This window comes from Notamacropus eugenii, chromosome 6 (genome assembly GCF_028372415.1).
Source record: "Notamacropus eugenii isolate mMacEug1 chromosome 6, mMacEug1.pri_v2, whole genome shotgun sequence".
NCBI lineage: Eukaryota > Metazoa > Chordata > Mammalia > Diprotodontia > Macropodidae > Notamacropus > Notamacropus eugenii.
Window position 1 is genome coordinate 355387029 of NC_092877.1, and position 72089 is coordinate 355459117.

A 72089-nucleotide genomic window follows, 5' to 3' on the forward strand; every position below is an offset into this window, starting at 1 on the left:
ATTTCTGTGGATATTAAAAGTGTAAGATATAAACGTGCAAGGTCTGAATGGAAACCTCTCTTCCCCCAAATGAATCACATATCACCCTATCATCGCGGGGTTGCCAAAGTCTATGGTTTCCTTGTCAGACATAAATTCAACATCTGACCACAGCCAGGGATAAGAATTCTTATAAATCAAACAGCTGCATAGCAGTTGTGGGAGGGGGGAGGGGATCCAACTCACTGGGGATCCCCAGGAAGTGATTTTCAACCAATCAATCAACATTTATTGAGGGCCCACGGCTCCTGCCCTCAAGACGCTGAAAACCGAATTGTGGAGACAAGCCATAAATGTTTGAGAAGTTAAATCACAACATGTGAGTCAAAGAACAATAAAAGATACTAATGTGCCAAATAATTGAATGAACGCTCTGGTTTCTGAAGAGATAACGGCATTGTGGGCTACAGTAAGTTAGGCTGATTTAGAGGCAAATGGGTTGCACTGTGTATAGAGTGTGGGGTCAGGAAGATACAAGTTCAAATCCAGACTCAGACACCAGCTGTGTGACCCTGGACAAGTCAACCTCTGCCTCAGTTTCCTCAACTGCAAAATGGGGTTAATATTAGCACCTACCTCCCAGGGTTGTTATGAGGATCAAATGGGACACTGAGTGTTTAGCACAGTGCCTGGCACAGAGTAGAAACTATATAAATGTAGGCTTTGAGGGAAAAGTAGCCTGTACATTCAGTGAAGGATTCTGTAATTTTGTAATTCTGGAGGCATCATCATCTCAGAGCTGGGAGGGCTCTAAGAGGCCATCTAACTCAACTCTCTCTCTCCTAGAGATGGCTAAAACAAGAAGGGAGATTTGCAGGTTGGCCACCCAAACCTTTCACTTTATAAAAGAGAAAAAGGAGACCCCAAGGGGCTCAGTGACCTGCCTACCCACTCCATGTGAGGTTTGCAGAAGAAAACCCAGCTCTCTTGACTTTTTTCTGGTTCTTCTTGGACTCTTTCCAGGATAGCTCTTAAGTCAATGGATTTTTTTTAATATGACAAGTCAAAATTCACAGGAGGCAAATGACAATCCCAGCCCTTTAAGCAGCACACAAATTAATGGGGAGAAAACAAAAGAATATATACAAATAGGTTATATACAGGAAATAAGAGAGAAAGCACTAGAACTTGGTGTGGGGGGAGGGAGGGTTGGGGAAGGATTTCTGTATCTGTATTATATGGGAATTTAGTTGAGACTTGGAAGGAAGCCAGGAAATCCAGCGGCCTGAGATGAGGAGGACGTTCCAGGCATAGGGGCAGGAAGAGAAAATGCCCATTGCAAAGAAACCTTAGTGTCCTGTTCATGGAACAGCCAGGAGTCCAGTGTCACTAGACTGAAGAGTGAGTGTGGGTTGGAGGGCAGTCAGACATAAGAAGACTGGAAAGGCTGAAGGAGATTAGATTATAAAGGGCCATGAATACTAAGCAAAAGATTTTGTTTGGTCCTAGAGGTGATAGGGAGCCACTGGAGTTTGGAGTAGGGGGTGATGTGGTCAGACCTGAGCTTTAGGAAAGTCTCTTTGCCTGAGTGTCATGGACCCCTTTGGTCATCTGGTGAAGTATATGAACTCTGTTCCAGAACAATATTTTTTTATATGCACAAAAGAAAATACACAGGATTGCCAAGGAAACTAAGTATACTGAAATACAGCTCAAAATGTATTTTAAAATTCAGGGACCTCAGGTTAAGGTTAAGAACCCCTGAAGATAATTAAGAGGGCCATGGGATGGGGGCTGCCTGCACTTAAAAGCCTGCTCTGATATCAGGTTCTTTCATTCATTCACCATTTATGAAAATAAATACATAGTCTAACCAAGCACAGCACAAAGTTCTAAGAATACAGAGATGTAAAGTAAATAGCCCATGTCTTCAAGGACACTACAGTGGTTTTCCAGAATTGTTGGTGTGTCACTTTGGTATATCTTGACATATTAGGAAATAAATTATTTGAAATTTGATTACATATTGTGACATAAACCGAATGGAGAACTTGGGAGGGGTGGGTAGAGGGCACATTTGGGCCCATTAAACTAATATTTCATGTCAAAATAAAAAGTGAGTGATTTCAATATACAAGCCAATGCCAACAGATTAATAAAAAATGAAAAAGAATGAATATTTCTCTCTATATAATATGTGTGTATATATAATATATTTGTGTTATATATAAATACACACACACACACACACACACACACACACCGCCCCCCCCACACACACCGCTGGGGCGGAAGAATCTAAACGCTGCTGCTGCCGCAGTGTGGCTGGTGGCTGTGTGGCTGATAAGTAGAGATGAGAGCTACCAAGTAAAATGTGGTGGTTCCAAACACTGCCATTCTGTGTTTGTGTGTGTGCCAGGGAAAGGATTCCTAGCAGGAGAAATCAACTAGGATTTGTTATGTGTAAACAGGAGAGACAGAATTTTTAAATTGTCCTTTTCCTTCAGATCCCTAAGGTAAATAGTCTTCAGCTTATGACCCATATTCAAAGTCTGGAAAAAATATTCCTCTTGAAAGCTTACCAAGGCTTGTAGAGCATTTGTTTATTTGTTTAATTGCTTCTTTACTTATCTCTTTCTTAGATTGCCTCATACAAGTCTAGTTTTCACTGGGAAGGGGTGAAAGTTCCATTGTCCTCTGACTTGGCCAGATCTCATCTGAAGTACTGGGTTTCACTTTGGGCACCACATTTTGCGAAGGATGTTGGAGAGTGGTCAGAGGGGATGCCATCAGCAGAGAGAAGGGACTCAATGCCGTGTTAGAGGAGGGTCTGCTGAGGAACATAGCGAAGGGAGGGAAAGTTTAGTCTGGAGAAGAGAAGGTGGATCAGGGAGGTGATTATTGCTTTCATGTATGCCAAGGACTGGCATGCAAAACAGGAGAAAGAGGAGAAATATTTATTAAACACTTGCCATGTGCCAGGTATTATTCTAAGCTCTTTACAAACGTGAGATAATGCCCAAATCCCCAAATAAGTTGATCCCCAAATGGTCCAGTGAAATAGATGATTTTTTTTGTCTCCATTTATATTTGAGGAAATTGAGGCAGACAGGAGGTGAAGTGACTTGCCCAAGGTCACCCAACTAGAAGTGTCTGAGGCTGCATTTGAACTCAGGTCTTCCTGATTGCAGGCCAACACCCTATCCACTGTGTGACCAGATCCCTCCATTTCAAGCTTCTTGGTCAAAGAGACAGAACTAGTGTAGGACAAGGATGGAAGATGCAGTGAGGCAGATTTAGATGTGATATCAGGGAAAAAACTTCCTGGGTGAACAGAGCTGACCCAAAGCAGAATTCTTGGCCCCAGGACTTAATAAGAGGGAGCACAATATCCTAAAAAGGGCCCTGAACCTGGAGTTGGAATAGGTCTGGGTTCAAATCCTACCTCTCACACTTTGTAGCTATTGGACAAAAAGGTAAATCATTTATGCTTTCTGAACCTTAGTTTTTTCATCTGAAAAAAGGGATGAAAATCATGCCTAGAGTGCCTACCTCAGGGCATTGTTGTGAGAATCAACCAAGGGAGTGCATGTTGCATCCCATTGAAATACTTGGTGATAACCATGTGATGATGATGATGGTGATGGTGATAATGATGATGGTGATGATAGTGATGACCATGTGGTGATGATGATGGTAGAGGTGGTGGTGATGATGATGACCATGTGATGATGATGGTGGTGGTGATGGTGATGGTGATGATGGTAATGATGATGATGACCATGTGATGGTGATGATGATGATGATGGTGATGATGATGATGATGGTGATGATGATGATGATGGTGATGGTGATGATGATGATGACCATGTGATGATGATGGTGGTGGTGGTGGTGGTGATAGTGAATTCTCACATGCTGAAGCCCGTGCTGGACCTACTGCTGATTACAGGTGGGTCCTGATAACCTCTCCTGTTTTATTTTCCAACTCACATTTTATGATTTGTCAATATTTCCTCATCTCTTCTCTCTGCCCTTCTCCTCTCCTGCTTCCTCTCCTTTCCCTTTCCTTCTATTTCTCCTTCTTTGTCTCAGTTTCACTTTGTCTTTCTTGTTTTTATCTGACTTTCTCTCTTTCCTTCTTCTCTGTCTTTCTTTCTCTTCCTCCATCTCTGACTGTGCATCTGTCTATCTATTTCTCTCCTCCCTCCTTACCTCTCACTGTCTATCCTTATCTCTCCTCTCCTCCTCCACTGTTCTTTCTTTCTCCTGTCTTCCTTATTCCCTTTCCCTGTTATCCTGAACCCTGTCATGGCCATTGAGGGAGAATGGTGGTGAGGGATCTATCCATAGTAAAAAGATTTGAGCCTTCCCAGAAGCCTGAAGCTTTGCTTTCCTGCCCACTTTCAGATTAGCTAGTTAGCACTATTTATTTTACCTTATTATTATTATTATTTAATTTAGAAGGGTAGAAATAAATGCCTTTGTGGCAAGATGAGACAACAGCCACTAAACCATGAAGGAGGAAGGATGATAAGATCAGTGAGGTTGTTTGCTAGTGGAGTTTGAAAAAGAAGGATGGAAATTTTGAACTTGGTATTGTGAAAAAAAAGTAGTGGGGGACATATTGATGACCATGGGATCAAGGCTCAGAAAACTTGCATTCACATTGACTCTGTGACTTGCCACCTGTAAGTCCTGTCTTACTTCTGGGCCTCAGTTTCTTCATTCAAACGCTGAGGGGATTGGGCTATGGGATCCTCAAGTCCCTTTTCAGTCCTCAATCTATACCTAATGATTCTATGATCAAAGCTCACTTCTAGGATGAAACCCTATGGAAATGTTTGATAGCTTAAAGGGGTCTTCCAGGTCCTCCTCCATCATCTTTTAGTTTAAGGAAAATGAATAGTAAAATGGTACTTTAGCACTATTCGTACTACATAATACTTTACAGTTTTCAAAAGAGCTTTTCATATATCTCATTTTATTCTCACAATAAGCCTGGTAGGTGCTATATTACTTCTATTTTACAGATGAGGAAACTGAGCCAATAGAGGTTAAATGACGTGTTCAGGGCCACACGCAGTTTGGGACTGGATTTGAACTTAGTCCTTCCTAACTCCAATTTCAGTGATCTCTCCACTGAACCACCTAGCAACCTTCAAAAACAGTCATTTTGTTGATTTTGAGGCACTGCCAACTCTTATTCTCCTTGAAACACTTTCTTATCCTTTACTTAACACTGTTGTTCTCACCTGATCACTTTCTCTATCTCTGACCAAAGAGCTGGAAGTCAGTATCCCTTTTAGACTTGATTTGGAAATGTCCCCAAATGTCTCGATCCATGGGGAAATAATAGAGTGATTTCAATGAAAAGATCTTAGAAAAATATTTGGAAAGCATGGAATCTAATCTTAGTTTCAACACTGATGTAATTGTGTGGTTCTACTAGTATCTTATAGTACTATGACTTATGCCTATGGCTTACAGTTGGTCTTGTGTATTCTCTGAAACTAGCTTTCCCTGAACTGCAGAAGAGTGGTACGTACACAATGAATATTTCTTGTCACTTACCTTTCCATGCTGTTTACTTATATTCATTTATATGTTTTTTCCTCTCTTCAGTCTAATGTGTTTTCTACCCTTATGGAAGAAACCCATTGATAGGGGTTCATGAGCTATATTTCTGAATGGATTCTGATCCACATTCACAATGCTGCCCCATCAAACATGGGGTAGCATAGGAGGGGTGGTGGGTTGCTATGTGTGAGTCAGACTGGATACCATATTTTCTAACACTTTGGTAGAAAGAAGATGAAATTACATTCTTACAAATAACGAGGCGACCAGGACAGACTTGGCCCCATTCCTTGGAGGGATTGACGATGAGGGTGAGGAGCCATAACAATGAAAATTGCCAGAGTGACTGAAGAATTCGTGTATGTGATCCCTGAGCAGCAAAATCACTCTTCCAACCCAGATGGATTTTCTTATCTATCTGCTGATTGGTTGATGGAGGCACCAAAAGCCTACATTAAATGAGTGAATTTGTGGAAATTTCCTGAGAACCTTTCTGACTTTGCAGTACATATAAAAGAATGTACTCCCTCCAGGGACAGAGGGCAAAGGATGGCTCAGACAATAGATTCAGAGTCTGGGTTACGATGATACTCAGGTGTGTTGTGACATGCCCCTGGAGTAGGACAAATGTCACAGGTTGGCTCATGCCTTTACTGTATACTTTGAGATAACATCAGTAAGTTATAACTAGGTAAATTTCCTGAGATCATGAGCAATGTGAGCTCCCTTCCTGGAATTCATAAACTAACTTTGTAGATGGTTATTGCCTTATTATCTTGGCACAGAAATCCTTAATATGTCATAAAGCACACTGTTACATGGCATATAATGTGACATCACAGAATCTTTTGCCAATTTATCCTGGAGTGAACCTGGAGTTCAGCTAATGTCCTATGACCATTTGGAGAAGATAGCAAATAAAGGACATTTTAGGGACAGCTTGACCCAGATAGAAGAGGCTCAGGTTGGCATATTATGTTCCGGTTTATGTTGGGGATGTTGTGCACAGGTATCGTAGAATCACAGAATGTCTGAGTTGGAGGCCACTGTTAGTGCAATCTATGATTCTTTAAGAAGTCCTAAAATGTGATTCAAGCCTATTGCGGGAGAAAGCATTATCTCAGGAGGCAGTCCATCCCACTTAAGACAACTCTCAGGGAAATGCAACTCCACTCCATTGGGACGTTTTGGAAGCAGTGTTTGAAGCTAGAGAAACCAGTCTGAAGGCTAGTTCTGCCACTTCCTACCTGTAGGACCTTGGACAAGTTAATTAAACCTCTCTGGGCCTCAGCTTCCTTATCTGTAAAATGATACATTTGGACTAAGTGGTCTCCAGTGTCTTCCAGTTTAACATCTATAATCTATGATAATGTAATGACTCATGCCAGAGTTTTTCTTCCTCACAAAACCTCACGGTAATAACTGTAAAACAATATGTCTACCCTAGGCATAGTGGTTTACAATGGCCTGCTCTAAACAAAATGGTGCGGTGGTCAGGAATTTGTTAGAGCGGAACCAAAAATCAGAGGCAGCAATTTCCCCATATGTGGTGACAGCCTGGTTACAAAAGCACATCCTTCTTCAATATCATCAATACATGAAACATTCCAGGGGTTAGCTCTGGACAGGAAATAAGATATTGAGCCCTATGAGAATGATTATCTGTGAAGACTAGGGCCCATGTAGTTTGCTTTTTATTGATACATACTGTTTAGGCACATCTGCTACTTCCGAACAAACAGGCTCTCATTCCTATAACAGTCTCCTATAATGAGCAGTTCAACAAAACCACCTAATCCTGACTGTACGTTGCAACCATATACTTTTCCCCTCTCCACCTTACCAAAAAGTTTGTCATTAATGAACAGGAAGATAACATAAGTTAACAGGAAGAAGGATTTTTCTATAACTTTACTATTTGGGGTCCTCTGTTGGCCACTGAGGGGCAGCTAGGCGGCATCTTGGATAGAGGGCCAGGTTTGAGTCAGGAAGACTTCCTGAGGTGGAATTTGGCCTCAGGCACCAGTTGTGACCCTGGGCAAGTCACTTAACCAGTTTGCCTCAGTTTCTTCATCTGTAAAATGAGCTGGAGAGGGAAAGGGCAACCCAGTCCAGTATCTCTGACAAGAAAACCCCAAATGGGGTCATGAAAAGTCAAACGTGACTAAAAATGACTTAACAATATTGTCCATTCAATTTCACCTTTGTTTTGTTACCATTTGCCACTGTATTCCTCTCCATCATGGTAGCCATTGTATGTCTGTTCCCTGTTCTTACTTAGTTCTTTATTTCTTCCTACATTTCCTTCCTGTGTTTTGGTCCATAATTCTAGTTTTTGGTGCTGTTATAAATGTTTTTGCACATATGGGTCCTTTCTTGTCATCCAATGGGATTTAATTCAGTTCGGCAAGTGTCTTCTAATTCAATGATTCAAAAAGCATGTATTGAGCACCTACTGTGTACAAAGTTACTATGCCAGGTGTTAATGATACAAAGATGAAAATGAAACAGCTCCTGCCTGAAGGTCATTATTGCCAAGCATGATGCTGGGCACTGGGAACACAGATGAAAAGCCTAATAGCCTTCTCAAAGAATTTTCATTGTACTGGGAACTTAAGCTTCCTCTATATTCATGGATAACTTTGGCCTCTACACCCAGTGGGATCTTAATAAAAGGATATAAATCTTTTGGCAATTTGTCCCAAATAATTCCAATTTTTTCCAAAAATAGTTGGCCCAATTCGCAGCACTTCTGGCAGTGCATTAGCATACCCACTCTCCCCTAGTTCCCTCCAGTCTGGATCTCTTCCATTACTTACCAATGTTGCCAATTTTAGCAGAGCAACATGATGGCAGAGGGTTTTGTTAATTTTTATTTCTCAGATTATTAATTATTTTGAATATTTTGTTCAGTTGAATGACCCATATATGTTTAAGGATCGGCAATATATGCACATGTTTTTCCCACAAGAAGGTAAGCTCTTTAAGGACAGGGATTGTTTCTGCTTTTTCTTTGCACTTGCGGAACTTAGCAATATGTCTGGCACATAGTATTTGCTTAATGTATGGATCTTGATTTATTGATTAATTGCTTCTCATGTAATTCCAGTTCTCTCATGAATGGTGATTAGCTTTTTTATGCCCAATGCAAGATCAGTATTGGGCTTCTCCCATCCTAATTGTTGGGAATGTTTTGGATAGCAGGTATATATTTTATACATTTTTGTGTGCACCTCAATTTAGTATGCCTCAGGCAAGTTCCTCATTTGTTCACCTTTAGTACAGTTCTAGTTTCCTCTTACCTCTTACCTTAGTTGAAGTATCTTCATTATAGAATGGAAAGCCATTTACAGAATTGGTTCAACAGAAGCCAGGTCATTCTGAAACTCTTACTATGACATGTTCCCTTCCCCCATGATCTCATTTTTACTCATTATTCACTGCCTTGTTAATCTCCAGTCCATTCTTCAGTGAGCCTTTTTGTCAGGACACATCTTCAAGGTTAATATTTAAGTATTAATTAAGCACAGCCATCCTTTGAAGATAAGTCAGTAAACAGACCAGCCGGGCATAACTACAGACCCCATGATAACGAAGGTGTCCATAACTAGACATCAAGGAATTGTACTATATCTTTCAAAATAGAAACAAACCTGTTTTAATCTTAGATTCAGAGTAGCCATGGTTACCAAGGCCTGGGCTGGCTCACCTTCACTCAGTTCTTTTCACTAGAGACACACCTCCAAACAAACAAAGGCAAGATTGGACTCTTGCTAATGGCTGCTCAATTTGTCTTCCCAAGAACACAAACATTAAAAACTTTCTTTAAAGAGAGTGTGTGAATGTCTTTATCTGGTTGAAAAGGTGTCTTTCCAAGAAGTTAGACTGAGTCAACAAAATGGAGAAGAAAGCCAAGTTCTCAGATTGAACTAATCTTCTAAATAAAACACTGGTCTTTCTATCATCCCAAGGAGTTTTCAGTTGGCTGGCCAGTGTCCACAATCTCTGCAGTTTTCCTTCTCATGTTGACTGAAAGATTTGAAAGAGTTGGTGCAACATCAGAAGTAGATATGATCAGGGGAGCCTTTAGAAGCCCTGATTAAAAGTGTCTATAGATAGAGGAAACTTTTGAATCTGCCTTCTTCATAAATATCCTGCAATTGGGTTGTCCTTGCTCAAGAAATTACATACTATGGACACAAAATACTATATTTAAATACTAAGTCTGAAGGGACAATAGTTATTAACCACTAAATTTTTAACTCACTGTGATGTGACAGAAACTTGGGTTCACTGTGGTCTATTAACCGTAGTAGTTCTTACCACACTGGAAAGACCTCAAGGACAGACCAGGCCTATGAACTGAAGGTAAACTTAGTGGAGATCAAAGATCATCATCACCAGAAGTTTGGACCCTAAACATAAACATGATATATGTTTGATCACAACAATTCATAAAAAAACCACCTACTAACGGGTGGAGCAGTCTCCATCTTTGTCTATAAATCCCTGTGGCAACATGGCATAAGGGAAAGGACCCCAAGTCTATTTTGTGATACCCAAGATTCAGATGTTGGCCTTGTTACTTATTAACTATGTGGTTTGGGGCAAGTCATGTAAGGTCTCTGGGCTTTCATCTCCTTTTCTGTAAAAGGAGGACAATTGGATTAATTCTTTTGTATATAATTTTGTAAATAGTTATACGTATGTGTGTTGTATCATTGTCCAAGGAATACAGGTTTCTTGAATGCAGGGACTGTTCATTTGTTTTTGTATTTATACAGGTTCCTAACATTATACTTTTTTGGTTGATGGTGATGATAATAATAATATTAATAATAATAGCAGTGATAGTGTTTTAAGGTTTGGAAGCTATTTTTATCTCAATTTATATTTGATCCTGGAAGTTACAGGGAGCCACTGGCATTGGTTAAAGAGGAGGTGATGAGTTTGATGAAGATCACTTTGGCAGCTTAGTGGAAGATGGATTGGAATAGGGAGAGACTTGAGGCAGGCGGACCCCCAGAAGTCATGTCATTAAGGAATGTGGCCCCCTAGGAAGCCATGCACTGATCGTGACGCTAAATGCCTTAATGGTTCCTACCTGCCCCTTTGGTATTTACAGAACTTCACCGCTTGACTTCAGCCTGCATTTCTTATCTGGTTACATGACTCACTTTCATGCATTCCTTCTCCCAAGTAAACTTGCCTATTTGCTCCTTTTTTCTACATGTCATCCTAATTCCATATCTTTGAGATGACTGGAATTTAGGAGTATCCCTTTTGCAACTATTAGGAGGTCATTGGAATAATCCAGGGCAGTTGTAAAAAGGGCTTGAACTAGGGTTAGACTACGTGAAAAAAGGTGATAGATGGGAGTGATTTTTAGAGATTGAATTAATAAGACTTGGCCACTCATTGGATATGGAGTCAGGGTAAGGTGGGCAAGAACCTGGGTAGAGAATTTTGAAGTACTGGATAGAAATAGGGAAATTAGAAAGAGAGGTAGTTTGGGGGTAATGAGTTCTAATTTGGGCATGTTGAGTTTGAGATCAATATTATTTAATGTGCATTATCTCATTACAACCTCTCTATGGCTGGTAGGACAGGTATTATTATCCCTACTTTATAGATCATGCAACCAAAAGACAGAAGGATTGAGCAGACCAAGAGTTGAGTTATCATTCAGCTAGTTAATAAAAGATATAAGAATAGACCTCTGTGTCTAGCCTCTGAGTCCTGTGCTTTATGTCCTATTCCAGACAGTTCCCTAGGGCAGAATTGTCAGACACATGGCCCAAGGGCATGGCATATACAATACTCCCCAGGGCAGGTTGAACTAGATTATAATATAATTGAGAAATATTCAACAAAGTAAATTAAAATATAAAATTAAAATACAATAGAACATAGATAATGGTACTATGTAGGCATCCTTGTATATGGTTTAATGGCTCATTCTTGTTTGATTTTGACACGACTTCCCTAGCAGACTAACTTCGAGGAGGAGAAATGACATAATGACTACTTAATGTAAATTAATTATTGGTAATATCTTGATTTAACCCAAAAGTATATTCTACTTATTTTTTTTCAACAATGTGGAATATATTTACTTTAATTATCAGATTTTAGAGGAACTATTATTATTATTAATATTATCAATTTTGAGAAGCAGCATGGCATGATAGAGGGCTGGTCCTAGAGTCAGGAAGACTTGTATTCGAGTCTTGCCTTTAATACTTATCAATTGTGTGACTCTTGAGCATTCATTTAACCTCTCAGAAGCCCAAGAGAATCTAGAAGACTATCTGCATCATGCATGTATACATATATGCAGTGGAAAGAGTTTGGAGTCAGAAGAACTGATTTGGAATCTTGGTGAAACCATTTATCGCCTTTGTCTTTTTGGGCAAGTCAGTCTCTTAACTGTTCTTGGCCTCCATTGGACTAGATGGTTTTTAATAAATGGTTATGTTCAGCTCTAAGCCTATGATGAGCTGCTCATTTATATTGGTGGAGGGAGTTTCCATACCTTGAATCATCCCTACCAACACAATCACAGGGGAGGTGCAGAAGACTTTGATTTTCTTGGCAAAATATAAACCAAAGCCAAACAAAGCAAACCAACCCAAAAGACACACACAAACAAAAAACACACAAACAAAACAGAAACGCACAACCAAAAACATACAAACCAAAACACATAAACCAAACCAAAGCAAGGCAAACCAACCCAAAAAACACACACAAACAAAAAACACACAGAAACACGCAAACCAAAACTCATAAACCAAACCAAAGCAAGGCAAACCAACCCAAAAGACACACAAACAAATAGACAAAACAAAGAAAGGGACATTCAAGGGAGAGGCAGATTTGCCCTGGAACTGGGCTTCTGAGAAGCAGGCGCAAGGCTCCCTTTGATAGAAAGTGAACAGGTGTTTCTGTCTCTCCAACACTCTTCCAGACTGGAGTCCCAATGTCCAGAACTTTTGTCACTCCCACCCTGGGCATGTTCTGAAACAAAACAGAGTGGCCAGCCAAGTCATGCAATGATTTTCATGGAAAGGGGACGGAGAGAAACACTGAGTTAAAATACAGCTGAGGCTATGGTCTGCTCCATTAAAACTGGAGCCAACTCTTTGGGCTGGTAAGGCCAGTAAGCCTGCTTCTACTGTCTAATCACTCCCCTTTGGGGAAGGTTCTCATTAGGTAAAACTGGGATTTGGCCTCAACCTGGCTATAAATTAAAAAGCATACAGCACCCCCTCCCAGCCCCTGCACCAGAGTTTATTTGCCCTGACATTAAAAAATAACACAAGCTACTCTCAATGGATTCATTAAAAATGCGATTTCTCCCTTTTATAGCTATTTTGCCTGGCAGATGGCTCTAACATTTTCCTTAGGCTGCATTTTTTGAATTAAGTGTATATGGTGGCCTAGCAAGATCCTTTCGTGCCAGGGAAAATTTACATGTGACTTTCAATAGAATTGCATTATTTGGCATCTACTGTCCACACATGTTCATTTGGCTGCTGCAGGCTCACAATGATAATGGCCATAAGGGGAGGGAGGTGTTTGAAAGTTAAACCAGAGGCCTTTGGAGTCTCCAAAAAGGATGAGAAGTCTACAGGGAAATAAGCTTAGTATTAAATTTTTTAAAAGTCAACAATTTAAAAGATAGACAATTATAAAATCCTCTGTGTGGCATTCAAGGTCCTTCATAATCACCCCCTCACCCCTCACCTTTCCAGTCTTCTTCTCCCTTACACATACCTTTCCCTTGTCCCCCACTCTTCAGTTCAAGGATACTGGCCTCCTTTTTCCATCTCCCAACTCCAGGCATCATGTCTGGCTGCCTTCCATGCCTAGAATCCCCTCCCTCCTCATCTTCCCCTTCCAGCTTAAATCCTACCTTCTACATGGCATCTTTCTCAATCCCTCTTAATTCTAGTGCGTTCCCTGTGAGGTATTTTTAACAATTTTATCCTGTATGTATTTTATTTGTACATAATTACACAGCTACTAAGTATCTGAGACAGGATTTGAATTCAGGCCTTACTGATATCAGGTTTAGCATTTTATCCATGATGCTGCCTAGCTTCTTCCACAGGAAGGGTCAGCCTGAACAGTCCAAGGAATTCAATGGGAAAAGTCAAGAAAGGTGTCCTGGAACATTAGCAGAGCCCTCTAGGAAGAAAATAAAACCAATAGATAAAGAAAATGGGGTTCAGTCCAAGCAAAGAGAGATATTAGAATGAAGAAAGAAGATTAGATGTGTTTGTGTTGAGGGTGGTGGTGAGAAGAAAAGAAGGATCTGGGGAAAGAAGCTGGCTATTCATGGAGCGATGGTGAGGGATGCCAAGTTCACATCCAGAGTCCTCAACCTGTACCCTCAATATGTTAGGGGGGGACCTGAAGGCTTCCAGCCCATAGAATAGAAGTTCCAGGAAGAGCTTCTGACAGTATACACATGACTCAACCAGGATGGGCAGGCGGACAAGGATGGGTTATGATCTGTATCATTGGAAGGAACATCTATTGAAATCACACATCTCTTTGAGTATTCAAGGACCCCCTGTATACTGAATTAATCTTTATGTTAGACCTTGTGCTCTTCAGAATTGTGTGTTTGTCCTTCATTGCCGAAGAAGACCATGCCATCAAAGAAATGAGAATTAAGGTGGATCATAAAGACGGATGAGTAATTCTGTCTTATTCTTGTCCACTGTGACCAGAGTCACAGAGACAAGATCATTTGAGTAGAATTAAGAGATGGGGGTTCTTGCCCCAGTTCCGTAAGCATGAATTTAAACAAATCATTGAACTTCTCTGACCTTTACTGTCCTTGTCTGTAAAATAAGAGAATTGAGTTACATCATCTCTAAGGTAATATGCAGCTCTGCAACTTCTGTTATAAGCTAAGGTGTAGGGCAGCTGGGTGACCCCGTGGACAGAACACCAAGGCTGGAGTCAGGAAGACTCATCTTCCTGAGTTCAAATCTGACCACAGACACCTACTAGCTGTATGACACTGGACAAATTACTTAACCCTGTTTGCCTCAGCTCCTAATCTAGCTGGTTCCTCATGAGCTAAAGAAGGAAATGATAAATTCTTCTAGCACCCTTGCCAAGAAAATCCCAAATGAGATCATGGAGAATCAGATATGACTGAAAAAATGGCAGGCCACCAACAAGAAAAACTGGACAATCTTAAGGAAGCATTCAGATGAGCACAACAAAAAGATAATTATAATGGGATGGTGGTGGAGTAGAACTACTTAGGAAGGAGAGGGAAAGGGAAAACTTTTCAGACTGACCACCAGTGTGATTCAGTGGAAACCATACTGGTTGTAGGTTCAGAGAAGTTGGGAATCACCTTGGATGAATCCTTTGATTTTCATTTCTTCATCTGCAAAATACAGTTTCTTCTTCATGCTTTTGAGCTGTCCCCCAGTCCTAAATCTATGATTATCAAAGGGTCCAAATGGAGAAACAATGTTCCATACAGTTTTTGGCCCTATAACGATAAAGTCTTTTGAATAAAAACTTAGGATTGGTTTGTTTAGTAAAGCTCTCATATACCTGAAGCAGTTTCCTTCCATTTCTAACATTTCTTTTAACGCATACATGATAGAACATTATTGTTTTCTTTAACTCTAAATTATAGAAATTTATGACCCCACACTGTTACGAACAGGCATAAAGTCAGCATATGTTTAAAGTATTTATTAGAAATTAGCACCAGTTTTTTTTTTAATAGTACAAAAATTGTTTGAACAGAATTACAATGTTAGGCAAAGTTTCAGATGACTTTAAAGGGATTGTAAATACTTGCATTCAAACTTATGGGTAGGAAGAGTTTTGTTTTTTACAGATAATGATTGAAAGATTGAAGGATGAATGAGGATATTCTTAGATCATGAATATTGCTTAAGTTTTCATGAGAATTTTTGGAATTTTGCTTCACTGGATGATTGATAAAAAGAAAATCCCTTTGGCTAATCATCCACACAGTGACTAGGGGCATTAATTTTGGTTCCCCATCAATGCATTCATACTGATGGCAAAATGAGATCAAAAGCCAATGTTGGCTAAAGCTGCCTTATTAAGCAACCACTGTGGCTTCCCTGGTACCTTAATAGGGAATTAAAAAAAATATGAGTACTATGCTTGTGTGGCTGGAAAGCTGTGCCACTGTGCTAATCAGTATTAAGGAAAATGGAAATCTGTTGCTAATCAAAATGATATTTAACTAAAATACTATAAAAGCTTATGGGCTAAGATCTCAGATGTTTAAAGAAAAGCTTAGAACAAGGAAAATTGGAACTTTACTTTACACATTAGGATTGTTTTCCCTGGAAGGAAGGCAAGGCCATTCCATGAGCAGGATGCAATTAAGACTTTTAGTCTTCACACCTGTGCTCAGTGGCATGTAACTAGGTTCAGTAATTCATTTGTGATGACAATGCTGGCATGGAAGAGTTAGGCCATACCAAAGATGAGAAAGATGCATATTTGCACAGCTCAAAGGACATCTCCTATAGAGGTCCATACCTCATAGTCCACTTTGCTTCTTGAAATTAATTTGCATATAGGTTGTTTTACTTACTTCTGCATATGTTGGATTCCCCTCATCCAGTGAAATGTGAACTTCTTGAGGCCAAAAGTAACTTAATTTTTGTTTTCGAATCCCCAGCACCTAGGACAGTGCCTGCCATATTGTTGACACTTAATATGTGTTTGTTTAGCTGAATGGAAAGCAAGATTAAGCAAAATAAAATATCCTCTTATTATCTAAAAACTGAGAACTTCTTTTGTGAGAAAGTCTCCAAATGGGGAAAATTCTGGGATATACTAAGTGCTCAACTATAGGGGGAGACCATCCCCCTTATCTCTGCTCCTAGGGGTTACTTTGTCCCTTGTAGTCCTTGAAACACATATAATACCTTCTAAAGTCTAGGTCCTCTCCCTTGTTGCTGACCATTCTCCCATAGGCCTGCCCCTTCCAGAATGGAAGATTTCTTCTCATGCCAAGGTGAGTTGATAGGGTGCTGACTAGGACTGTGAATCAGGAAGCCCAGTCTTAGTTTTGATTCTGTTGCTATGCAGCTAGCACACAAGTCAATTAGTCTTTCTGGTTCTCAGTGTGCTCATCTATAAAATGAGAGAGTTGGAGAAGATCATCTCTAAGGCCTCTTCTAGTCCTAGTATTCATGGCTCTACAGAACCCCATGAATCTCAACCCATCAATCATTGTTGTCTTCATTTGGTGTGGTTATTGGCAATATCAGCTGTAGTAGGGCCATGCAGAGTTGATGCATTCCAGCTTGAAAATTACTCAAAAGGATAGGTTTTCTTCTGCCTTATTAATTCAATAAATTAAAAATCTGGTGTAACAAATTTACTTAGAATAAGATGTGTTGGTAACCTTAAATAGAATGATTTTTTTCTGTGTATGAATGTCAATTATGTGTATATCTTTTTGAAATAATTTGTGAGGTTTGTTTTCAAAGACACTTTTATCTTAGCTTTCTTGTGTCAATAATCTACGGAAATAGCATTGTAAGTGAGAACATCGATTCACAGGAAACAGATGATTAGACAGAAAGGACTTCCAAGCAGTGATGTGGGCAAACTTATACAAATGATGTCACTTTCAACGGGGACATGGAGCCATGCTAATTGGTGATGATGATGATGATGATGTCCTGTGCGGAGAATTTTAAATTTTACAAAATATTTTAATTACAGCAGCCATTCCAGATAGATAGTGAAATATCGATTCTATTTTATGAATGGGGGAACTGAAATTTCAAAGGGCCAAATGATCTCCCCAGCACCACACAGCCAGTATGAGTCAGCAGCTGGAGCAAAAACAATTCTCCATATTCTGCATCCAGCTCTCTCTTCGGTACTTGAAAGTAGGCTCCTGAAACAATGTGTAATGTATTAACAATCAATTAACAGCTGTAGCTGAATTGAAATCCCTAAGATTTAATTAGAGAAGGACCCTGAGTTGGATAATTTTTTATTAATCTCTCAAAGAAAAAAGGATTCTAGCCTACTGTTAAGCATTCTATGGGTACCCTTAATCTTTGATATTACTGAGACATTTAAGTAAGCAGTTATACCCTCCAGTTATATATTAATTTTAATGAAAATATGCCATCCTAATTTGCTAGCATGTAATCACAACTCTTACTTTGGTTTCCTTTTAGAAGAGTACCATTTATGTCACATCTCCCAAGCATGCTAATTGGTTAAAATGTAAATACGTAATTATTTACTGGGTTTATAGTACACATATAAATTGCAGACTGAAGTTCCATGAAAACCTTTGTCCAAAGAAGACAGTGAATGCCTTTCAAGAGATCAGCAGATGTTGTTGCTGGAATGTTCAAAGGCTCTGCCTTAAGAAAGATATTGTAGCTTTTGGGGTTCCCATGGGAAGCAATAAGAAACAGGGGTGTCTATAAGATGTGAAATTGTCAACAAACCCTTGATTTCTCCAAAAGTACTGCCATTCTAGCACTAGATGAAGAATGTGTTGGTGTGTACATGTTTTTTGAGTGGGAAAAGTACTTCGTATACTAGACACTCATTAACTCACTGATATGTTTGTAGATCATGTGTACTCAGGGAATTGATGTATTATGTGAACTCGCATATAGGAAGGCAGGAGGGAGATAAGGCTTAGCTAAGCCAAGGATAGGTCAACACAAACAAGACACCAGGCATTTAAATAACTTGCATGGGAAAAGAAATATTTGATTTGTTCAATAGATTAAGTAGAAAAACAAAAATACATCATTATATAAATTCTGGGGATAATCACCTGTCTTGTAATATAATAATTTTCTTAAGTAGCATCTTACAAGAATACTTTGGGAACATCTAATGTATCAGTGTTATAATTGAACAGAATGAAGGATAGGGACACGGGATGGGAGAAAAGAGATTTTTTCCCTTTTCTCCACTCACATGGCTCCTTATCTTGAAATCCCTATGCCATGCACTAACGTCACTGTTTTGTTCATGCATCAAATAAGCCATGGACCTATTGCAAAGAAAAGGCCAAAATGGTACAATGATACATATGTACATATTTTATATAGTCATATATCATAGTCACATTCCAGTAGACCATAACCACTTAGAAGGCAGTAACTACTTCATTTTTGTCTTTGTGTTACTTGAGTATAGGGCAGTGCAAACAGGAAGGATCTGAGATTTTTTTCAGAGTAGGGAACTCTCAGTATGGGAACTCCCTTCACCAACACAAATTGCAAACTGTCTTAACCTAGTCAGTAAGCTCTAGAGAGCTGCTCAAGACCTACAACTAGTAGTCAGAGGCAGAATTGGGGTAGGTGGCCCTGTAGGTAGAACCTGGAGTCAGGAAGACCTGAGGCCAAATCTGACCTCAGATACTTAGTAACTGTGTGACTCTGGGCAAGTCACTTCATCCTCTTTGCCTCCGTTTCCTCAACTTCAAAATGAGCTGGAGAAGGAAATGGCAAATTACTTTGAAATCTTTACCAAATGGGGTCATGAAGACTTGGACACAACTGAAAACTGCTGAACAACAACAACCCCAAGTCCAGCACTTGATCCATTACTATTTCTGACTACTTGTCAGATAGTTGGTACTTAATAGATATTTGTCCAATTGAACTAAACTAAATAATTTCCTTTATATCCTTTTATTCAGGTTGATATTTGCTGTGCACATTCTAAGGAGCTGAATAGAGAAAAATGACAACCTTGAAATACTAATATAGAAGAAATGGCTTCATGAAATCCAAATACCTAGAGTAATATGCTTTACAAATATATATACATACATATGCATATACATATATATTTAAAACATGAATGATGATTGTTAAATTGCGTTAAATTACAGCGAGTATTAAAGTATGAACTTCTGTGCGGAACTAATGGGCAGATTTTGCCATTTTGCCATCATTTAGCTAATGCTGAGAAGCTCTCACTCTGGACACACGTGTTAAGCAGTTAACAGTTATTTCCCCAACTGCAAAATGAGAGGGTTGGATTTGCAGGATTATATGATTCCATGATCCTAGGTCATTAAATCAGGTACTTTCAAAACCCAATGGGTAGTTTTAAATAACCACTCCGCTAGCTAATCCCAGATTTCCTCCACTAGTGTACCTTTGCTGAAACTCTTGCTGGGGAGCATGTCCCCCCCACTGCCGAAAGAGACAGAGAGAGAGACAGAGAGAGAGAGGGACAGAGAGACAGAGACAGAGAGAGACACAGAGAGAGAAACAAAGAGAGAGAGAGAGAGACAGAGATAGAGAGACAGAGAGAGACAGAGAGGGAAACACACAGAGAGGGACAGAGATAGATAGATAGATAGATAGATAGATAGATAGATAGATAGATAGAGAGAGAGAGAGAGAGAGAGAGAGAGAGAGAGAGAGAGAGAGAGAGACAGAGAGAGAGAGAGACAGAGAGAGAGGTTACAGCAGGTGACTAGAGCACAGAATTTAGCATTTTCCAATTCTTTGGCTGGGTCAGTTTTGTTTTTGTCCCCTGATGCTTGTATAAATGAAGCTGTTTCCCATAAATCTCTTCACATTTCTCTCTATATGGTGGCATTTACAATGAAATTTGTTATGCAGATTTAGGGGGATTTGAGAAGGATAAAAATAGTGGTACAGAAATGATAATAAAAGAGGTTTAAGTTTTTAGTTTCTCATATGTTTGAGCAGTGTGACCAGTGAAGAACTGGAGAAGTAGCTCCTCTTCTGTCATTCAGTATGAAGGAACCACTTCCAGGGGGGCCCACAGTCAAGTGTCCATCTCTGAGGCAGAATGACCAGTAGGAGGAAGTCTGGGCTGGGAGTAAGAACACCTAGCCTCCATGTCTTTGCTTGGTGACTTATAGCTGTGTGACCCTGGTCTAATCATTCATTTCATTTCTGAGGGTCTTGGTTTCTTATCTAAAAAGCTGGCTAAATTTGCACACTATCATTCTCACTAGCTTGTTGTGAGGATCAAAGGTGATAAACTAACAAACAAAACAGAAACAAAACTTGGTAACTTAAAACACTCCTGCTATTTGACTGTTTTCTAGATCAGTCTCCTATTTTCCTAATTTCTTTCTTTCCAATTGAAGAACTATCATTTGTACCAATGACCCAGAATGACTTTCAGTTTCACTAAAAATTACGTCATTCATTTGTTTCATGTGGGAATCTTAACGTTCAAATGGAAAATTTACGAAGACTAGGGCAGCTAGGTGTTATTTTGAAGGATTAAACATGGGACTTGTGTTAGACATGTCCTGTAAAGTAATTGATGTCTATTATATCCTATATATACAAAGGATATACTAAATATACCAATATGCTAAAATATATATGTTAAAGAGGACAGCATGAAATATACTATACTAAAAGCATGATTATAATTATTTTTCATAATAATTGAGTAGTGGAGTAATGTTAACAATTGCTGACATTTCTGTGTGTTTTAATATTTTATTGATTGAGCAAAAATTTATTAAATGCCTATTTTGTTTTAGGTACTATGTTAGATTCTCCTAGGACCTAGCACAGCACTTTGCCCATGATAGGTTCAAAATAGATGGCTAGTGGAGAAGCAAATGAACGTATCAATGAATATGTAGATGTATACAGCTCAAGGATTTTTATGTACCCCCCCATACTCCTATAGTTACAGTTGATGAGTTTTTTCTTAGTTATTATTTTTTAGAAATAAAATAGCTAAAAGAGCACAAAAATGATTTGGGAAAGATAATTAAAGCCTATGACTACATGGATTTCCGTGAAAGGTCACTACAGCAGCCAACATCTTAGTGGCAGATCATGGGTGAGAGGAGCTAAGAAAAAGTCACGCTCTCCATGACCTCTGTAAAGATAGAGATTCCAATTTTCTCCTACACTTGGTGTTACAGGTGATACAAATAGTAGAACTTGCTCTATCCAAAAAAATTTTTCTTTCAAGGTTTTGTACAGGCCAAGTTCTACTTGAAATACCCTTGGATAGTAATTTAATTAAGATCAACCTTTCATTCTCCAAAGTAAAGACCACTATCTAAATAATGAATATTTTACAGTTATGATTTTTTGCATAGATTTTAATCAAGTCCAGGAGGTTCACAAAGAGTAGGGCAGTTCAGTGGAATTAGCAAGGAAGCCTCATTTTTGAAATGTGCTTATGCTTAATAGCAATTAATTGCTAATTGGCTTATCTCTAGCAATTTGAAGCTGACAAACCCTTTGCACAAGTGATCTCATTCGACCCTCATGGCAATCCTCAGCACTACGGGAACTAGTAGTTTCGTCATTTTACAAATGAGGAAAATTGAGGTTCAGAGAGCCTGTGGTCATATAACTCATAAATTTCAAAGACATTAACTTAGGAGTAGCACTTTATACATTAACTAATACTCATGGATTGTCTGTTTCTAAGGATTTTGAAAACTGATTCTTAAAAGCACAATATAGTAAGAAACTAATTAATAGGTGTTTGAATAGGGAAGGAAGGATTGGGATAAAAAACCCTCCTATTTATATACCTCTGAAAGCATTTTTCTTTTCAAGTTCAATTCATCAACATGGCAAGGAATCCTTCTTTTTGAAGTAGAATTATTACTAAATAATAACAAATTTAATGATCTCTGACAAGTATATAATATTTTCATAACGTTTATTTGATCTTCACAGTGACCCTTTGAGGTAGGCATCATGATGTCCCTTTTGTAGGTAAGAAAACTGAGGCTGAGAAAGGTTAAATAATTAGGCTATGGTCACACAACTAATAAGGGTCAGAGCAAGGAAATGAACTTGGATCTCCTCTCTCTAAGTTTTGGGCATATTCCTTGAGAGCACACTGAACTTGCCCTGGCAGCCTGAATTACACAGGATTCTAGGTAATGCAGAATGGAGGACCTACAGCTTTTCCATTGGTTTTGAGATAAAAGCCTGCAGGGTCAAGGCACAGAAGGCCTTTGTCACCCACACAAATTTGAAGATCAAATTTATATCCACAATGGGTCAACTGAACATTGAAAACAGGTTTTCTGAGAGAACTTGGCTTTCTTGTTGTACTGTTAATCATTTCCGCCCCCATGCCACCCCCTTCTCCCAAGGGAAGTCTAAGTTGGTCATATTGACTCATAACCATGAAAGACACGGCCAAAAGTCACTCTTTCTATATTCCATCCCACCCACACCCAACATTTCTCAAGCTAAATCAATTAATGAACATTTAGCAAGTTCCTACTACGTGCTGGGTGCTGGGTGCAAGTACAGAAACAATCTCCACTGACAGAAAGGTTACAGTCCATAGTTTCAAGTATTTTATAATAGGACATTATTAACACTAAGGAACAAATAACCTCATGGAGGAAAAAAGTTAATTTTTGCATGTGTAATGAACTCTCTCTTGGCAGTCTAGTGAAGCTTATGAACACTTTCTCTGAATTATTTTTATAAACAATTGAAGGAAGTGTTAAATTCAGAGATTAGTTATGTGAAAATGTAATTTTTTTTTCACCTCCAAGGTCGTGGACCCCCTGAAATCTATCCACAGAGCTCAGGTCAAGAACTCTTGCTCTTGTTTCAATACTTGCCTTGTTGAGGCCTGAAAACAAATGCTGGAGGATCCAGGATGAGTCAACAGTGATGGCTGGATCTATTCATTTCATTTCTGCAGAGTTCATAAGGTTGCTATGAAAGTTACTGGCAAAATACAAACAAAAATGGGATGAACTGGCCAATTTGGTGTTTAATTTAATTTAAAAGAGTCTGGATTTGGAGTCAGAGGATGGAACCAACATGGTAGGGCAGAAAGGGCAATGGCCAGGGAGTCCATTCAAACCCTGCTTCTGACATGTACTAACTGTAACCCTGGGCAAGTATTAACAAATATTTCTTAAGGGCCAACAGATCCCAGGCAAGTCTCTTTGGCCATTTTGAAATTGGATTCCTCATCTGTAAAATGACATGATTTGGATTAGATGACCTCTAAAATCCTTTCGTGTTCTGTTTATATGACCTTGGATCAAATATCAGCCCTGTTGTCCCTCGCCACCTGGGCAACTTTGAAATTTAGCCTTATGAGCCAGTTCTCTTATCTGTAAAATAAAAGAATGGGGTTAAGTAACCTGTAAGACCCCTCTAAACTCTAAACCTATGATTCTGTGGAAATTCATAGGGAAAATTAGTGTTTCATTAGGAAATTCATTGATTTTCTTATGAAAACAAAATTTGCAATGATTCTGGTGCCAGTCAGTTTTATAGTAGTATGTTAGGTGTCTTAGCCTCTCATGAGCCAAGCATGAATACATTTTGAGGTAACTTACACTTTGGCTTCCTTTTCCAGCTTTTCTTGTTTCCTTCATTTGTTTGTTCTTTCCCTTCCTCCTTCTCTCTCTCCTCTTCCTTCTGTCTCTCCCTCCTTTTCTCCCCCTCTCTCTTTCTCTCCTCCCTCCCTCCCCTTTTTCTCCCTCCCTCTCTCCTTCCTTTCTTACATCTCTTTCTCCATAATGCTATGAAGAGAAAAAAAGGACTTTGGGGATTGCTTTATGCTGAGGGCTATAACATCGATGAATGTCATCTAAGCATTTTTCCTAAACAAAGGGTTATAATATCACCACTTAGGCACTGGCCTAACAAAGTTATTCATCTTATCTGAGAGGCTCATTAGATCCATCCTATATAACTGTGCATCACAAAAGAGTGTAAATTCTACAAAGTCAGCAATGGAACTAGGGGCAAACACCTTCCTCAAATTAGAAACCCAAACCAAAACAACTTCCCCAAAGGAGAGAGATGAAAACAAAGGACCTCCCCAAATCATGCTCAGTTCATTGCACCACTTTTCTTTCCCACCAAACAATCCCCTCTCTTCTATTTATCGCCTGTGTGACTACAAAGAGAGTCATTTAAACTTTCTGGGACTGAGTTTCCTCATCTGCAAAAAAAGGAGATTGGCACAGATGACCTCTAAAATTCCTTCTATCATAGCCTATTTCCCCTCTGCTTGCTAATTATGGTAAAACTACCCTTAGACCTTCGGATGGTTCCTTGCAAATGTTCATGCCATCTTTCTGCCTCATTCTTCAGAAGGATAAACACAGCTCCTCCACAAAAGACAAGCCAAGAGAGAAGTATAAAAATAGTCAGAAAAATGTTAACAAGGAAGCCGAATCCTCAGACTTAATAGAGGAATGCATTTCCAAGTTCAAATTATGTTTGTAAATATAAAAAAAAGTTCATTTATTAATCTATGTTGCTAATGTCGGGAACTTGGAAAACCATTATCATATTCTGGATTATATTCTGTAGGAATTTGAAAGGTTGAGCCAAGGGAGGGAAGAAGAGGAGGAATGTGAGTGTGTGTGGGGGTCAGAAAGTCAAGATAGGGGCAACTTCCCAGAGTCTGGCTTCCATTCTTCTTCACCCACTGGGAGAGACTGGTAGGCTTTGTGGGCTAGAATGTCTAATGGCTTGGGATGAGTTAAAGAACCTTAGTGCTTGGCTACTGCTTCTTCTCTGAGTCTCTTTCTTCCCAGGCTGGTTCCGTCCTCTGCCAGGGGCATGCACAGTTCCCATTCTGAGGGTTGCATTGGGATCCTGGGGAGCATTGGCACTGCAGAGAGCAATTTGGCCCATACCGATCTGATCTGCATTCTGTAAAGTGAAGAGGAAAGCAAATGGAGCGGGACTTTAGAAGATACGGTTTTTTTTGGATTCACATTGGTTTTTATTATTGTTTCTTGGCTCTCAGTAAGATAATGATAGATTCATAAAGTCAGCCGGTTAACCATGTGGTATCTTTTTCCCATCCTGGAATGTTATATAATGAAAAGGATTAGTTTTCTGGAAAAAGAGAAGGGGCTAAGAAAATCCAGGAGATCAGAAGGAAATGGGGGGAAAGAGAGGACAGGAGAATGGCTTTTATTTTAGAGAAACTTACTTAGATGTTCCTGATATCATATCAGAAAAGTCAAATGGAGGATGAGGAGGAGTGACCAATCAATAAGCATTTAATAAAAACCTCTTTTGTTGGAGGCTCTGTACTAGGAAATGGAGGGAGCAAGAAGAAATCTTCAAGAAGCTTACATTCTATTGTGGAGACAACATTTATGGTATAAGTGTATAGAAGATTTAAGGAATTGAGACTGGACCTATGATTACATTAGCAGAGGGAAGTCCTGAGTGAGAAATGTCCCTGTACCAAAGTAAGTTGGCACTTTCTATGAATTGTATCATCTTAGAGAGGTGCTTGGCATAGTGAAAGGTTATTGGATTTGGCCATGATCATATAACCTGTATGTCCCAGAGGTTGTGACCTGAATTTTCCAGGTTCTGAGGTCAGTCATGGTGCCTCTGTCTATACAGAAAATACTTACCAATTAAAGGTGACATAATTTGGGGAGGAGACTCCACTAGGGACAATTAGATGGTGTAGATAGAGTTCAGGGTCTGGAGTTAGCAGTAATGGAATCCAAGTACCATCAGACAACTGAGTTGTGTGACCCTAGGCAACTCACTTAACCTCTATTTGCCTGTTTCCTTAACTGTAATAGGGGGATAATTACAGCTCCTACTTTCCAGGGCTGTTGTCAGGATGACATGAGACAATATTTGTAAGGTGCTTACTTCACTGCCTGGTCCCTTGTAGGCTCTTGACAAATGTTATTTCATTCATAATCAATAAACACTCATTACCTACTGTGTGCTATTAAGGCAGCCAGATGGGAGAGTGCCTGGCCTGGAGTCAGGAAGACCTGACCTCAGTCACTAGCTCTTTCTGGATAGGTCATTTAACTTTGCCTCAGATTCCTCATCTGTAAAATGAACTGGAAAAGGAAATGGCAAACCACTCCAGTATCTGTCCCAAGAAAACCCCAAATGGGATCATAAAGAATTGAAAAATGACAACAATGTGTTATTTTTTTTTTTCATCCAAGTAGTTGGTAGATGGAGGAGGTAAAGAATGTCTGCCAGTTCAGTAAACAGTGGAGATCATCAGGTCCAATAAGTAATTTGTTAGAGCTATCTTTTCTATTCTATGTTATTCAAGATTTATTAAGTACCTACTATGTGGGAGACCCTGTGCTGGGAGATGGGAATAAGAATAATGATAAAAAAAAGAAAACCAGCCTCTGCCCTGGGAGGTGGGGGTGGTGAGGATGTACCAAGAGAAACATCAAGGTGTAGACTCAGGGAGATCTGGTTTCAAATCTTACCTCTGACACATATGGTCTATGTGATCCTGGTCAAGTCAAGTAACCCGTTAGTACCCTTAGACTTTCTTTTCAATTGAGGTTAAGTGACTTGCTCAGTCATACACCTCGGAAGCATCTGAGGCTGGGTTTGAGAACTCAGGTCCTCCTGACTCCAGGGCTAGTGCTCTCTCCACTGTGCCACCTAGCTGTCTTACCTCAGACAATTCTTAAGGCCCTATATCAGAACAAGTGGTGATCTGCATTGCTAGGGCAGATTTCCTTACCTGAGAGATTTCTGTAGTAATGAAACCACAGGTCTGATGCAAGATGGTGTCATGAAATCATCCCCCCTTCTCATGGCGTGTGCATAGAGAAGTAAATAAAATTAATTTGAAGGGAGGAGAGAGAAAATGAGCAAACTGCTCTCCAGGATGCCTTCCAGCTGTGATCCTGGTCACCTCCGGCTTTTTCATCATGATGTGAAGGTGCTCCTGGAGGTGAAAGGCTCCACCTGTGGACAGCAGAGTCTGGCAGATCTGCCTGAGCTGGAAAGCCTTTAGATCAGGCCTGGAGATAGATGATAGACAGACAGACAGACGGACAGACAGACAGACTGCATGGGAGTCCTCTGAGGACCAGCCTGGTCAAGGCCCCAGAATGAAGTTTTGGCCAAAGCTACTCTCGAAGGCTATCTGCTAGATCAAGAGAGTTTAGTGGGAGGCGTCCCCATGCCTGGAGAAATCACACACCCTTGAAGTGCTAAAAACCATGGGTGAGGAACCAGACAGCCCATGGTTTAACTTTGCCCTTCAATTTTTCTCAGAACCCACAGATCCCCACAAAAGTTAGTTTGTCGGACACATTCGCTCCACTAGACTCCCAGACTTTTCATGTGGTCCAACTGAGTTTTTACAGTTATTTGAAATGGATTGAATTATGTGTTTGATTATCAAGGATAGGATATAGGACACCAGGCACTGGGTCAATTGGAGGACCAACACTAAAAAAGGCCCCTGAATTCCCCTGCAGCCTGGGGAGTTTGCCCCAGCTGAAGGAACGGTTTCCAGTGGCTCTGGCTGTGGTGGTGATACTTAAGCAATACATTGACAGGTTCAGTTTCCTAGTGTTGTGGAGATGGGCAAGATGCCTAAACCACAAGAAGCAAGGAGGGAGCTGCCTTACTACCCAATCTTTGGGGCCTGGGGTTCTGGGATCTTGTAGGTACATTGGCTGCTCTCCAGCCCAGAGCAATCCCTGATCTAGCACACCCAGCAAGTAAGCATCCTTCCTTTGCTTAATGACTTCATTTGGGGAAGGGGACAAATAAAGTCACCCAGTCTGCTCTTAACTAATAAATCATGGCCAGGAAATTCTCCCTAATATTTCACCTAAATTTACCTCTTGCATTTTGCTCATATTGATCCTGATTCTGACTTCTGGGGGTCTACCTTCCTCTGTAGGACAGTCCTTAACTGAGCACTGAATCTCCTCTTCTCCAACAGAATCATGCCCAGTTCCTTCCACTGATCCTCCTGAATAGGGGTTCTGGGGCCCTTCACCAGCCTGGTTGCTCTCCTCCAGACCCTCTCCAATTCATCTGTGTCCTACCTAATCTCTGGTGCCTAGAATGGAGCACAGTGTTCTAGATGGGGTCTGATGGGGGCAGCATCCAGAGGGGAGATCACTTCCTTTTGATTGGGTTCTGCCTCTCTTAATGAGATTCGAGATCACATTAGCATTTTGGTGGCTACCATTTCACATGACTGACTCATGGTGAGCTTGTGGTCCACCATGCCCCCCCACTTCCAATCCCAACCTCCTTCAGATAAACTGCTGGATAACCATTCTTCTCACATCTTATACTGTTGGAGTCAGTTGTTTTGGACCCACGTATAAATACTTGTATTTATGACTGCTGAATTTCATCTCATTAAATAGAGAACAGTGATTCTATCAGGTGGCATGGTGGATGTAGAGCTGGACTCAGAGTCAGGAAGACCTGAAGTCAAATCCAGCCTCAGACATTTGATAGCCTTGTCACTTAACTTCAGTTTAGTGAATAGTAATTCATGGTGAATAATACCTTTAGTGAACTGGACTTGGCCTCTGTGAAAACTGAAAATGTTGATAATTCCGTAATTCTGTTAGTATCTGAATTAATCTGTTAGCAGCCACTAGAAATTTCATTATCAATCGGCCCAAGTTTCCTCTTCTGTAAAAAATGGGGAAAATGACAGCACCCCCCTCCCAAGGTTGTCACAAAGATGAAGTGAGAGAATTTTTAAAGTATTTTGTAATCTTCAAAGCATTATATAAATGCTGGCTTTAATTATTATGATCATCAAATCCTATTTCATTTTGATTCTGTCATCTACCATGTCAGCTCTCTCTCTAAAGGTGCGAGGCTTTGGAGAATGTAGGTAGCAAGGCATCTGCCCTATCTGAATAGACATTCAAAATAAATGAGTGGAAAATGGGTGATTATTAATTTGAGGAGGAAAGAATAGAAAGATCGATAAGACTTGGGTGTGTGTGTCGGACAAAGACGAAGACATTATTAGTGGCATTTCAAGATGGAATTGTTTCCAAAAACCATCTAGGGCAACCTTCTTATTTTACAAAGGAGATAGCCTAGCTCTGGAGGGCTTGTATGAGTTGGCCATGGTCCCCTAGACTCCTACCTAGGAATCCAATGAGCCCAGTGTTCTTTCTATTATGCAACACATAAGTTTGCCAAGAGGCCCATGGAAGTCCACTTACCATACATCCTGGGGGCCTCCTTATTTCATGAGCTCCCAAACAGGAAGTGACTATTGGAATACTAGCCAGTAACCCAACTTATCAGCTATTTCTCTTGTCTTAATATTAACTACTATGGCCTTGCATTATGGCAGCTCCTTGAGGTGAAGAGTAGGTTTGTAGTTGTTTCTGTCTTTGTGACCCTGGGAGGCACTTCAGCATCTGGTATGGAGTAAATGCTTGTTGGACTGGGTGTTCTCCTTCCTGGTCCCATAAACATGGTAGTTACATTAAGAAATATCATGTAAGCAGGATCCTAGGAAAGCATAGGGTCATGGGTGCATAGATTTGAAGATGGGACAGATGATACCACTGTCATGGATCTAGAAATGGTCATCTAGTCCAACCCTTTCATTTTTACAGATGAAGAAACTGAGGCCAGAAGAAGAGAAATAACAAAGAGAAGCTTACATGGAAAGTGAAGAAAGTAGCATTTGATCCCAAGTCCTTGGACTTAAAATCAAGGGCTCTGTCTATCACACTCTACTAGATTCAAGAAACATCTGTGGAGTGGTCCTTTTGTGCAACGTCAGTTGTCCAGAGAGTCCCTAATGGGTCCCTGGCATTATTGTTTCCAAAGTCATCAGGCAGTCACATTAAGCCTTTCCCAATTGAAGAAATAAGCTTGGGGAGTAAGGAGGGCCGTAGGCGCTATAAAGGCTGCTCTGAAACTTTGGTCAATGGCAGGAGTCTTTTCTTTAAACCACATCAGCCATTGAATAAATACCAAATATTTTCTGTGTCATTTCAAATTCAAGCCAACACACCCACCCCTGCTGTGGAGGAGAGAGAAAAAAGGAGGAAAGGGGAGGGAGGAAGGAAGAGGGAAATTCTTTAGCTAGATCTGGGGCCTTAGACTTTCTCATTTTTTTCTTTTTAATGTTACAAGGCAAGATCTCTCCTCTACAATTCAGAGCCTGATTTTAATTTCTGGAATACCACATTTTCATGTTAATAACAACATGTATTTAAGACATCTGTTTGAAAGCCGGCAAATGTTCATTTACCAAGTAGGGGAAAATAGTCCAATAAAAACTCATTATATTCTTTTTTGAATTAACATTATGGTCATTTAATGGATCCTTTACCAGGATTCAAATTAAAATTAGGTCTTTTATCTTTATAGCTTCTGCATAGTCACAGCTGCTCACAGTTAATATCACAGATGAACTGAGCCTAATTGAAAATAAAAATGCAAATAAAACAGGCCTAGTAACAAGTCTGTGTGGACCAGGGTGCCCTCAGTGAGCTCATGACAAGGCAAGGGGCTCTCTTGTTATCCAACAGCACCGGACACTTTGCTTCTGAGGTCTGGACATTCAGGAACTTTTGTTTGCAAACTTAGAGGGGCCACGGAGTTAGGAAGTCCAACTTGGGAGGGAGGCTGGAGGGGACTGACTTTCCACTGAAGCACACATCTCTGTTTTCTAGTGCCTATTTCAAAGCTATAGGATTGGACAAGAGAAAGCCATTCCTTTTCCCCAGTCTGGCACTTGAGTACGTCTCATGATTTGTAATGCCTTTGACTTGGAATAATTATTTCATTGAATCACCGAATTTTAGAGTTAGGGAAGGGATTTGGAGGCCCATATAGAGCAATGGATACCCCCAGAAGAAACTGATTTATAATAAGTCTAACAATATCTAAATTTTTCTTGAAGGCCTCTGATGAAAGGGAACTCACTTCGTCCTGGGGCAGCCCATTATACTTTTGGCAAACCATCACTATAAGTAGGTATTCACACTGGATTCATGTCGGACTTGCATATCATGAAGAAAAACTTTGATAATCTGATTATGTTTAGAACCTGGAAGATATGATAAAGTTCAAGCATTCTCTTCTTTCAGACTGGACAGACTCTGAACTTAACCCTACTCCGTGGGCAGCTGAGAGAAAAAACTCTCTCAGTGTCCTAATAAGAATGCAATGAAGAAAAGTTAACATTGATGAGTATGGGAGCCAGAGGGGACTACTCATTCTGGATGAATAAAAGGGCAGCCAGTATCACTGACCTTCTTTCTGATCATTCTTGTAGGGAGATAGTGAGTTGGCTAGCAGGCCAATTCTCTTGTAAGCTGAATCTCTGTTGATTTCTGTGCATGGTTAAGACCAAGTTTAGATATAGTAAGCCTCTTTCACTCCTCTGGTCTAGAACCCCCAGAATGTCTAATAGTCGATGGTGACCCATTGATCTGGGTTCAAGTCTCTCCTTGGACACTTACTAGCAGTCGTCACTTAATCTCCCTCATCCTTAAATTCCTCATCTGTAATATGAGGGAGTTGGACTGCATATTCTCTGAAGTTCCTTTTTACTCTAGATTTCTGATTCTATAACTTATCAACCTATTTACTTGATCTTTATGATATCAAGATGAGATCAGATGGTACTGGATCTGTGATTTCATTTTTATAGGGGACTCCCAATACTCAGTGGAGATGGAGTCAGACACTCTTCTGGGGCTTTTGAGAGGTTAGGGTCATATTGCCCCAGAAAAGTTCTTTTCTGCTCTGAGGTTGACTCTGTATCCATGCTACATCTCAGGTATCCAGATAAGGTCATACAGATGTGTTAGTCTTTAGTACTGTGGCTGTTTCTTTTCATTAATGTATCTTCATACTACATGGAAAGGAGAAAATATGAGGAAAGAAAAGATCTAGAATCCTACAAATTCGAAAGAGCATCTGGAAGCTGGGGTCAATGGAAGGGACCCAATACTTTATTAATCAATCCACAAGCATTTATTAGGGACCTAATATTATGAGCTGAGCACTATTCTAGGCTCTGGGCATATAGGCCAAAAGGAAGTTTACATTCTATAGGAAAAATATCTTTCTTCAGGTGGTCTCTTTGGATCATCCATAGGTTTAGATCTAGAAAAGGCTTTAAAGGCTTTCTATTCCAAATGCTCATTTTTTATATGAGGAAACTGAAGCCCCCAAAGCTGAAATGATTTGTTTAAGGTTGCACAGGAGATATGTGACAAAGCAGAAATTTGAACCTCTGTGTCCTTCGATGGCACTACACTGCTCCCATCTAATAGTTAGAAGTAGGTTATTTATCTAGTCAGTGAAGGGAGCCTGTCCCTGTCACTTCTGGTTACCCTATCCCAAAGACAATGAGAACAATAATGGCTCATTATTCTATGACATTTGAAGGTCTGTAAGAAAGGCTCACCATCCCCCTGTGATGACAACATATTGTCAAATTTTCCAGGTCCTGTTTTGGGGTACCTATAAAAGGGCTTCTGGAAGGACCACACAATTCAATAAACCAAGATTTGGAGATATTTGAGGCACTTTAACCACTGTGATATTGGTCTGAATAAGGGATTCTGTCATGAAAACATCTGGAAACTGCCCATTTTTCCTCCTTGTAAGAGGGCCCAATACCTCCCTTGTGTGAACAGAACCGCACAAAAAGTGCTTCTTAACCATACCAACATCACATCTGTCTCCTGTTCTTCCAGGGGAACAAAGGCATTTCCCAGTGACAGGATGGCAGGGTCCTGCTCCTTCACAGTCACAAAGCTGTTGGCACCTGTCTCCGAATGTTCCTGATAGGCACCCTACCAATGACAGAGAAAGAGAAGGTTTTTCATGTAAGAGTATTTCTGAACACTTTTTCTTTTTTGTTTTAGACTCGTGATTTCATCATATGAGGACCTCCTGGTATGGGAATTACTTTTACCAATACAGAGTTGAAATGTCTTTGTTATTATTATTATTTTGGGGGGAGGCAGAGTTAAGTTACTTGCCCACAGTCATACTACTAGGAAGTGTCTGAGGAAGGACTTGAACTCGGGTCCTCTTGAATCAAGGGCCAGTTGCTTGATCAGCTGCAGCACCCCCTAGCAGCCCCTCCATTTTTACGAATTAAAGAGTTGCTTGGGGCACTGAGATTAAATTGCTTTCCCAGAGACACATAGTTAGTGATCACCCAGTTCTGTACCCAGAGCCTCTATACATTAAATCACACTGGATTCAAAGAAGGGATGAGACTGAACCAAGGTCATGATTCCAAATCATAGATACATAGTAGGTACATGTATATATGCATGTATGTACATATGCTCATATGTGTTTGTACATGTACATACAAAACCGTTATATGTATATTTGTTCCTTAATTTTTGTCATTCTTAGATGAAGAGATTTCATAAGTAAACAGAATGTTCATATATAAATAAATATATTTTGTTTATGGGCCATCTCCTAGGCCTGGAATGTACCTCTCCCTACCTTACTTCCCCATCGTAGAATCAGTTTCTTCTGTTAGGTATAGTTTAAGTACCACCTTCTACATTAACTTTTCCTTATCTTTCAGCTACTAGTGTCCTTCTTTCCTAATTATTCCATGCGTAACTGCCTTGTTTTTATTTTAAATTTATTTATTTTATTAATTTCAAATACATATATTAAATATATTTACTATTTATATTTTTATTATATATTATTAAATATATAAATAGAATTAATATTAATTACATGTAAATATAATATTAAACATATTGTATGTTTATATTATATTAATATTAAATATATGTAATGTATTATATATTAAATAAATATTTACATAGGCACATTTCTCCCCCCAATAGAATGTACTGAGGTCAGGGATAGCATTCTCCGCGTCTAACACAGTGCTTGGTGTATGGTGAGTGCTTAATAAATGTTTCTTGACTGATTGATTAGTTGGTAAATACTCAAACACACTTGGGTTCTACCTTTTTCACACTGGCTGCCATGGTAACCTGGGGGACAGATGCACGTGCCATTCTCAACATCACACCTGGCTCCATTTCTGCAATCGCAAGGGAGAGCACAGTCCAAGCCATAAAATCCAAAGGGACACACTGTAGAATGGAAAGCGCAAGATGTGATTTTGGCTTTTTTAAAGAGGAAAAATAAAGTGAAGTAATCCATTCTAAGTTTGTTGTGTCCTGGGATCAAGTACAGAAAGGCAAATCAGTCTAGTGAAGAGGCAGAGAAAGGAGGAACATGCATTTATTCGGCTCTTACTGTATGCTACGTGCTTTACAAATAATATCTCATTTGATCTTAGTAAACTAAGCCAGTGAATGAAAATGAAGAAATCTTTAAGTCAGATGAAAATAATTTAGTGTTTTTCTTCTTTCTTTCTTTCTTTTTTTTTTTTTTTTTAGTAAATATGTATGCATTAGTCCCAGTAATTAAACTGGGAAGGACAAAGAGAATTTATATCCTTTTTCAGCAATAATAAAAACAGCACTTTAAAAAGCACATCAAGATTTACAAAGTGTTTTACGAATATTTATCCCATTTGACTCTCATCACAAGACTGGGAGGCAGGTGCTATTAGTATCCCTCTTTTACAGATGAAGCAATGGAAGCCGGGAAGGGTGAAGTGAATTTCCTGGAGTCGGGGAGCTGGTAAGTGTTGGAGACAGGAGTTGAACCCAGGTGTCCCTGATTTCACATCCGGTGCTAGCCACAGCATCACCAAGTTACTGTGTTTAACTCTGAATGTCCTTTTTGTCCTGCCCCTGATCGATCTTTCCAACCTCATTGGACGTTACTTCTCCGCTGGCATTTTGTGATATAGCCAAACTGGTCTTCTCTCTGTTCTTTGCTCACCACACTCCATCTCTCATTTCCATGTCTTTGCATTGACCATCCCCCGTGCCTGGAATGCAGTCCCTTTTTACCTTTGCCTCACAGAATATCCCTCTTCCTTTAAGATACAACCCAAATATTATCTTCTGGATGAAGTCTTTCTTGATTCCCTCAAATGGTCATATGAACCTGCCCTTCCTCTGAAACTACCTGCCCTTCCACTATTTGTATATGTTAGTATTTTTAAATTTTGTATTCCATCTACAAACATATACACACATATACATATATGTATATACATATACATACTTTTTATCTCCTCCATTATAATGTAATCTCCTCACAAGTAGGGATTATTTCATTCATTATATTTACTATGTGACGGTATCCGGCACATAGTAGATATTTAATAAATGTTTGTTGAAAGACTGATTGAGTCATTCCTTCTAAATCTGTCCTAAACACTAACTCTGGATTCATCCTTCTGAAATACAATTTTGATTGCCCCACTTCTCTACTCAGAAACTTTGAATGGTTTTCCAATGTCGACAGGTTAAAGACCAGCTGTTTCTGCTTGGTATTCAAGCCCCAGCTTATCCTGCCTTTACCCACTGAAAACGTGTAATTTGATCTTCCTCAAGTGACTAGATTAGTTCACAGAGCATGTGTTATAGATGAAAGATGCCTGGACGTGGAGACAGAGGACTTGGGTTTGAATTCCAGCTTTGGGTACTGTTTCCTTATCTGTAAAAAGTATGACTTAGATTAAATTATCTCAGATTGTTTCCGATTCTTAAATCACAATTCTGAGATGTTAATGGATTTACACATTCCCTGTTATTCTCAAACATTTTATCTGATAAAAACAACTGACCCAGGATACCTAGATCCCAAATTTAGCATCTGTTATTCAGCTAAAAATTTATCAAATGCCTTTCAGCTCCAGAAATTGAAAAAAAAAGTTGTAGAAACAAGTTGAACATAACAGATTTGAGGTTTCGTGTGCAATCATCTCTTTTATTATATAATATTATAGAAATGCTTGTTTTATTCCATAACTTAAAAATAAATAGAAAATAATGAGGCAGTGAATGTAATTTCTATCATCACTATCATTTTTAAAATTGTATCTTTTCCCCCTTTTCTTGCCTTACTTTTTGTTCTTTCCTAGGATAGTAAAACCACCCATTTACAAGGTAAGAGGATACAAAGGGGTCTCTAGTCCAACCCTCTCATAGGAAACTGAAGTACTCTAGTGAATTTCAATGGTTTCTGTATGTAAACCCAGACACCCCGACTCCTAATTCTTAAAGCATTCCCACCTTAAAACATTCTTTCTTCCTTATTCCTTTCATCTCTACAGTGCTTGTTCTTTATTCTTTGTGCAATAAAGGTCATCCTTTTTTTGATTCACACTTTGCTGCTATTATCGTGCTTGACCCTGTGGAATGTTTGGCCTGTAGAAGTCCTTCACGGGAGTTGGGGGTGAAGGGGGGAGGAAGACAAGCAATTCTTTATTTACTTATAGGTATAGGTAAGTGATTCGCCCTTGGTCACCCAGCTGGTATATGCCAGAGGCTGGTCTTGGACCAATGGTGTCCTGACGCTGTCGCTTTCCCTCCATGGGCAGCACCTCAATGCCTCTCACTGAGTTTCACTATCTGTTGTAAGGTTTTCGTAAGAAAGGAGGCTTGCCTTTTTAGCTCGGTTGTCAACCTGTTGGACAGATCAGGAAGAGGAGCTGGGTACAAGCTAGCTTTTACATCTATGGTTATAAAGTGCTCATATAGACTCACATGCCATAATAACAGCTAGTACTTATGTGGCATTTTAAGGCTTGCAAAGCACTTCCCAGGTGTTATTTCATATTAAAACTATCCACGACCCCCTCTACAGTGGGAGCTCTGTGATGGCATTATGTTAAGAGCTCTGCACAATGCCCTGGATCATCCTCACCTGAAACTGATTGGAAATAGTGACAAAAAGTAGAAATAATGTCTTTTGGCTTCCCCCTGGGGATGTAATCAGAAATCAGAGTGTGAGAAGGACCTTGAATTCATTTATTCATGAAGTCTTTACTGAGCCAGACTCTGACAAAACAGAGATAGAAATGAAACTGTTCCTGTCCTCAGGGAGTTTATACTCTCCTGGGGGAAAATGTACACTAAGAGGTATGGAAACTAAAATGGTGATTTCATTGATACAGACATATCTCAGGTAGGGAAACTATGTATAAAAATGCAGGTTGGCCCCTATTTTACAGTTTGTAGCCATAGGGGGCTACCCAGGGCCCTGGGAACTTAACCATGGTCATGGAGCTTGTGTGTGTCAGAAGTGGACTTGAACCAGGACATCCTTGCCTTAGGGCTGTCTATGTACTCTGCCATACTTCTTATCCTCTATAGAGATAAGAGAGTAGGAATGTGTACAAAATAAGTAAAAGGACTTATGATATGGTGAGCTGCCCCCAGTTGGGAGGACCTTATTCAAATCACATCTCTGACATGCCCTTTAACTTCTGAAGAAAAGGAACCAGACTTACAAGAGTGTCTGAGGTCCCAGGAGTGAAAATAACATGAAGGTAAGTAGAGGCAAGTTTTTATTGGTATAGCGAAAGTAGTATTTTCCCTCTGAGATTGCCTCCCATCTCCTCCGTATAGAACTTGTATGTCCATTATCATTTGTACATTGCCTCCTCATTCTAACACGGGATCCTTGGGAGAAAGAACTGTTGTTTTTCCCTTTCTTTGTATCCCCAGTGTGCCTAGACAGTGCCTGCCACATGATAAGAGCTTAATAAAATGCTTGTTGACTAAGTTCTAGCGGGCTAGACCACTTCAATATGCACTGTGACTGAACTTGGAAGTGGTGGTAAGGCCTGACAGACTTGTTTCAATAAAGACAATTACAGTTAGAAGGGAGCTCTGTCTTTCATCCTGCTGACTGAGAACCCATGTCTTTACATGACTATATTGACATAATTCATCATAATGGGTAGGGTGGAAACCATAAATGCTTTGGAGAACCATGTTTCCTCTGACTCAGAAAAGAAACTTGGCTGGGACATGGGGCTACTTAGGTTTCTATCAACCTATTTAACTTGATTATGCTGCATATTGTGTACTGGATATGAATCAGTAAATTACAGTTACTTCAGTACTTGGTTCTCCTATAACCTCATCTCTAAATCTAGGGACCAATTTTTTTGCCAGCTTGTTCAAACATCTTTCTGCTTTAGGCAGTTGTCTTCAACAGCCCTGAACTGCTGAAGGCTCCCAAAGAGTAGGTAAAATAATAGGAATTAAGTTTAGTGGAAACCCACTGGCCACAAACAACAGCTCAAGTGTCTAACCGCCATTCATCCCTTTCAGGAGAATGGACTGACTCTTCTCAGTGTCACTTCTCGGAATCTTTATTTTGCTTCTAAGTTCATCTCAAGGGTCGTCTCTCCTGCAGAGCCATCTCTGGGCAGGAAACAGTATATAGAGAGTAGAGCTCTTGCTTTGGAGGGAAGAAGTTTGGGTTCAAATCCAACGTTCTATAATGGCTGTGTGATTCTGGACAAGTTGCCTCAGTTCCCTCATAGGTAAAACAGGGAAAATAATAGAACCTATCTCATATGGTTACTATGAGGATCAAATGGAATAATATATTCAAAGTGCTTTAGCATCGTATCAATGTTAGTCATCTTTCTCCACCAATTGTAGGTGTTTTATCTCTCCACAGTTTACTTTACATTCACTTATCTTTGTATGTGTTGTGGCTGTGTCTCCCTGCCCCTTCCTGTCCATGGCCTAAGACAATTAAAGTCATTTGAAGACTGGGGCTAATTTGTTTTAATCTCTATACTCCCAAGTAGGCAGCACAATGCTTTGTACATAGCAAGCATTTATATGTATATAACATTATTATATGTATCATGTATGTGTGTATACACACACACATATAAATGATATAAAATAAAATTAGATTGAGGTCCAGGTTATGATGTCCACCAGATTGTATTTCTCCCAGAGTAAATTATTTAATATTTCTTCCCTATCCAAATTAGCAACAAAACATGCTTCCAGAAAAAAGGAGAATAACATAAACATTGTTGTTGTTCAGTCATGTCTTTTTCATGCTTCCATTTGGGGTTGTCTTGGCCAAAAACGAAAAAGAGGCAAAGTTGCCTTTTTTTTTCCCTTTGGGTTTACTGGTTAGTAAGTATTTGCAGCCAGATTTGAACTCATGAACATAAGTCCTTTTGTCTCCAGCTCTGGGGCTCTATCTACTATCACACTCCCTAGCGCCAGACAATAACATAAAAAAATAACATAAAAAAGAGTCTGTCAACATGACTTCCTTCCTGGGTCAATTCTATATCAATCTTCTCTCACTATAGATCACAATGGAACTATCATATTCAAATTCTAACACTCCAGCACCCGATGAGATAAAGAGGAAATAGAAATGGTCCTTAGCAAAATTAGGTTGGGAAGATTAGTTGTGCCAGACCTCACAGACATAGAAGAAATATGTGTTGGACATACTTTATTGAAAGCACTGAGAAGTCAATTTTCAAAGATGTGTCTAAAAGAAGAAAATATTGAATAGTTTGGGAAAATTATTGATGGCATTACTGTATTGATGCAATGAATGAAACATAATGGAACCTGTACCACGTATGTGCATGACTTCAGAGTAGCCAGAGAGACAGGGGGGTGGAGAACTCTACAATTAATACATCTCAAAATAACGTAGGACCGTGGGCTGGCTTCTAGACAGCTATGCTAAAAATGATGAATTAGACTGATTATATTCTGGACCATATTTATACTTATGCTTTCCCTCTTTGCTTGTACTTCTAAATGCCACCAATAAGCACGTCTGTAGTCTCTACTTACAGTGTTCACAGCTGTGCCCATAATAACCCTCTGGACACTGACAGAGGCCAGTAAACCTATTGCAAGTTCCGTTGTTCTCACAAGAGCACTTTAAATGGCAGCTTGGACCATATGTACCAGGAAGGCATGCTGTAAAAGAGAAGACATCAGAAATTATTACTTTTTATTTAATTAAAAATGTGTTAACTCCTTGGGTTACTTCAGGATGAAGACCTTTTAGAAGTGACATTTGAAAGAATGCCAAAAGCTGAAACTTCCATTAGACAAATAGCTTGAAGATTATATGCTAGAGAAAACAAAAACATGAATGTGGGTGATTCTGTGTCACATAATCCCAATGTTGGAAGGGAACTGAGAATCCACCCAGTCAAACCCAATCCTGAAGAATTCCCTTCTATAACATACCTGACAAGTCTACTTTTAGACCATTTTAATTATTCCTTAGTTTTTCTTTACATCAAGCATGTTTACTTTCATTGAGGTAGGTACTCTTTCCAATGGAGCAGGTAAAAATCTAGTCATATCTTCTCATTATATCTAATTTTTGTCCATGCATTTTCCTACATTCTGCATACATGATCTACCTTTATAAAGCCTTGATCCCTCAACAGTTCTTAACAAGGGATCCATAGATAGGCTTCAGGAGGACCTGAGAACTGGGATGGGAAAAATATTACATCTTTATTTTAATTAATCTCTAAATTGAAATTCAGCTTTTTCTTTGGTAATCAATGTAGGCACAGGCATTTTTTCTGAGAAGGGGTCCATAAGCTTCACCAAATTGCCAAAGAGGTCCATAACAAAACAAAACAAAAAAGCAAAAAGGTTAAGAATTCCAGGTCCAGTAATGGCTGAACAAGTTATGGTATGAGCATGATAGAATACTACTGTGCTATAAGAAATCATGACTCAATGACTTTAAAAAAATATGGAAAGACTTGCTTGAAATAATGAGCAGAACAAGAGAATGTTGTATACAGTTTAACAGCAATATTGTTTTAAGAATAACTTTGAACAACTAAGTCATTTTTACTATTATAAACACCTAAATTAACTGCAAAGGATATATGAAGGAAAACGCTATCTGCATCCAGAGAAAGAACTGAAAATAGAACTGTGCACAGAATGATTTTACATAAATATGTGCATATATCCACATGTGCATGTACATATATGTATTTTTATATAGTACATATATGTGTGTATATGCATATATGTGTACACACACATTTGTGTCTAATGGAAGCCATCTCTAGAGCAGGGGAGAGGGAAGAAATAAAAGGGAAAAAAGAAATTTACATAATTATATATTTTAAAAATTGTGCATAATAAAATTTCAGTTTCATGAGCAAGCATCTTTTATTATTCTACTATGTTATGGAAATGATTGTTTTGTTTCATAAGTTAAAAATAAAATAACAAAGAAAAGAATTACTGGTCCAGATCTTGTGAGATTTATGAGTAAGAAGACAGCACTTGAGTTGTCCTCGTACCTCTTGATTTGGCTATGTGATTCACCTATACCCCATTCTGAACTTACATTTCCTGGTTATATATCCAGTTCTTGCATGTAGGTCACTACTGGACAAGCTACAGCTGCCTCATGTCTTCCTGATATCTCTCCATTCCCTCTTGGGTCACCCCAATTGGAAATGTTTGATGATTACAGTGTTCCTTGGTTCACAATTAGACAGCATTCCTGGTACGATAGGAATATTTAAAAGATTTTTTTTTTGTTGTTGTCAGGGAGTGACTTGAACCTTTTGAAACTTCTCAGATGATTTTACTAAATTTTGGTCTCAGCTCGTAGCCAATTGTTTTAATTATCCAAAATATATAGAGTAATGTATCTAACCTCACGCCATAATCAAGGCAACAGGGATTGTAAATCATTATTTTTCTCTATGTTTTGATATACATCCATTTCTTTTGTGCTGTCATGAATCTCATTTAGGCTTTATCGTGGTAACTAAGCTCCCACTTTGTGCTTTGTACTAAGTGTTAGCGATGTAAAAAAGTGCCAAAATTATTCCCTTCACTCAAGAAACTTACAATCTAATGGGGAAGACAAAACACAAACGATTGTGTACGACCTATGTATATAGCATGACTCTGTACCAAGTCTATGTAATAGAAATCACATATATGAAATCATATGTGTATATGTATACACAAAATGCCATCTACAAAAGTGGAACATTTTAGGACATCATCATGTATAGTAACCTCTCCTCCTGCCTCTTCCATTTAGAATTTTCCTGGATTTCTTCCATGATAGAAGTGAACAATATTGATGATTATATGTTTCCATGTTTTATACTTTCCTTGACTCTGATAGTGTAAAGGCATGAAAGTCATTAATTGAGGTTACCTCTGAAGGTAAGTAATCAAGGAATCTTTTATAATCATAATATGTGTATGGGAAAGTCCTTTTTGAAGGAGAATCATCAGGACTACAATTTACTTTATTCAGTCAATTTCCTTTCCTATACTTGACAAATAATACAGCAGGATCTTGTATTCTCTGTATCTTTTAGCCAACTATGACACTATAAAAATCTCACCTACTCTAGAAAATTATCTACCTGTTCTCACATTTCATTCAAATATTCCCTTGATAAATATGCATACCATTTTCATAAAAATTTTATAAATATCAAAAAAAGGGAAAGGAAACATATGAGTTAATAATTGCTGATGTCATCTCAAGCAAATTTTCTTTTCTCAGTATTTTTTTCTAGTTTAATATTTCATTTCCTTGAGACATCTGGAAAACTGATCTTTCAATGTTTTTGTAATCTGAGGGCAGAACATGTAGTAACCAATCTCTATCAATGAGGAGAGTTTTATGCAAATAGGTTTTGGATTGTTAGCTACATTCTAATATTGTGCTTTGACCATAGTCATCTTTTCTATGTATCATTGTTCTCCCAATGATCTCAGGCATCATTTCTCTTTCCTTATCAGGCCACTGGGTTCTGAGGTGGTCCATTGGAGAAAGTTCTACTTTTATCAATGACAAATATATGTTTTCTTGTTATTTGTTACCATTTTCCCAGGTTCATTTGTACAGTCTCTGGGGATGACCTCACATCAACCTACAAACATAACAAGAGAGCCCCTTGCTCCATCTATCCACCCAGAAACCAGTCAACAATCACAACTCTGCTGCCCAGGAAGGGGTAAAGACGGAGCTTAAAAGAAGTACCATGAAAAAGAGAATATCAAACATGGAATGAATGATTTGGTCTAGCCCTCTTCTTTGACAGCTCATGAAGTTGAGACCAGATTAGGTGATTTGCTCATAGACATATGATGAACAGGAGAGCTTGGACTTGAACCCAAATCTGACTCCACTCCAGTTTCTACAAGTTTATTAACAATAACTCTGAGGTTAGGGGTAGTTGTGTATACTTATTGGAATGATGTAGAGAGAAACAGAGAGGGAAGAGACAACCAAGTGTGAGGGATAACACAAAATTCGAGATTTGGAGTTAAAGGATGTAGAATCAAACCTACCTCTGTCTCTTGTTACCTGGAGACTGGGGGTGAGACACTTCTAGACTTTTCTAGACCTTCATTTTCTCATCTGTGAAATGAGTCTTAGACAAATTAGCCTCTAAGAACCCTCACAGCTTCAAATCTAGTATCCTATAATGTCATGAAAGTGGCATGATTGAAGTGTTAATCCAACTTTTAATCCAAGTTGAACATTCAAAGTCATGATTCATTTTGAAAAAATTGTATTTATTTTATTCAGAACTTAAGAAATAATACAAGCATTTTCAAAATATAGTAGAATAAAAAAGATGATAACCCATAAAACTGCAAATCTAGCATGTACAACTTTCTATTCCCTTTAAATATATGATAAAGTTATCAGGTAACCTTTTCTTCCCTTATTTCTCCCCCCTCACCCTAGAGATGGTTACCATTAGTCACAAATATATATATACATATATATGTGTGTGTATCTCTACATATGTTTGTGTTTGCATGTATCTGTATATGTCTGTCTGTATATATGTGTGTGTGTATGTATGTTTGTATATATGTGTGTATGTATGTGTAAAACCATCTTCCTCCATAGTTCCCTTGTAGTTCATTTAAGTATTTATAAAAGTCAAAATGACTTAGTCACTGAAGTTGTTCTTAAAACAATATTGCTGTTATCATATACAACATTCTCTTGGCTCTGCTCATATGATTCAGTGACAAACCTCTTATTTGAGTTAAGGACAGATAAATTTCTAATGATGTACTCTGTTGAACAGATTACGATGACTTTCAGCTTCCTGATGCCATATTTTTATTCTAATTATACATTATATGGTAGACAGAGTATTGGACTGAGTAGGGGAAAGGGCAGTCGGAACAAATTTGAACAAGTCATTTCTCAGTCTCCATTTCTTACTCTTTTAAATGGATATAATAATATCTACTTCGCAGGAATGTTGTGAAGAGATGCGGGATAGAGCAGATAAAGCAATGGACTTGAAGTCAGAAAAGCCTGGATCCCAGTCCTGCCTCAGACGCATACTAGCCACGTGACCCTGGGCAAGGCATCTGATATTTCTAAGTCTCACTTTTTTCATCCGTAAGATGAGGGTTCTGGGCTCAATGGTCTATAAAATCCTTTCTGACTTTGAATCCATGACCATGTTACCTAATGAGGATCAAATGAGATCATGTATTTAAAATTATTTGCAAACTTGAAAGTAATAAAGGCCAACTGTTCTTGTTATCAAAATCATTATTTTTGTACATTGTCTGTTAGAGACTGTTGGCCATATGATCTAAAGTAGATCCAGCTACTTACCTTCCTCACAGTAATTGCCTGTCCAGCCAAGTCCACAGGTACAGGTTCCATCCGTGGGATTACAAATCCCACCATTTTTGCATGCACAGGTCAGCTGACATTTGTGCCCATATCTTGCCTGGGGACAAACTGTAGATATATTTTAAAAATTAACACAGTAGAGGAAAGTATCACACAGATAGCACTACTCAGTGAGTTAGATGGAGAAACTGCACAATGTAGTGTCATAGTATAAGGCAATGTTTATGAATTTTCTGAAGTTACGCAGAGAGAATCAGTGCTGAGGTAGAGATATCAACAGGAAGTCATTCAACAAGCATTTATCAGGCAATTTGTGCCCATCGCTGTGCAACATTCTGGGGATACAAAGAAATGCAAAAAAAAAATAATCTTTGGTCTCATAGCTCACAAGCTAATCGGGCCACAACCTGTAAACAGCTATTTAGGACATCTTATATAAAAAAGTACTTTTTTCACAACAGGCCTGGAAAGAAAGTAGTAAAATAATATTATTCACATTCGTCAGATGAGGAAATTGAGGCTTGGAGAGGTTAATGAACTTGCCTTGGTTATGGATACAGTATGAATTGGTGAGAAGATTTAAACCTGCAACAAGATCTAAATGAAAGATCTTTAAATTATACTATCATGTCACTAAACAGATGCTATTGTACTTATGCCCAGTCCTGACTGTGTAATTTTAAAGCTTCTGGCAGTAATGATAAAGATTAAAAATAAAAAAAAGGACCTAGGCAGGGGTACGATGGAGTCAGGTCGATCTGACTCCCAAGAGCTGATTGTTAAATTTTCAGTATCAGCATTTACAACATAGAATTGAAAAATACTATAAATTAGGGTTTATTGTTTTGTTGCTTGCCAAGATTTAAGAAAGTGACGGAGAAAATTTTAATAATGCAGCTCAAACTTTAGAGTGTATTGGGCTTTTCTAGAGAGTTGATTGTTAAGCAAGTGCCAGCACATCACTGGATCTAGGAGCATGGGTCATTGGGTTCCTTAGTCAGGCAGAAGCATGACTGAAAGTCTGGTATTAGCTCTTAGTGGTGAGTGGAACAAGGAGGCAGATAACTTTCTAATCATGTCTGCAGGTAGTACATTTAACAGATATATGACTTAACCCTCTGTCCTATAGCCATGATTGCTTCCTAACACTTAGAAGGTCAATTATTTGTGAGACTACAGTGAAATCTCAAATAGATGAAGTTTAGAGTATGTCTGATAAGTGGCGCTTCATATTTTTTATAACTATAATCTGAGTAAGTGAAAAAATACTGCATTGTCACAGTTAACTAGATTTTGTTCCTTTCTCTCCTACAATTCATAGACCACAGTTTGAACTGGAGATTTTAATTTCTTGATGAGTCCAAGGGAGATACTTTGAGAAAAACCTTTAAGCTTAAGTTTGCCCTGTTTACTCAAGTGGGACTTTATAGCAGTAAACACAAAAGACACACGGGCAGACTGTCTACTCTCTCCCTCTGAAACTGCTTACTATAGAAAAACCTATAAAAATCTGCCTGCTCCCTTCATTTATTTTTATCAAGGATGCAGCAGTTAAGTATGTAAAAATTATTAAGATCACTATAAGGGTGTCTAGGATCTAGGATCCTAGGTTCAGACCTGGGAGGACCTCAGAGGCCATTTGGGCTCATTTCCAGAGGAGGAAACTGAAGCCAAGAGAGGGGGGGGGGGGGTTACTTGCCTATGATCACGCAGATAATAAATAGAGTCACTTTTAAACCCAAGATTTTAACTCAGGTTCTCTAACTTGAAATCCAAACTCTTGGAGTGTTGATTAAAAATTCTCTTCATGGTATTGGAATGAGTGGTCTCAGCAACTTGACAAAGACGTTTTTGGGCTTTTTCACTTGGTTTGGAACATAACACCTCATGGAAGCTATGAATGTACCCACTGACAACCCAGCAACACCACTTGCTTGTATATATTAATTAACACCAGTTAATTGTAATGGCCACTGATGATCTAGGCTTCTTCTTTGGAATAAGTATTGTATATGGGAGTAGACATCAGTAGACTAGATCAAAGAACAAAAACTAAGCTGTGTGTGTGTGTGCATGTATGTGTGTGTATGTGTGTGTGTGTATGTTACCCCTTACCCTACACAAGACTGCTCAGAGGGGTTTTTGAAGAGGGGATGTGTATGCTCATCTTTCGTTGATGAAGAAGACCATGCCATCTGAGAAATAATGACATGACTTGCGCTTGACTTTGTTTTGAGTGAGGAAGGGCTGTGCAGGTCACCAGCCTCACTTCTCCTCCAGAGCTATCTGCATCCAGTGACCAGATGTTCATTAGAATGACTGGAGATGACCCAGGATGAGGCAATTGGAGTTAAGTGACTTGCCCAAGGTCACACAGCTAGTGAGTGTCAAGTGTCTGAAGAAAGATTTGAACTCAGGTCCTCCTGACTCCTGCACTGGTGCTCCATCCACAGCACCACCTAACTGCCCCCAATGAGGGAATAGTTTAGCTTCAAGAGAGGATTCTAGAAATGGTAGCAGTTTGGAGCAACGACCAAACATCAAGAACTCCTGAACTGAGCCTTTTAGAGAGAAGAAGAGCTATTGTGTTGGTCCAGAGCTAGAGGAGTGGCAAGGGACTGAGCCATCATGCATCTCTTCCTGCTGCTATGGTTCTTGTGGGAGTTGGAAGTTGGGTGGTTGACACCTTAGCAAATTTAAGTAAAAATTCCATGCTGGAATAGTCCCAAATCTCAGGGTAGTAATCTAATTCTAAGTTCTTGGGGAACAGAGTAATTCACTGGAGGGTAATAGGGTGTTTTTCTAGATCTTGCACAAATTTTCTTTCTCGAGAGTCTCAACTGAAGGGTAGGGTTATATGTCTGCGGGATGGTATGGGTCTCTAAGAGGAAGGAAAAATGAAGTGAAGGAGAATTGTTCTTTAGTGTTTATGGTCTCCTGTGAGCCCCTTATGTTCAGTATGATACAATAAAGGCAATCTTGAATTTGATATATATTATTAATTTGAGTGCTTGTAGTGGAAACCTAAGAACCTTTTGCTCACATCTGTAGAAATCTAAAAGCAGAAGTATGATGATGTCTCTAGGGGAGGTCTATGGGTAGGGGCCAGATGAACCAAATTCTGATGTTCCTAGTCTAAACTCTGGGTGGAGATGTGAATCAAAGACAATGATTTATGAGAATCCTTCCCACCTCCAACTGAACCTAGTAAACGTAAATCCAGACTATAGGTTTCTGTTGTTTTCATGCAGGATAATGTAACCTGCTTGAGGATAAGGATAACTTCCTCACTGGAAGTTCCTTGTACCAATGACAGCAACGGTCCAGTTTAAAAACAACTAAAAATGACTTTGTCTCCCCTGATCTTAGCAAAGTGTTTAATAAATGCTACATTAGATTGGATTATGTTTAAATTGTCATTCTCAGAAGACTGCTAATAAGAAAAAAATAATTAAATAACTTTATAGTTGCCAGTCTTCTGCATTATCTCTTCTTGGTGATAGTAACAAGTAGGTGATCATCCAGATTCTTCTCATCTGTTTTTAGCTATCATGAAAATCAATCCTGAGTTACCTTCAAAATTGTACTATTTCCAGTATGGAGTCTCTCTCTGTTTACTTGGTATGGTCTATACTCTATTTCTGGCTTTGTCTTTTGAAGTTACTAGTTTCATTTCCTTGTAAAACATATAGATTACTAAAATGTTAGGGTCCAAATGTAATGATTCAATCATTATCCATCATGAACAAAGAAACATTAGGAAATCTCTCTTTCATTTTGTGTTTATTATTTTCCTTTCATTTTCACATAAAAATGGTCTTGGGATGAAGGGACTTATTTGGGTCTTGAGCCACGCTTTCCTTCAGATGCATTTTTTTCTTCCATGGTTGGTGAGATGATACCATTTTCAATGTTATATTATTCTCCTCTGTAACATTTTGCAAATGAGTTTACATTCTAAAGTAGTGTTGACTTTGGCTGCCATGAGACTGAGCTTGGCAAGTTCAAGTGCTTCCTGGCTGAGACAGTTTGGGGGCTCTGTTGGCCTCTTTTGCAGAGTGACTATTTAAGGTTGATTCAATTTCTCTCAGAAGTGATTACATCAGAATCAAAGTTCTTTCATTTTACCCATTTTCCATTCTTTAGCGTCAATACTCATTGAAATGGGTCAGATGGGAGTTGTTGAAATTATACCCATCTTCTCACCTTTATTCCTTCTTCTCATTTGTTGTTGATTTTGGTCCTTGCTCTATCTAGTTAATCTGGCCATATGATGACAGCTCATTCAGAAATGACTCCCATATTGGTAACTAACTATCTTTGACCTGATAAGATATAATCCAATTTAGTCTGTGCTTATATTGTTGAGTGTAACCTCGGCAACATCAGTTGTCACATTCATTAAAGGTGGAGTTGGCAAAAATGTTAGTAAACACTGAGAATCAGTGAGTGAAAAAGGTAAGGGCTTGTGGATTCTTCAGAAGCTTTATACCAGTATATCATGAATACTTTCTTTAAGAAAAACGTTGGACTATCTTTGAGACTCTGTCCTAGACCCTCTTCTCCTTTTACTTGGTTCTGTCTCATTTGGAAATCACATTAGCTCCTATGAGTTTAAAGAAAATCTCTATGCAGATGACTCGAAGATCTATATATCCAGCCCTTCGTCTATCCAAAGTAATAGGAAGCCATTGGAGTTTACCGAGGTACAGGTTACATGGGCAAATCTCCATATTAGAAAACTCACATTGGTAGTTGAGTGAATAATGTATTGGAGTAGGAGGAGAGTTAGAGCAGGTAAAACAAATAGAAGGATATTATAATAGATGATGAGGTACTGACCTGGACGAAAGTGAGGAGGAGGGGGTGTGAAGGTAGAAATGACAAAGTCGGTCAATGTTTTAGATATGTGGGCTGAAAGAGAGTAAGGGGTCAAGGGTGCAACCCTAAGTGACTGGCAGGAAGGTGAGTGTTTGAGGTAAAATATGATGATCTCTGTTTTGAACTGTGCTGCTTGGGATCCATTCTGAGATGTCTCTAAGACAGTCAATGCTATTGTATTGTAGTGAGATTGGGAGAAAATAAGTGCATAGATCAATTTGCTTATGTTACCTTGCTGTATCATTCAAGGCAACAAATAAACTGATGAATATATCTTATCCATTGATTGCACTCATAAGGTGGAATCTGTAGGCAAGAATCAAAGGATAAGGCTTTTTGGAATGTTTGAAATTGACCCTGATGGAGGTAGTATCTGATCTTATCTACATGCTTCTATTGACAGAACCGAGCATGGATGCACTCATTTAAAATTTTATAAATAGCATTCAAATTATTATCTGGTAATTTCCTCTTAAATGAGAAGATTTATGATTTTTGTAATAGGCTCTTCAAAGTATTGTCTCTACTGTCAGACTTGGGTGATGGAGTGTTTCATTTTGTAGAATTCCTCCCCCCTCCCTTTTTGTTATTCTTAGTTACAAGGGATAGTTCTTTGGCAAGAAGAAGGAATGAGAAGAATACATTTGTAACTGAAAATAATTTAAGAACAAAATACAGAAGTACAAAGTCGGGTGTTTACAAATGACACAATCGATTCTGATTACATGGAATTGGAACGTTTTTGCATGAACCCAATAATACAAGTAGGATAAGAAGAGTAGAAAAAATACTTGTACCAGGTATTTCTGATAAAAAACTGATGTTCAAGATAAATAGTCAAGTAACAGGAATACATAGAAGACCAAATGCCATTCCTCAATGAAGAAATGATAAAAAGATGAAAAGTTCTCAAGAAGAGAATTGCATGCTATGCATGACCATATAAAAGAAGGTGAATGATAAAAAGAAAGGTTCCTCGTATGCCCAAGTATTAATAGGAATAGTTTTTATAATAGCAAAGGACTGGGAACAAAGCAAACATCCACAGATTGTGGGTTTTGGTGGATGAATTTAGGGGGATATTATTGTGATGTAAGAAAGGATAGGTGTGAGGATTATAGACAAGTATCAAGAGATTAATTTGATGAAAAGTGAAGTAGAAACAGGAAAGTAACATATACAATGTAGGTGGAAACAAAAATAATAACAAAACAACTGAAACCGAATCCTGTGAAATTATAAGGACCAAGCTTGACTCCAAAGAATACATCGATGGAGGCATTTTCTCCTATTTTTTTGGAAGAGATTGGATGTGGAACACTATCTAAAGTCAGGCTCCTTCAGCAGGCTTACACAGAGCCTGGTGCATAGTAAGAGCTTAATAAACAATAATTGGTTGATTGAATGACTGTTTGGTTGGTTTCGATGAGCTGTTTTCTTCCTCTCTTTTTTATTCTTTGTTATGATGGATTGCTGTTTGGAAGAGGGAAGAAGGTTATAATAGGAAGCGGAAATGATGTTAAAACAAAAACACTTTTAAAAATTCAGTTAAAAATTAAAGTGCAACTTCACAAGATCAGGTATTTTAACATATTTTTTCCTCCCAAGAAGAAACCATTCTAAGTAAGAAGAGTGTGTTTACTTTCCTTGGCTCCCAAGCTACCTTTATATTTCATGTTTGTTATTCCCTAGACAGATGAGGTGACCTTGTCTATCTCATTCTGTTCCTTTGCTGATAGCTGGGTCCACCATGCTCAGGTGGGCACTGGCACCATCCAGTCTTTGGGTCAACCTGCCCTGGGCCACAGAAACACAACAGGGCACAATTCTTCCTGTAGTGATTTTCAGGACAAACTACAGGAAAAACAACACGAGCAGATTTTTCTCATTAAAACATTCTGGCTGTCAACGAACATTTTTTTTTAACTTTGTAATACAAGGCCCCTTCTTTTAATCAAACAACCTTCTCTGACTTGCCTTCAGTTCAGCTTTGAGTCTAAAAAAAGTTGCTTTCAAAAGGAAAAGAAATTGTTCAAAGCTTTGCTTATTTTTTCATTGCAATTTGGGTTGACGTTTGGAATTTCCAAGTAAACACGTAGTGTCAAAACACTTTGACCAGAAATCTCTCTTGCAAATTAGGGGCCTCAAGTGGTCCCAATTTAGATGGAAGCTCACCTTTTTAAAAAAAGTACAGATTCTTCTTTAGTGTAGGAAGGGCACTGGATTTGGAACCAAAATTTAGAGACCAGATCCTGGTTTGACATTTCAGTTCCTATGCGACCTTGAAACATTCATTTAACTTCCAAGGGTCTCAGGTTCTTCATCTCTAAAATGAGAGGACTGGATTAAATGACCACTGAAGGCCTTTCCAGCTCTCAATCTTGACCACAAAATAGTTTCCTTAGAAGTTTAGCTCGCATGTACAAATACCAAGATAGGATGTTATTGTAAGCAAGTCTTCACTGCTGAAGCTGAGGAGAGAACACCATTTGTAGGACTTGTGGGCTCAGAATGATTTTCACAGGTTCTTATTTGTATATTGGCCTCAGCAGAGTGCCTGTCACATGCCTGCTTGCTTGAATATAAGCAAAATGCCATCATATGTTAGCCCAAGAGGGCTAGTCCCTTTCATCTGATAAATAAGGAAAATGAGTTCCTGATGTGACTTGTCTAAGGTCTCATAACTGGCTTGTAGAAGAGTCAGACCAGAAGTCAAGTTCTTTGATTTAGCTACTGTGCCATAGTAACTTCCTACAGAGTCGCTTTAACATGATATGTCAGTGGTAGAGACATCATCCCTAAATGTTGTGAATAATTCAGATAAGTTTGCTAGTTATTTTCCAATCCATTCCATTAAAGTAAAAAAAAAACCCCAACATTTAATTTATCATCATCATCATCATCATCTTCATCATCACTGTCACCATCATTGTTATTATTAACTATAAGATACTGCAATAGCTGCCAGCATACAAAGACAAAAAACCAACAGCAAACATGCTTGCTACCACACCTGGCTGTTTCTCTGAAAAAAATGCAAGGCACTATTGGTTATCAGATGTGAGAAAGACTATATCACTATGGGGCATCAGGAAAAACCCAGTGGGAATAAAAATGTCACTTGAGCTGAGTATAGAGGGGATACTGAAATTCCAAGAGGGGGAGGGGAGAAAGCGGAGTATTGGAAGTATAGAGTAACGAAATGAGAGATTGGATATGTACAGCTTTGTCGGTAAGTTGTTTTTCAGTTGTGTCTGACTCATCATGACCCCATTTGAGGTTTTCTTGGTAGAGATACTGGAGGGGTTTGCCATTTCCTTCTCCAGTTCATTTTACAGATGAAGAAACTGAGGCAAATAGAGTTAAATGCCTTGCCCAGGGTCACACAGCTAGCAAGTATCTGAGGCTGAATTTGAACTCAGGTTTTCCTGATTCCAGGCTCAGCACTCTATCCACTGCCCTCTGTGTACAGCTAGTGTGCTAATTTGACTGAAATGAAGAGTGTGTGAGGGAATGAAGTATAATAACATAGCTAAGACCAAGGAGAGTCAGATCATGAAGGGCTTTGAACCCTAAAGGTGTTGATATTTTCTCCTTGGGGTCATAGGGAGCTGTTGAAGTGTGTTGATCAGAGAGTGGAGTGGCTACTCTGGACTCTAGGGATATCATCTGGTTCATTTTATGAAGGATGGATTGCAGAGGGGAGAAGATTGAGTCAGGGAGAATAGTCTAGAGGATTGCCATAGTCAAGTGAGAAAAGATAAGGCTCTCGATTTATGTGATGGTTATGTGAGCAGAGAGAAAGGGAACAAAGTGAGAGGGGTTGGGGATTAGAATCCACAAGCCTTTGCAACTAGATCTCATTAGATCCAGCAAGGCATAATTTTCTTTTGTTGAACTCTTTCCTTGTCCATTCAAAACCCAAACATATTTTAGGGAAATTGGATCAGCTTGCCCCTGACCACTCACACTTAAGTCAACGGTTGTTCAGTCCTCTCAAGTTGAAGTCTCTGAGTCTTTTGGAACAGTTTTCCTTTGAGCTGGGAAATTGTTTTGGGGAAGTAGAACTATAAGATATTGAAATGAGTTTGAAATTTTGAACCCAGGCAACCCCAGTTGGGTGGGATCTTGGCCAATCCATTTTCCAATCCTGAGTCTGACCCAACTCTGTGGGAGTGGGAGGTGCTGGGACCAAAACTCTCTCTTTGGCCAGCTTCCACAGACTCCAGCTTTAAATCAAGTTCTGACAAAAGGAATACTCACCCTGAGATTTCGGTCAGTGTGTGTTTGTTTGCACTGCAGTAAATTATCAAATACAATAGCTGGGGCATTGTTTTTTCTGCTAACTGAAACTCCTAAAGACTCATTCAGTGCTGGCCTTGGCTAAGAGACTAAGCTGTCCTGGCAAGATGTAGTTAACCCCTCCATTACCACTTCCAGCGACTTACCCTGACCACAGTCTGTGCCAGTGAAGCCAGGCGGGCAGTCACAGGTGCCAAGCAGGGGGTCACAATGGCCTCCATTCATGCATTTACACATCTTTTGGCAGTAAGGACCATAAGTGCCTTCTGGGCACCCTGTTGAAAAAAGAACAAAACCACATGTTACACTGTTTCTGGAAGCCAGCCAGTGTCTCATTTCATGTTCTTGGGCACTCAGTTACTTAAACATTCAAAGTAATGGCTCATTGGGGCATTTTTGGTCCTGCTCAAGTTATTCCCATTGAGAATCAATTCTTCTGGTCAGGCAGCTGTCTCAGAGACTCAAGTTAGTGCAGTGGGTTTTTATGACGTACCTACTGTGTGCCAGGCTCTGTGTAGGTTCTGGGGATGCAGAGATAAAACCAAATAATGCCTTCCCGTGAACAGCTTAGAGTCTATTAGATGTAGTCAGAAGGTGATCTCTCAAATGCTCTCCTTCCTTCCCTTTTCTCTGTTAGAATCCCTAAGTTCTTCCAGAACACAGCTCAGTACCAACTTCTATATAAGACCTTTCTTTTTCTCCTAGATATTCATTATCTCTCTTATAACATTGATTTATACTGAGTTATCTGTGTATGTATTATCTCTCAGTAAAAGGTAAGCTTCTGGAGCACAGGAACTATTTTGGGTGTCAAATTAAATTGAAGGCAAACTTTCCCCCATATCTCCCATTAAAGTTCTCCTTGGATACTATACATGGCTTGGTATGTACTCTGGATTTCAAGAGACTACACCAACTCAGTGGAATCTCTGGTAGGGTCTACCATGTTAGAGCACTCTTAGGTATATAAGTAGCATTGGATTATGTGTTTGCTGTCAAAGTACAAGCCCAAGAAAGTCTATAGAAATAGACTCATGGACAGTTTAGTAACTGCAGCAAGTCCCCAAACTGGCCAACCAAGGGACCATGGTCTGTTCCAGTGGAAGGGATGCTAGTCCCAGTGAACCCCCAAATCCCTGAAGCATGGGAGTACAGGAGGCCACAGGCAGAAGATCTCTGATGTTACTCACCAACCTTCTACGTTCCTGTCAGGCTTAGGTTACAGCCCTAACCCCAAATTCGATGCAAATAAAACTATTTTTGTTTAAAACAACAATGTCAATAATGAAAACAGCAAGATGAAAGATGGTAGTCCACCAAGAAAACTACTCTCGTTGAAACCTAGAACAAAATAGTTTTCTGGGCATTATATAGGTCCCTACTATAATGGTTCAAAGGACTGCAGCCCTTGCCATAGAGGCCCATAGGACTTGGTTGGGGTAATCAAGTCTTTCTTGACTCATTTATTCTACTTTGTATTCTTAGAATTGTTTGTTTCTGTACCTGTGTAATTCAGGTGTTCCTTTGCATGAACCCTAACTAGATAATGCCATGAATGGCTACGATTAGTCATGCTGGAGTGCCTAATCCCCAGTGGACTGTTCCTTAATGCTGTCAATGGATTACTCTAAGAACGGACATTTTTGCCCTCTTCTATTGTTTACAGTTAGATAAAAATCCTTCACCTGGAGGTCACCTTAAACTGGATGGTGGGTTCTGAATTGTACCTGATAATTCCCTGTATGATGAGTGAGGTAGATAGGGTAGCTGGTACTTTTACAGATGTGGAAAATGAGCCTCAGAGAGATGAAGTGTCTTGGCCAAGATTACATGACCTGTAAGTGACAACAATGGAAGCTAATCCCTGTTACCAACTGAGAAATCTCCTGAGGTGTCAGGATGCCCTACAGAAAGAAATATAGCTACTCAGGGCAATCATGGACAGTTGAATGAACTGTTAGATAGGAGAGATCAAGGTAGATTGAGGGTGTAAGTAGAAGACAGGAAGAGTGGAGACTGGACTAGGAGACTCTACCCAAGTAAAGAACGTCTTTCTGAGTTGAAGGTGGTAAAATTGACGTTTTATGAACCTTTAAAATGTTTCTCCTATGATTCTACCCATATTTCTCAGTTAGTCTGGGAGAAATTATTGTAAGGTAGGAAATCTGGGTGCTAACCACAGCTAAAATCCCTGTATAGGGCTGAGTGAATGGGGGAAATTTCCCTTTCCTATGTTTGGTATTCATCATTGCAATGGGCATATTGGATACATCTGTTTATCTCCTGCTAGGTCAGTCCATTTGGCATCAGAAAAGAGGAATCTTGCTCTGTCTTTTATTCCTAGAAAAATTGGAAGCAATGAGATGGAGTTATTTGGCTAGCAGATAGGAAGCTGTAGGAAAAGAAAAAACTTTGCAAACCTAACATGCTATTAAAAGCACCAGCTAGAACAATTACATCCAGAATTGTTTTTCTGATCACTTCTGCTATCCTCCTGATCATTGTAGCAGAAAGGCAAGTCAATTAATCTAATCTGGAGCCTTGTGCACCAGCCCCAGGTGACCTGATTTAGATTTCCCATACTGAGGGTGTGGTTGGGGAAGCTGCCCATTTCCACTCTCCAAGGCTGATGTCTGGAGGAGAGGTGAAGTCAATGTTTCAACTTGGGTCTTTCGTGGTCAAGACCAGTGCTCTTTTAACTATACCTCTAGGAATGTAATCATGAGACTCCTTCCCGTTATTTCAGTAGGAATCAGTAGAATGAGGCTGCATGGTCAGAAACTCCATCTTTGAAGGTTCTTTTCTTTTGGTGTTCATCCAGTAAAAGGTGAGGGCATTTGCCAAGTGCCCCTGATCCTCCAATGCCTTCTTTTCACCTGCCTATCTTTTTCTCACACTTTTCCTAAATTTATTTTTTTATTGCTAGGTACACATTTTCCAACATGATGTTAAATCAGTACAAATGGAGTCATCAAGTAGAGAGATTCCTTCCTAGCAGTGGAAGTGAAGCTAATCCTGGCCTCTCTGTCTAGATTTGTGCATCTACTTTTTCCCTACCCCAACATATTTTGAAAGTTCCATCCCTGACCTGGTGAGAGGGTTGAGGCATGACCTTCCACTGGATACAGACCACCTATCAAATGGCCAGATATCTTCGTTAGGGAGCACATCAGCCATTTATCACTGCCACAATCTACTTTTCAAACCTTATCATTAATGACTCTCCTTTATATAGACTTATGTTCCAGAGAAATCAGATGACTGAAAATTGTTCAAATATAACATTGCGTTTTATCTCCTTCATATCTTTGTTCACATCATTCTCTCTGGTAGAAAAATATCTTTAGGTTCCATCTGTTCCCCTACTATCCATCTTTCAAGGTTTGACTAAAATATTATCTCATTTGACTAAGGTGCTACACGTGTTCTCCTGCCCCTCCCTTTGCCTTCTGTTCTTTGCCTATAGATCTTCATTGTGGCATAGTTCTCCCTGCAGTACTCTAGCTTCCAGGACCCAGGCACACTTCAGAAATGGTTTTCTCACTTTTGTTGGCTCAAATTATCCTATCCTGAAAATCAAGAAAAATGACTCCACAAATTTTGTTTTTACTCTTTCGTTATTTTTCTATCACATCTTACTCTTCGAGAGATCCTATTTGCGGTTTTCTTGGCAGAGATACTAGACTGGTTTGCCATTTCCTTCTTCGGCTCATTTTACAGATGAGGAAGCTGAGGCAACCAGGCTTAAGTGACTCGTGTAGGGTCACATAGCTAGTAAGTGTTTGAGACCATTTTGCAACTCAAGAAGATGAATCTTCCTGAGCCAACCCCTTCTTTCAACTCTGTGTTTATGAATGCACAAAATAAAATTCATGGTATTACAAAGGAAACAAATTCTGTTGAAATATAGTTGTTGTAATTTTAAAAAAGGAAAAAGGCAAGGTAAGAACCCCTATTCTAAATCAGGCTTCTGCTATCTTATAAGTCTCGGGAAGAAAAATAAGCTTGAGCTTGGGGTCTGGAGGGAGAGGAGAAAGGAAAATCCCAATCAGGCTCTAGATAGGTCTGGGGCAGTTCACACCTTTATTCAATCCTGTAATTTTTGTTCTTTCCCTGAATTACACACTTTATTTACAAACACAAACACAATGCTAATTTCTTTGTCTTCTTCACTTGGACTGTCCCCCCCCCCCCCCAACCCCTGACAATTATGGGAAAAGAAAGCTCAGCATGAGACACAATTCTGTAAGTCAGACATTTTTTCCTCCTACAGCTATTGGATTATTTTGTATCATAAAAGAAAAAAATACAACCAAGTCACTCCCTAACCTGCTTCCCATTTCCTACCTTCATAAGACATCAGCACCGTCTTGTAGCTTACCCTTGGTCCCCAGCTTCCTCTAGTTCTCCTCAATAGCTTTCTGACACCACACTTACATACATGTCCACACTTCCAAACAGATTTCCCTCAGATTCTTCCTTTTTCATCTTCAATATCAAAATGGGCAACTTCACAAGAGGTCCCTACCTTTCTTATTAGTATTCTCTTCCTATCATTAGAAAGTGCTTCCCTGGATCCCAATTAGTGTTGACAGTGTTTCTCTTGGGCATTTTCTCTTATGATTTAGTTCCATAACAGTAGCTTCTTCTTATCCTCCTCCTTTTCCTTCTCCTTCTCCTCCTCCTCCTCCTCCTTCTTTTTCTTCTTCTTCTTTTTCTCCTTCTTCTTCTCCTCCTCTTCTTCCATCTTCTTATTCTTCTTTCCCTCCTCCTCTAGCTCCTGCTCCTTCTTCTTTTGCTTCTTCTTCCTCTCCTCCTCCTCTTCCTTCTCCTTTTCTTCCCCCCTTATTAAATTAAATAAGTCTTTACTGATGTTTGTTGACTGCCAGGCAATGTTCCAGGTGCTGGGAATACAAAGACAAAAATCAATCTCTTCCTCAGTACCTTATATTCTACTGAGGGGTAGGGTGAGGTGGGAGGCATGGGCACTGCTAGATCAATGGAGAATATACACAAAGCAAACACTGGGTGATTTGTGGGTGGGGTGGGATTATAAAATAAGGAAAGGCCCTGTGGAGTATCTGAGCTGAGTCTTGAAGTCAACTTGGGATTCCAGGAGACTGATGTGCGGAGGGAGAACATTCTATGTTCAAAGTCATGGAGACCGGAGATGGAATGTCCTGGTCAAGGATCATGAAGTAAATCAATCTGGCTACAACATAGATGGGACAGCCAAGCATTCTATCCTAATTCAATGGCCTAACTATATGGATAAAGAAATGGAAGTATCGAAAGATGAGGAGGGATTTGTCCAAGGTCACACAGTCTGTGAATGGGGAGATCTAGTATTTGACCCGACGGCACTCTCTCAATGGCATTTAGAATCTAGCTAGAATTGATTCAAGTGGAGATACAATGGGCAACTGTAGCAAACATCCCCATGTATAGGTCAATGCCCATTTCACTACAAGGACACACACACTGCTCACACATGGGAGCTGTCACAATAGCTGTACAACTTTTCTACAACAGTGCAACAATGAACTGTGGGCTAATAGTGATCCCTTCAAGTAAAGTGTAATTTCAGCACAAAGGGATATTACATACAATTGCCCATATCCCATGAGTGATGTTAATGGCTTTTTAGTTGATGCTATGTGCACATCTCTATATATCTAATATAACATTAAGGAATTTGAAGTTCCATGGGACTCATCATATTTAAACTCTTCAAGACCATCTACAAAATTATAGGATTATAACATTAGACATTTAGAGCTAAACGGAAAGTTAGAAGCCATCAAATTCAGCTCCCCCCAACTCATGGTCCTTCAAACTACCCAAATTACATCTTTGTCTATTTTAGCTTTGAAGCTAAAGAGGATAAAATTTTCCAACATAACTTTTTTAAAAAAACATATATTGAAGCATTTACTTTTGTTGGGATATAAAATTCTTAATTCTTAATTACCTTATTAAGAAGTAATATCAGTCATTTCCTAATAGCTTCATACATACACACACACTCCTCCTTTGTAGAAAAATAAAAAATCAAGCATGGCTGACAGTGTATGCCACATTCAAACCCACAGTCTACCACCTCTCAAAGGAGAGCAGGGAAATAGGTTCCATTCTCTGGAATCACGATCCCACATAGCATTTTCCACACACACGTATATGAACATACACATGTGTATTCCTATGCAAAGAAAAGTAACTTTTAAATCTCAAACCTAATGAGATTTTTGTAATTAAAACTCCAAATTCAGTAAAACTAAGGTACTCTTTGAAAAGCAGCCAGTGCAGTGGATAGAATGCTGGACCTGGAGTCAGGAAATCTCACATCAGTTATCATCATCATCAATTTGTCTCAAATTTATGTTTCAAAGTGTCCGAAGCACTTTTATCACAATCATTCTGTCAAGTAAGTAGGACAATTATTATCATCATTTTCCACATGAGGAAACTGAGGCTGAGAGGTTTGATGACTTAGAAGCATAACTTTAGGGCTAGCACAGCTTTCAGAAGTCATCTAGTCCAAACCTCTCATTTTATTTATCAAGAAACGGAGATCCAGAGAGGGTCAGTAATTTACCCATCGTCTCTCAGCTAGTAGATAACTGAGTCAGGATTCCAACTCAGGTTTCTGAAATCAAGCCCACAGCCCTTTCTAGGACACTCAGATGCCTTGTGAATAGCTGCTCACTTCCTGGTTGTATTTTTTTGTATCTATGGTAATCGTGGCTTCCCTCTGCCACTCTCCAACCCCCAAGGAATTTGTTTTTAAATTCACGAGCCTGCTTTGCTCCATAACTTTGGGAATGTGTGAAAGTTGACTCTTGGAAAGGCATATGATGCATCCCTTGTCCACATGTCCTCAAACTTTAAGAAGGAAGTCCACACCCAGCATGTAATGATCCTATTTAGCTGGTGTTGGAGTGAAGTTCTGTACTTCCCTGTCTCATTTTCTTAAGCTGCATTTGGGTCACTCCTTGGCTTTTGCTCTAGCCTTCACTATTATTTTCACTCCCCAGTGGAAATTAATCTTTTCTCTCTGGCGGAGGATATTGCATTATTTTCCACTAAAACCCCACGAGGACCCTGCCCCTCACTGCTCCTCAAACCCTGGAAGGACAATCTGGGCTTGGCACGCTAACCTGTGGACTAGCCAAAGTGATTGGCTCAATGTTTAGCTTTCCACCTTTCCAACTATGCACCTTTGGAAAGCCCATCTCTCAGGTTAGGAATCCACTCACCCCTCATGGTAGAATCCCTAGCTTCTTTCCAAGTCCAACTCAAGTATCACTTCTTACAGGAAGTTTTTCCAGACCCCTGTCATTTTAAGTACCCACATCTTCCTCTCTTAATTGTGATGTATAAACTTATTTCTTTGAATGTTGGACCAGGGGTATGTCAGAACCAGTTCAAAAAGGCTCAGGAGAGATACTTAATTTTTACACCTTAGAAATTAGCAACTGTTACAAATCAGGACTTGATGGATTCTTGTGTTGATTAAGTAGGTAAGAAAGTGATAGAGAAAGTGTTAATACAGATTATACTTAAAAGTGTATCATCCCTACATTTTCCCCTGGGGAGCCAGGTGTTAAACATTTCTCTGATACCCTTGATTTGTATCCAACTGTCTCCATCCAATAAAATAGAAATCCTTGTGAATAAATACTATTTTTCTTTCTGTTTTTATATCCCCAGTGCCAAGGGCTATATCCTCTATGTGGATGGTGCTTAATAGATACTTTGGGGTTTGATCTAATTTGTGTAATTAGGTAAACTGGAGAGAATAGGAATGGTAGATTACCATACTATGCATACAGCAAGTGTCTCTCAGAATTTCTTTTGATCCAGCAGAAACTTGATCTCCCGATGATCCATGTAAATAGGAGACATTTTAACCTATTGTACTTTGTTTTCTAAAAGTTTGTTGTCTGAGGGTAGTGGAGGCAGGTATTAGAACAGGATTTGAAGTCACAAGACTTGGATTCCAGTATAATCTCCACAGTTTCTGTGTTCATAGCATTGGACACTTAGAACTGGAAGGAATCATAGAGGATATTTCTTCCGACCTCATCTATAAATGTGAGGGAACTAGATTAGATAATGTATAAAGAGACATCCAACCTTCAATATATTATCCTATCCTACATTTTATAGTTACATCTTATCTACAAAGAATTCTCTTATTTGAAGAGAGAGAGAGAGAGAGAGAGAGAGAGAGAGAGAGAGAGAGAGAGAGAGAGAGAGAGAGAGAGAGAGAGAGAAAGCAAGAAAGAATGAGAAAGAAAGAGAAGCTCTGTACTTAAGTTAATAAGACTTGGACTGTCTAAACTTTGTTTACTGTAAGTTGCACTGGTAGAAGCCAGGTTTTCATTCATTTCCTGATCTCTTCTTCCTGGCACTGGGTGGTTATTCCATGACCAGTGTTTTCCGAGCCCTTCTGTACCATGTGGGGGGTTTGCTTAGGAACATTATCAGTTGCATCGTCTGCTTTCTGAAGCGCTCAATGACTCACCACCCTCTAGAAGAAGACTGTCCCCAAGAAGGCTGAGTAGCCCAGGCTGTGGAAGTGGAAGGTGTTCAGGCTCTGTGGCCACTCCAGAACCTCTCCCTGCTCTGAAAGTCTGCAGGAAGGTCTCAAGCCATCAGGCAGCTGGGCTTTTGCCTTCTACTCTCAACACGTTGGACGCAGAGCTGCCCATCCTTTGAGTTATGGCCACGTGGCAGGCCTCTTCCTGCCAGTTCCTCTGCTTCCTCTGAGCTCTGCCAAGAGAAAATGTCGAGCCTCTGCTCCAGAGTTGAGAACATGAAAGCCCAGTTGCTCTTGGCTGCTGAAGCTATTACTTCAGAGCCAGCTACACCTTTTATGGAGATTTTCTTGAACCCCTTTTTGCAGGCCTGTAATTAGAAGAGATTCTGCCAAGGTGCTCTTCCAGCAGCATCCAATCACATGTTGACTCGGCTGGAGCCAATTTGACTTCTTAGGGAGCAGCTCCCTAAATCGAGCCTCAGTTTTACAAGAAAAGAGAAATAGAAAAAAAGAAAAGAAAATCCTTCAACTCAAAGTAGTTTGCCTCCCGAAAAAAGGGGCATTTCATAGCTAAAAAGAACCTAAGGATCCATTTTATTGGTTGTTTTTTAGTTATTTCAGTCATGTCCAATTCTTCATGACCCCTTTTTGGGGGTTTTCTTGGCAGAGATATTGGAGTGGTTTACCATATTCTTCTCCAGCTCATTTTTGCAGATGAGGAAACGGAGGCAAAATGGGTTAAGTGACTTGCCCAGGGTCATACAGCTAATAAGTGTTTGAGTTCAAATATGCACTCAAATATGAACTTCCTGAGTCCAAGCCCCAAGCTCTATGCACTAGCCAACTAGTTAGTACCAACTAGCTGCTCATTTTATTGGACTAGGCTGTGAAGAAAGAATTCTGATCCACACAATGAGAACTGAATGGGTGAAAGTTACATCTCATCTGCTGTGACACTGATGTTCAATAGCTGTTGCTGACAGGGTCAGAGCCTTGATTATAGTAACTGGCATTTTGATGGTACTTTAATGCTGACAAAGTGCTTTGTGTGATCTGCTATGACAAGCTGAGGAAAGATGGGTAGATTCAGAGTCAAAGGATCTGGGTTTGCGTCTTGACTCTACTATTGATTACTTAAGTCCTGGCCAAGGCAATTAATCTCTCTGGGTCTCAGTTTCCTCATCTATAAGACGAGGGGGTTGGATCAGATGGTCTTCTATCAGTCTTATAACCTATGGTCCTATGATCACTGGAGCCTCATGAGACAAGTAGTGCATATGTTATCATTCTCACTTTACGATGATCAAGTTGAAGTGGTCAGAGATTAAGTGACTTATCCAGAGTCACACACCTAAGAGTCTGAGGCAAGTTTTGAACTTGGGTCTTCTTGACTCTGCTACAGCATGCTCCCCCTCAATGCTACATCTTGACTTACAACAATAACAAGATCTGAGGGAGATCCTTATGTAGGCAAAAAATGATTTTATTGATATACTTTGGTTTACATCACAGTTACTTCCCAGCATTCCTTCTATATTGAAGCCATTGTTATTCAGTCTTTTTAGTCACATTCAACTCTTTATGACCCCATTTCAGTTTTATTGGCAAAGATACTTGGGGGGAGGTTCTTTTCCCTTTCTGGCTCATTTGACATATGAGGTAACTGAGGCAAATAGGGTTTTAAATGATGACCCAGAATCACAAAAAGTATTACATGTCTGAGGCTGAATTTGAATTTAGGAAGACAAGTCTTCCTGGCTCCAGGCTCATCACTCTATGCACTGCGCCACCTAGCCGACCTATGTTGACACTGACCTTGTGACAAAAGCAAATTAAGGAAATCATCAAATACACCACATCTCGTAACGTATGCTGTATTCTGCTGGAGCAGGCCTCCACTTCTTTGCCACTTCATTGTCTGTCCTCTGGGAATTTCAATTTTTCGGTTAGGAAGAGATATTAATTTGAATCTTTTTCAGGCTTCATAAATGTGATTTAGGAAAAGGATGTCTAAAATAGCATTTAAGTTGGGCTGATCTATTTCTGTTCATTAGAACTTTATAATTCTTCATTGTATATTGAGAACTGAGAAACGTTTGGCACAGAATAGGTCTAATAAATACTTGCTAAATTGAATTATCTGTTAGGCATATGTCAGAGAGAATTAGGAACTATGGACTGAATATATGCCTGTGTTGGAGTTGGCCTTTTTTTGGGGTGTATGCATGGAAGAGAGGAGGTAGGAAGAAGGGTCCCAAAGGCATGTAGAATCTCTACTAAAACCAACATTAATGTTGAGATACTTAAAAAATGACCTGCACAGACCAGTGTTGGAGTTCAATGCATGATCCACAAAAGGAAAGGAAAGAAGACTTTGCCAAATGGAAGAGGAAAGAATGTAGCCAACGGAGCCAAAGCTATTTTATTCTTAAGCGTACAAAAGAGTATTATAAATAATTGAAAGTCTAAAAATTAAGTATCTGACTGAGCCTTTTAAAATGTCTTTTGGGATTTTTTTTTAATCACACATTCCTCTATCACAAATTTCAATGCTCCTGATAGCCTAACACATGAATATAAGTCTTTGGGAACTAGGGACTCATCTCTGTTTTATTAGGTATCATTGAGCCAATTGGCAGCTTGTCTTCTGAGCTAGTCACCATCTTCAATCCAGAATAACAATTGGATTAATTCGATTGCTCCTAAACAAAGACTGTAATTGACTTTATGAACCATTTTAGATATACTGCTTGCTGCAGTATATTAGTTTATAATAACAATTTGGCTTTCTCTCCTTACTTTCCTCTCTCTCTCCTTCCTTTTTTCTCCCTTTTTCTCCCTCTCTTTTCTTTCTCTACTCTTTCCTTCTTTATCTCTCTGTCTGTCTGTCTGTCTCTCTCTTGTTTCTTGCTTTCTGTTTTCTCTTTCTGTCTCTCTCTCTGTATATTTTTCTGTGCCTTTTCACTCTTCATATCTCTCTTCTCTTTTCATTTTCCTTTTTCCACCTTTCTCTTCTCTTTCAATTTCCTTCTCTTTTCTCTTTCTAGCCCCTCTGTCTGTCTCTTTTACATTTGTAGTAAAAAAAAAGATACGCTATTCATAATAGGAGAACATAACACAAGAAAAATATGGAGCTGCAGAGAGAAGGTACATAACAATAAAAATTATTCTACCTTGAAATGGAATAAAAAATGAATAGGTACAGTTAATGGATATTAACCTCCTTAGAAAGGATCTGGGCTCTCTGTTCTCCTTAATGAATAAATTACAGCCCAGGAAAACCCTGGTTAAGAGCATGTTTGTTTCCATAGCAGCTGGGCAGAACTGGGTGACATTATTTATTCTCTGCCCGGCACTGACATACCTGGTTATGGGCCTTACCACATGTGCCTAGTGGCCAAACTAAGGGAAGAGGAAATGTAAACCCAATGAATTAAATTTGTCTTTGTAAATACAGCACGCACCATGAGAGCAGGGGGGAAATTTATTAAATAAGACCATTGCCTACAGAAGTGTGCTGCCCTCTGGGACATCAGTTTCATTAAATTTACTTGGGGATTAGTTCAACATTTGATTTTGTTTGGTTCAGTCCATTTGTGACCAACTGTCAGGGGCTGGCAGCAATTTTCCCGTCACTGAAGGAAATCATAGGGTGATGTCAGGTAAAATCAACTAAAATCATCGTATAATCCATGGGGGACTGTCCATCAAGAGAATGAGATTTTCATGGTGCCAATTGGCTGAAACCTCCCAGGCTGTTCCATGAACATGGACTGAATTTTTGTCACTTGTCAGTCATTCTGTTGGGTTAATTCCCACGCCCCGCCCCATCAGAACCAATTAAAATTTTCAGTGCAATGCCTATATAATAGTATGCCACTTGGCTAACAAACACTCTGTGAGTTCTACAATGTAAAGGAAGGATGAATTGGTTACCTCAGGGTAGGGTGCAGGAGGCGTCTATGTAATATCAAAGTAAGGGGACAGTGAAAGAATCTAGTCAAACTAATTATTCTGTATGGGACATATCAAAGAGGAAAAATGTTGTTTATCACCTGGGAATTCTGGTGTCAGAAAAACTTCAACTATTTGCTCAGAAAACTTAATGTACCTTTAAATATTGTCATTAGAAATGATGGTAGGGGAGGCTTGTTGAGGCAAGATCTAATTCTTGTTATCCTCCATCAATTAGTATGCATATGCACATACATACATCTGTATATATATTTGTGTTTGTATAGATACACACACACAATTAAAATTAACTCAGGTTTAACTCCTGTCTATGCCCCTCATTACTAATATGTTCTTGGGTGAATCACTAACCTGTTTGTGCCTCAGTTTTTGAATATGTAAAATGAAGAGGTTTGACTAGATTGGCTGTTAGAGCTCCTTCTAGTTCTAAAGCAATGATCACATGATTCCATGACCTATTTGACTTCGGGGAAATCACTTCACTTCTCTAACTTTGGAGTACAAGTAAGATACAGAGGGGAAGAATTTCTCCTTGACTTAATAGGGAGAGGCACAAAGAAAGAATTGGCGTCTTCCAGCACTATCTCACTCTCACAGTCCTTTGGGAGGCATTAGAATACAAATCTTTCAGTATAAGAAGGTCCTAAGGACTTCTGAGGGTGGAGCCAAGATTGTAGAATAGAGAAAACACTCAGCTGAGCTCTCCCAACAGTCCCCTTCAAAAATTCTAAAATAATGTCTCCTTATTCTGGAGTGGTAGAGCTAATAAAAAGTTAGAACAGGGCATTCTTCCAACCAAAGACAATGTAAGGACATTGGAAAGAGATATCTGACCTAAGGGGGAGGAGGCTGGCCTGGAGCTCACAGGAATGAAACACCAGTGGTGGGACCAGAAGGAGGTGATAGAGGCAGCAGCAGTTTTGGGAACTCTCAAGTCAGAAACAGTAAGGAGGCCTGGTAACTGTCCAGAAAGAGATTACAGAGAACCCCTGTGCTAGCACCAGACACAGGACCAGATGCTGTTTGACAGCACTATTGCTTATACCTACTTCTAGATTATAGTTCGAGAGCAGGGAGGAGCATGTTCAGTCACAAGGGAGTAGAAGCCTTTAGGGGCAGGATCTCTTCTGGTCTCTAGTAATCAGGCACCCTGGAGAACAGTATCATTTCCTGTCACAAGGGAGGAGGGAACCTAAGGGGAAATATCAATCATAATCCCAATGGAGCAGGGTTAAGGACCAGAGTGCAGACTGAAAGAGCAGTGACTAAATGTCTCCTCAGATCATGCCACCTGGAAAGCACCCCAAACTCCTAAAACACCAGAACCTGCTCTGAAAACAGAAAAAAAAAAAACAACCAAAAAAACAAAAGACTTGGAAATAATGAACAACTTCAACCAAGTTGCAGGATATAAATAAACCCACATAAATCATCAGCATTTCTATATAACATCAATAAAACCTAGTACCCAGAGATAGAGAAATTCCATTTAAATTAAATGCAGACAACATAAAATACTTATGAGTCTACCTGCCAAGACAAACCTAGGGACTACATGAACATAATTACAAAACACTTTTCACACAGATAAAGACAGATTCACCAACTGGAAGAATATCAGTTGCTTGTGGGTGGGCCAAGCCAATATAATAAAATGACAATTCTTCCTAAGTTAATTTATTCAGTGCCCTATCAATCAAAGTACCAAAGAATTATTTCAGAGCTAGAAAAAATAATTTAAAAATTCACCTGGAAGAACAAAAGGTCAAAAATATCAAGGACATCAGTAAAACAAAATGTGAAGATACCTAGTAGTACAAGATTTCAAACTCTATTTCAAAGTAGCAATCATCAAAATTATCTGATACTAGTCAAAACGCAGAGTGGATGATAAGTGGAATAGACTAGGTATACAAAGTACAGTCATAAAAGAGCACAATAATCTACTATTTGATATGCCCAAAGATCCAAGCTTTTGGGGTAAGAACTCATCATTTGACAAAAGTTGCTGGAGAGAAGTTTGCAGAAGCTAGGCATAGACTAACAAATCACACTGTATGTGAAAATATAGTCAAAATGGATAAATGATTTAGACATAAAAGGTGATATCATAAGTAAATTTGGAGAGCATGAAAAAGTGTACCTGTCAGATCTATGCATAAGGGAAGAGCTTGTGGCCAAGCAAAAAGCAGAGAAGATCATAGGAAGCAGAATGAATAATTTTCATTACATGAAATTAAAAAGGTTTTGCACAAACAAAACTAATGTGGCCAAAATCAGAAGTAAAATAGGAAACTGGGAAAAATTGTTACAGCAAGTTTCCCTGATAAAGGTCTCATTGCACAAATATATCATATATGTATATTTGAGCCAAAATACAACTGAGCCAAATTTATAAAAGAGCCATTTTTTTCAGTTGATAAATGGTCAAAAGATATGAACAAGCAGTTTTCAGGAAAAAAAAATCAATACTCTCAAGGAAAGACACTAATATAACTGGTGATTATTATTGGGGAGAACACAGCATGAGGGCTTGGGCCAATAGTTTCAGTAAGACATTCCACCTCTCATGGGTATCCTTAGATCTCAGAGGAAGACAGATAGCCAGTTGATATCTGGGAACTCAACCTGCCAGTATAAAAGGGAGTTGGGATAAAGAGTTTCAGAGTATATATGGACTACATTAATAACTATTCACATACATTGATCTTAAATGTTTTATTATTTAAAAAAAAAAAAATTTTGCCACCCACTGTTTTAAGTCCTACCTTCCATGGCCAAGGAGAAATATCAGCCTATTTTTTCCCTTTTTCCTATGCTCTCATTATCTCCCAAGGATTCAAATATATTGCTATGTGGATGATGTCGTCTTTCCTTGGCATGAATCTCAATCTCCAGCTGCCTCTAGGACATTTCCACCCAGATGTCTGATGTCAACTCAAGCTCAAGATGTTGAAAACAGAATTAATTGTTGCTTTTTTAATCTCTAAACCCAGCCCTTATCCCAACTTTCCTATATCTATCAAGGGCAATGTTACTCTTCAGATCATCTAGAATTCCAACCTAGGACTCATCCTCTACTTTTTACTCTCATTCAGTATTCAAACAGTTGAAAAATATTGCTGATTCTACTTCCATGACATTTATTTCATCTGTCCTCTTTCCTACCCTCAAGTTGCAGCTAGGTAGTATAGTGGAATAACTGTTGGGCTTGAAGTTGGAAAGACCTGAGTTCAAATCCGGCTTGAGATATTTATTGGCTTTGTGACCTTGGACAAGTCATTTAACCTCTGTCTGCCTCAGCTTTCTTCATCTGTTAAATGGTGCTAACAACAGCATTTAAGGTTATTGTGAGGCTAAAATGAAACAATACTGGTAAAGTGCTATATAAAAGTCATTTATTCTTGTAGTTGTTGATACTTCAAGCTTTCATCATCTGTTGCCTGGACTATTGCAATCAGTGTCTAACTGGCTTCTTATCTTTCCATCCTATCTTCCATACACTTGACAAATTAATATTCTTAAAGAATAGATCTAACCATGTCATTTCTCTAATCAAGAAAGTTCCTTTCTCCTTCCAACACAAAATACAAAATCCTCTATTTGATGACTAAAACTTCACAATCTGATGCAGACCTATCTTTCCATGAGGTTAAAAAAAATCACTCCCCCTCACACACGTCATGTTCTGGACCAATGGGCTTAGCTGGTATTCACTATAAACAACATGCCATCTGGGACATCTGTCCCTGTGCCTTGGCACTGGCTGGCCCCCATTTCTGGAATGATTTTTCTTGTCACCTCTGCTTCTGCAAAGCCCTGCGTCCCTCTGATATTCAGCTGAAGTGCTGACTCCTTCAAATGACCTTCCCAAGTCGTTAGCAAAGCCATATTTTCTATTCCTATAATTACAGAGAATGGAGGTGGAATAATCCCAACCTTGACTGAAGTTATGGCCTTGATTGTCAGGTAAGTGAGGTAGAAAAGCATACAAACAAACAAAAATGTTTCACCTGAGACTTTGACCAACTTTGGAAACTAAAGGCTGTATTTAGCCCAAATCCCTTCCAGCTACCACATTGTTCTTCTGTGTGATGCTACCGTGTGTGGTACAAGTCAAATTAATACTGGACTTGGCCTTGGGTGAGCAAATGCACCCGCAGAATCCTGTGCTTGGAAGAGATGTATTGTGTTGGCAAAGGAAAGCAGTTCTGTTGAAAGCAAATTTACGTTCAAAATGCCATTATAATAATCGATTAAGCCATTTCCCATATTTAGGGATGTGGCCTTAGGGGCAGGGACTTCTATGGAAATGGCTATTTACAGAACAGGGACCATTAAAACCTCTTATTTGCAAGGCAGTATAATTCGACATTCCAGGGAGAGATTGCTACTTAACAGAAGTGATGTTGGGGAGGGAGACTGGAGGCAGCAGCACTAACAGTAATGATGACAATAAACATGCAAACCTTTTTGATTTTTTTAAGAACAGATTTTGTTGAAAGTTATAATGGCACCCAGGTGAAAAAAGCCTTCCTACAAAAGACTAACAATAGCAGGGAGTGAAATGGTGACATATTCCGTCCATGCAATCTAGCTTTTCGTTATGTTCCAAAATGTTAGAGCATCACTGGAAATCTAAAAAGGATTCCTCTTTGTAAATTCTCTGACACATTAGGCTTCAATTCTATTTGATTCAACTAGCAATTATTAAGTGCCTACTGTGTGCAGGCACTGTCCTCTGACCCAGGCAGACAAGGACCTTCTTCATGTCCAGGGGAATCAAGCAGAACTGCCTAGGACAGATGGGCTCCACTATATATGGCTTAATGAGAAGTCTGGATTTGGAGGTCCAAGAACTACATTCTGATAGTGTAAGCTTCTTATCTCTGTGCCCTTGGGCAAGTGACTTCATCTTTCTGGTCCCTAGTTTCCTTGTCTATGAAAGGAGAACTTGCTGATCCTTAAAGGTCCCTCTGATAATCACCTCTAAACTAATCTACATTTATCTTGTTTGTACATGACATGCTGTTTCCTGCATTAGAATGTGAGCTCCTTGAGATCAAGGATTGTTTTTTGCCTTTCTTTGTATCCCCCTGGCTTAACAAAAGGCTTAGCACTTAGGTGCTTAATAAATGCTTGCTGACTTGACTTGTTGACTTTAAAATCCCTCCTGTCTTTAAAACTCATGCATTAATTCAACAAGTATTTATTAGGGTCTAGGCACCAGACATACAAAAGCAAAGAAAAAGGACCAATCACCTGACAAGCATTTATTAAGGGCCTGCCATGTGCAAGACATTGTCCTCAAGGAGTTTATATCTCAGGACCCTGAGATCTTATAAAACTGTTCCTCAAAATGGACATTTTTGCTCCACTAGATGAATTTTTATTTTACTTGTAGCATGATTTATGCCATTTGGAAGCTGTTTCCCGAATAAATCACAAGGCACAAGCCCATTTCCCTAAAAGTCAATTAC

The 72089-nt window shown here is 39.2% G+C and overlaps 1 protein-coding gene across 2 annotated transcripts; it reads right to left on the bottom strand.

Annotated features, from left to right (window-relative positions):
• Positions 1 to 24811: 24811 nt before the first annotated feature.
• LOC140510153 (uncharacterized) lies at positions 24812 to 58992 on the bottom strand. Of its 2 annotated transcripts, XM_072618545.1 has the most exons (7): positions 58621 to 58992; positions 54239 to 54367; positions 44889 to 45017; positions 40070 to 40198; positions 34316 to 34444; positions 33029 to 33157; positions 24812 to 25250 (listed from the first exon to the last, which is right to left on the bottom strand). In XM_072618545.1, exons 2-7 carry the CDS (start codon positions 54327 to 54329, stop codon positions 25099 to 25101), a joined length of 759 nt encoding a protein of 252 aa, XP_072474646.1. In that variant the 5' UTR covers positions 54330 to 54367; positions 58621 to 58992; the 3' UTR covers positions 24812 to 25098. The 2 variants fall into 2 exon arrangements, with proteins under 2 accessions (XP_072474646.1, XP_072474645.1); XM_072618544.1 differs by lacking the exon at positions 24812 to 25250 and having other exon boundaries at positions 30651 to 33157.
• Positions 58993 to 72089: the final 13097 nt, after the last annotated feature.

Excerpts from the sequence above, each read along its gene's own strand:
- LOC140510153 (XM_072618544.1), bottom strand. The coding sequence starts at position 54,329 with ATGTGTAAATGCATGAATGGAGGCCATTGTGACCCCCTGCTTGGCACC. Across the intron at positions 45,018-54,238 it reads TGGCACAGACTGTGGTCAGG|TTTGTCCCCAGGCAAGATAT; the intron begins GTAAGTCGCTGG and ends ATATATCTACAG. Across the intron at positions 34,445-40,069 it reads TGGGCACAGCTGTGAACACT|TGTGTCCCTTTGGATTTTAT; the intron begins GTAAGTAGAGAC and ends TCCATTCTACAG.